Source organism: Saccostrea cucullata, unplaced genomic scaffold (assembly GCF_032062105.1).
Source record: "Saccostrea cucullata isolate Sc308-1 unplaced genomic scaffold, CSIRO_AGI_Scuc_v1 ctg2099, whole genome shotgun sequence".
Classification (NCBI taxonomy): Eukaryota; Metazoa; Mollusca; class Bivalvia; order Ostreida; family Ostreidae; genus Saccostrea; species Saccostrea cuccullata.
Genome location: NW_026921290.1, coordinates 2,605 through 74,693, shown reverse-complemented (window position 1 = coordinate 74,693; position 72,089 = coordinate 2,605). Strand labels below are relative to the sequence as shown.

Below are 72,089 nucleotides of genomic sequence, written 5' to 3'. Positions count from 1 at the left end.
TGTAATGTGGCATGCAAGTAAACTTCACTAAGAACATAAAGAGACTTAATCAAGGATCATTATTCTGTTTATTGCTGTTGTAAAGTTTCAATTCCCGACTGCTAAGGCCAAAATAAAAAATACCTTTGTTTCCCCTAACGCGACCGACCCAATTAAATCGCACCGACTGAAAAGATTTTTTAGATGAGATGATTCAAATATTATTTTTATTGTTAACCAAGCTTTATAAAATACAATTTCATCAAAATCAGTTTTTATCAGAACTGCCGACATTGTTCTACTGTGAATTTCAACCATTTGTTGGAAACAAAATGGCGTCCAGATGTGATTACAGGGCGTTAACTCTTCATAAAACAATGGCGACGTCTCAATCTTATGTATTTAGCTAATTGGAATTCTTCACTCTTGAAACAATTCATTAATAAAAATTACCATGACTAATTAAGAGTGTTTCGGAGGTGTCGGTACATACGCGTAATGCTAGTACATCGTAAGGCCCGCCTCATGAGTATATGAGGGGCCCACCTATAACTCATCATTCAATTTCACTGCATTTTATTCAGTTTGAGTTTTGATCTAATAACCAATTAATCTATGTTCCTATGATTACTATATGCCATTATGGAACCATACGACTTGTTGTACACATGTCTGCATATTCATCCTGATAAATATAATTCAGATGTTCTTTCTTCATGCCTTTATTTAGTGGTTAAACTTCGTGACTATGACATTGTATATAGCATTTTTATCATTTGTAGATTCGGTTTGGTTCATTTAAATACATGTATTGTTAACATACTCTTTCCAAATAGTTTTGAAATCGTGGTTCAGCTTCCTGAGAAGTTCAGTGTATTTTTCTTTAATTAGGCTCTTGAAGATTGGTTGTTTCTTTGCTTTTAATCCCTTTGAGATTTGTTAGGACAACATTTAAACATTTCCCCATTGCTCCAAATTTAGACGTACTCAGAACTTTATTTTTGCCATTAAGCAGTGGGGGATCTTTTTTGAGCCAGCATCTTCTGCGACACTGGACATCAGTTTTTATGGTCCCCTTTGAAGGACCGTTTTCAACGTCATTCATTGGGATTTGAAACATGTGATTTAAAATTAGCCACTTACTTCTTAACTCCAAAGCAAAGTGCTCAAGAACCACTGCAAATCTCATGGCCCTCAAAAAAGTACAATGATCGTCTATAAGCTCTGAAGGCTGAAGGAAGGTTTGAAAAAATATACTCGTATGTCTGGTCTTTGCGTATTTGAGACTATTGTCTATTTTATTCAATTTATATAGATGTAATGGCGTGAGATATTTCACAAATTTAACTAAATAACAGTTGTGAATTTTGCTTTTAAACAGCATATGTACGATACTTAGCATTTTGTTCAGACATCGCTTTCTTTTGTACTTTTCTTATTTATAAAGGTAATTTCCCATCAAACTTTAGAATGTATTTGTAAAGCTGCTGTCAGAAAATAAAATTGTTTACCTACCTACCGACCCAACTTGAGAATTTAGGGTCGGGTTAGGGGAAACAAAGATATTTTTAATTCCGGCCTAAAATACTTTTCTCTTCCTTTGCTATAAGTACAAACCAGTAGAGCTTCAATCTTGACAGAGACTTCTGGTTATTCTAAAAACTAAAATAATATTATCGTGTTTGAAAAATCATTATTTCATGAGAAAAAATTAATTATAATGTTAATTTTTAGCTCTACTGGTCAGAGACCAGACGAGCTTATGCGATAGTAATGCGTCCGTCGTCCGTCCGTCTGTCTGTCTGTAAACAATTTTTCAAAATGCTACTCCTCCTACAGTTTTTGTCCGATTTCAATATAACTTGGCACACAAGTAGACTACACTAAGATACATAATTCTGTGCATCAGTTTTTGATTTTGATGAATGGTGTGGCCGTGGTTACTAAAAATAGACATTTCTGTGAAATTGTTTCAAAATGCTACTCCTCCTACAGTTCTGGTTTGATTTCAATATAACTTGGCACACAAGTAGACTACACTAAGATACATAATTCTGTGCATCGGTTTTCGATTTCGATGAACGGTGTTGCCGTGGTAACTAAAAATAGACATTTCTGTGAAATTGTTTCAAAATGCTACTCCTCCTACAGTTTTGGTCCGATTTAAATATAACTTAGAACACAAGTAGACTACACTAAGATACATAATTCTGTGCATTGGTTTTAGATTTCAATGAATGGTGTTGCCGTGGTTACTAAAAATAGAAATTTCTGTGAAATTGTTTCAAAATACTACTCGTTCTACAGTTTTGGTCTGATTTCAATATAACTTGGCACACAAGTAGACTACACTAAGATACATGATTCTGTGCGTCGGTTTTCGATTTCGATGAACGGTGTTGCCGATGTTACTAAAAATAGAAATTTTTGTGAAATTGTTTCACATTGCTACTCCTCCTACAGTTTTGGTCCGATTTTAATATAACTTGGCACACAAGTAGAATACACTAAGATACATGATTCTATGCATTGGTTTTCATTTTGATGAAAGGCAACGATTATTTTTCTTTTTATTGCTGATTTAGAGTCTCAAGTCCCAACTGCTTCTTTTCTCTTCCTTTGTTTTAAGTATAAACCAGTAGAGCTACAGTCTCGAGAGAGACTTCTGGATTGTATTCTAACTTATATGTAACTTATTAGCTGTTAGGTTATTTATATTTTCATGCCTCAAACTAAGCACCCAAATAAAGGTATTAAAGAATAAACAAAAGCAGTTAAAATTATACATTTGAGGGTGGTTTTTCAAATTAGCAGAAAGTATTATTCAAATTCAATTTTAAACTTAATCATTTAAAGTGTTTATTACCAGTATAATGTCTTATTTTGTTTTAGAAATGTTGGAATCTGATCTAAAAATGGCTAGAAAAAATTTTTTTACTTCTTGGAAATACATGTACTAAGTAAAACGTTGGCTTCGGTGTAACGAGATTTTCTATATATAGGTTTTCAGCTAATGTTTCAAGTTGCAAATAAGATTTTAAAAAATATTTGATAGATTTTTAGGTACATGAAATTATCAAAAAGGATTATGCATGTAACTTATGCAATTCTTTAATCACACCATTAAAGGTTTAATTAAATTAATTGTCTTGTAATTGCTGTGTTCTAAAGACAGGTAACTCAAGTGCGAGAAATGACCAACAAAGTGCAGATTTATGAGTTAACGTTTATAGGAATGACATATAGGCTGCTTCTATTTAACGACGGAATAAAATTGTGTGTACTTTAATATTCATATAGTACACATTAATAATATTTATTTTTTTAATACGTCATTCAATCCATCGGTATACATTTTCCGAAAAGAGAAATATTGTTTGTTTTTAAACATATAACAGAAAATCCAAAAACCCTGCTATTAATTTTGGCATGCTAAAGGCATGGGGTAATTAATCGTTACTTATAATGTCGGCCGTGTTGACCTGCCGTGTAGAAATACGACAAACATATCAACACAATACGCTGTATAACTTTATGAAGGTCCTTTTATCATTATGATAATAGGGACATTAAACACATGCAATTTGTCAATCATTATGAGTTTTTGTGAAGTCATTCGTACTGTGATTTTACGAAAGTGATTTTTTAAAAAATAATATGTTGTTTAGAGAAACAACTGTTAAGATAGTGCTTATTATCTGAACTTAAAACCAGCAAGGGAAACCCTACGGCCGATTTTTCGAGTTAATTTTAAATTTTCTGAAATTCATATTAAATGAAGTTATTTGTCAAGTCCCTACTTTGTTCACAATATCGCAATATAACATATATGTTTATGAAAACCAAAAATAGCTTGTAATTTCATATCAAATCACAATAATAAATTAAAAAACAATAGTACAGGCATTAACGTAATCTATCACATGTTACAGTTTCATTTGACATTTTGATTGAAAAATGTTTCATGTTTATCACAGGTGTGCAAAATGCAACATCGTAGAATAAAAACTTTTCGCTCATCATTTTTTTTTACATCACGTAAATAGATGTATATTATATATTAAATTAACGGTAAATTCAAGAACTTTGTATTCTAGCTGATTTATTTTGGAGATAGGTTATTATATACTCATCTCTATCAGAGGGAACATCTTAACCTTAATGAGGTGTACGACCGCTTAACTTTTACCAACGGAACATAAAATTACAAACATTTTTTGGTAGACAGAAACCTTAGGTACTTCACATCCATGAAATTAAAAAAAAGACTGTAGAATCCTTAGGTACTTCACACGTTCACATCAATGAAAAAATAAAAAAAATCGTGTGTAATATAGAAACTCAAATACATGTATATGTATGATATATTCTTCAATGTGAGCCATTAGAGAGTTTTGATCCTTTTCATTGGAAAATCAAAGTTAACAAGAGATGTTTGTAAAACACTTATGCTTCCCTCCCCCAAAATTTAAATTTTTCCAAGCCCAAAAGGGGCAAAATTTACAGCCCTTCAACGGCAAGTGATAGCGTCTCCTTATGAGTGAAAATTCTCAAGACGGACGTTAAACAACATACAATCAATCGATCAAAATGAATGCTTTGATCCGCTCACGTAGATCCCTTCACAAAGTAGCTATCCGTGTGAGCGGATCAAAGTATCTGACTTTTATCAGATTGGAGCTATAACATCCTAATTTCTGGAATTAAATGTAGAACCCGAAACCCTGATTTCATCAGGCTGTTAAAAGCCTATTTTCATTGAAGTCGGAGGGATAAGGACATCTCATAGGCGTCGGAAAGGGGATGGGGGGGCTTATCCCCCACTTTTTTTCTAAATACATACTTAGTATAGACATTGAACATATCTTCGTAGGTTTAGCCCCCCCCCCCCCTCCACTTTCCAACTTTTATCAGATTGGAGCTATAACATCCTAATTTCTGGAATTAAATGTAGAACCCGAAACCCTGATTTCATCAGGCTGTTAAAAGCCTATTTTCATTGAAGTCGGAGGGATAAGGACATCTCATAGGCGTCGGAAAGGGGATGGGGGGGCTTATCCCCCACTTTTTTTCTAAATACATACTTAGTATAGACATTGAACATACCTTCGTATGTTTACCCCCCCCCCCCCTCCACTTTCCACAGATACGTCTTAGTATGGGTAAAAATGGGGAAAATGGTGATGTTTGGAAAAAAAATTTTGGTACTGAAGTTCGAACCTACCCCCCCCCCCCCCCCCCGGTTTTCGTGTTTAAGAAATGGACATTTCCTTTTTTTTAATTCCACGGTGTTAAATTTTACGATATCTCAAAAAGAACCAATTGCGATGGTTTTAATTTCACGATGCAAGAAATTAAGTCAAAATTCCCGTATAAGCATTGAATAATTTTATAAAACTAATGAAAACATTCACGATGGGTTTAATTTCGCGGGAAAATTACAAATCGCGAACATAGCGAAATTAAAACCATCGTGATTAATTGCCAATCTACAGTATTTCAAATGCTTTAATTTCAACGTTGAATTATTTTATTTTTGCCTAAACCGTTTTTATGTTAAAAGTCATGAAGCTTTTTTCTCTACATATGGAAAAACGAAAGATAGTTATTAGATGTAGGATATCTCTTTGTTTGTTGAAGACGTATCTATTTACATGGACATAATAACAGTGAGGTATCAAATTAGACACGAAAGAGTGTTAATGGTAACCTGAGTAAATACAATCCTGTATAAGGCCACTTGAATTCCGATTGAATTTAATTATACCCCCGCTCCGAAGGAGAGGGGGGTATACTGTTTTACCCTTGTGTGTCTGTCCGTCTGTCTGTCTGTCTGTGTGTCCATCCGAAACAAATTTTCGTCACAGTTTCTCAGCAACTACTCATCGTAGATGCTTGAAATTTTAACACAATCTTCTCTGAATCATGCCATATGGTGGGATACATTTTAGCTCAAATCCGAAGTCAACTTCCTGTTTGTCTGTCCGTTTCATACATAACAAATTTTCGTAGCAGTTTTCTCAGCAACTACTCATCGTAGATGCTTGAAATTTTAACACAATCTTCTCTGAGGCATGCCAGATGGTGGGATACATTTTTGCTCAAATCCAAAGTCAGCTTCCTGTTTGTCTGTGCGTCTGTCAGTTTCATACATAACAAATTTTCGTTGCAGTTTTCTCAGCAACTACTCAATGTAGATGCTTGAAATTTTAACACAATCTTTTCTGAGGCATGCCATATGGTGGGATACATTTTTGTTTAAATCCGATGTCAACTTCCTGTTTGTCTGTGCGTCTGTCAGTTTCATACAAAACAAATTTTCGTCAGTTTTCTCAGCAACTACTAATCACAGATGCTTGAAAATTTAACACAATCTTCTCAGAGGCATGCCATATGGTGGGATATATTTTTGTTAGCTCTACTGGTCAGAGACCAGAAGAGCTTATGCGATAGTAATGCGTCCGTCGTCCGTCCGTCTGTCTGTCTGTCTGTAAACAATTTTTCAAAATGCTACTCCTCCTACAGTTTTGGTCCGATTTCAATATCACTTGGCACACAATAAACTATACTAAGATACATAATTCTGTGCATTGGTTTTTGATTTCCGTGAACGGTGTTGCCATGGTTACTAAAAATAGAAATTTCATTGAATTTCTTTCAAAATGCTACTCCTACAGCTTTGGTCCAATTTCAATATAACTTGGCTGACAAGTAGACTACACTAAGATACATAATTCTGTGTATCGGTTTTTGATTTCGATGAACGGTGTTGCCATGGTTACTTAAAATAGACATTTCTGTGAAATTCTTTGAAAATGCTACTCCTCCTACAGTTTTGGTCCGATTTCTGTATAACTTGGCTGACAAGAAGACTACACTAAGATACATAATTCTGTGCATCGTTTTTGATTTCGATGAACGGTGTTGCCATGGTTACTAAAAATAGAAATTTCTGTGAAATTCTTTCAAAATGCTACTCCTCAAACAGTTTTGTTCTGATTTCAGTATATCTTGGCACACAAGTAGACTACACTTAGATACATAATTCTGTGCATCAGTTTTTGATTTCGATGAACAGTGTTGCCATGGTTACTAAAAATAGAAATTTCTGTGAAATTCTTTCAAAATGCTACTCCTCCTACAGATTTGGTCTGATTTCAATATAACTTGGCACACAAGTAGACTACACTAAGATACATAATTCTGTGCATCTGTTTTTATTTTGATGGGTGGCAAGGATCATTTTTCTATTGATTGCTGTTTTGAAGTCTCAAGTCACAACTGCTACTTTTCTCTTCCTTTGTTTTAAGTATAAACCAGTAGAGCTACAGTCTCGACAGAGACTTCTGGTTTGAATCCAGTATCAACTTCCTGTTTGTCTGTGCGTCTGTCCGTTTCATACATGACAAATTTTCGCAGCAGTTTTCTCATTAGCTATTCATAGCAGATGCTTGAAATGTTATTACTGACTTTGTTGAGGCATACCATATGGTGGGTTTAATTTTGATATGAATCTGATGTCAAGTTCATCTGCCTGTAATTGAACTTGTGTAAACAGTCTATTAACATGAAAGTGCTTATTTACAACAGAGCGGGGGTATTACTAGTGAGCATTGGCTCACAGATTTCTTGTTTTAAGTCGAATTTACACGTACACTGTGTCATGAGGACAAAACTCATAAAAGGTATCCCTTATCCCTCTATATAAGGTGTTATAGCGCATTGTTAAGTCAATAATTTAGATCCACATGAGGAACTCATTGCCCTCGCACATACAGGTTTTATGAAAAATATTGAAAGTAAATACTTGGTTTTTTATATTTTTTTATTTTCAAATATTGAAGTAACATAGTTAAAGGGTACAAAACTTTTACAAAATAAAGAATATCTCTCCAATGGTATTATCTTCTATGCAATAGGGCTACGGCCGGGTCGACCCTGAGGATCTGGAATGAAAAAAAAAACAGGTTATCTAAACGTGGGTTTTTTTCCTGCATTTTTAATATAAAAGTATGAACCTATGAAAAAGAATAAGAACTAGCTATGTCACCTTCAGTATCAAAACAAAATAATCAGTTTGTGGTCCCATAATTGAGAACGATTATACTCGCAAATCATAAAAGTATTCTGAACTTTATTAGTGTTTTAAGATTGCAGACAAGATGAATTTTTGAGTATTTCAGTAAAATGTAGAAAAGGGTTAATAAATGATGTCGAAAACCAATGTACGCGTTGGCACGATAAAGAACACACACTACTTAACGGCCCTGAGTGCCGAATATTGGTATTAATTTGAAGTTTTCTTACCGGCATACGGTGACGTCTCTAAATGATTGAAAATCTTCAAATGGAACGTTAAACAATAATCAATTATATGGGTGAAAAATTCTCGAGAGGGAAGTTAAACAACAACAAGCAATTACACGACATATCTCCGTTTCTCTGACTACTACTTACATGCTCTGTTTCTACATCGACGCTCACATTCCCTCCTCGACTCAAAATTATTTTCGTTTCCCCGACATCCGCCATAGATAAATCTCTCACAGCGATTTGTTCGTGTGTTGAACCACCAACGTCTGAAGGCTGCCCGACAGCGGCCGACAACTTTCGGTAGGGAACAGATGTCCTCTACAAATAACAGTACTTTTAACGTTAACTTCCAATTCATTTTGGATTTGGAAAGGTTTGATTTTGCGTTGTAATATAATAAAGGTACAAGATTAGTATTTTTGTAGTTAAAATCCAGATCTAGAGTGTTGATGTTTTAAATGTTTAAAAATATTGCAAGGCTTTTCTTCCCTGGCGTTTAAGCGACAGACCTTAAATTCAAGAATTGTTCAAGGTACATGATACAGAAAACATTTCGCTAAATAGGGAACTTTTTAGTGGACAAGACTATAATAATGAAATAGGAGTAAACTTAGTAATTTTACAACTAAGGAAATTCTCTCTTAGCAAGGAGTACCTGCAATAATGTAGCCCTCTCTTTTACTGATAATTTGAGCCGAAATTCGTGCGGGAGTGATTCACTGCCGCATTGCACTATTCTAAGAGTTGAAGCCTCCCCTCCCCCACCAAAAAAAAAAGAATCGGAGAGGGCTACATTATTGCAGCTAAAGAAGGAGCAGTTCGCTCATTACACGAAAAAATGTTCTCCGCATCCCATTAATTACATTAAAGGATTCCAAGCTTCAGTTCCCAACAAGATATTGAAATTTATCTGACACATATACATGGGTGTTTTACATATTCACGCTTGTAGGTTAAACTTGGAATTGATGAAAATATTTATGATCAAAACAGGCATATTCATAAATAACAATCTGTTTTAAAGAAATATGTCCCTACAGTAAAAAGCTACTAACGGCCAATACAAGCTTTTTCTGTGCACCCGACTCCGCCATTAGAATTACACGTGCACGTGTTACACCCGTCCTCAGAAGGAAAACGTTCTCCTACTTTGTACTTCCTGCCATTGTATACACAAACTGTTCAAAAGAATAAAATATAGGGGTTAAATGATACACTACTAAATGAAATAAATACGTTTACACAATTAGGGAGAAACATCGACAGTGGTAAATAGTATACTACTAATACAGAAAAATATACTACAATAGAATAAATTTCAAAACAGAGATCAACACAAACTTCAAATAGAGATCCAATGTTTCAAATAGAAATATTTGTCCCGTTTGCTTATAATGACAAAGTCTGTTTTCCTCCAACAGACCCTAAATAAGTGACAGTTCCAGAAGAAAAATAGGTGGTGCATATTGACATTATATAACAAACAAGAGGCCCATGGGCCACACTGCTCACCTGAGCACATGGGCTAGTTAAAAAACAGAAATCAGCTCATTATTGAAAATTTTACTTGTCTGGGTAGAAGGGATTTCAATTTTTTTTAATTTGAAAACGTCACTATATCAATCAAACATACATGTATAATTTTGCCATACTTGAGAAGAAGAGTTTCAAAGATTTTTCCTATATATTCCTATGTAAATATTTGATTGCCCATTATGGCCACACCTTACCCCTAAGGGACATGAAGAAACTTGAATAACTCTAACTGAGGATGTTTCCATATTACTATCACCAATAATAGATTTGCTGATCTTGAAAAGATGATTTTAAATTGATTTCCTATGTATTCCCATGTAAAACTCTGATCGGCTATTGTGGCCCCCCCCCTCCCCCGCTTGACTTAAATCTACACTAGTCGGGGATGCTTCCACATGAGTTTCATCCTTCTTGGCCCAGTGGTTCTGGAGAAGAACATTTTTAAAGATTTTTCCTATATATTCATATGCAAAAATTTGATCAGCCATTGTTGCCCCGCCCTACCCCCGGGGGCCATGATTTGAACAAACTTTAATCTACACTGCCTGCCGATAATTCCACAATGATTCTGGAGAAGATTTTAAAAAGATGCCATTAAATTTTCATTAATTCATCATCTCCCCTTGGAAAAGGGCTTGGCCCTTTTGAACAAACTTGAATTCCATTCACTCATGAATATTTTGAGCAAGTTTGGTTGAATTGGCACAACGGATCTTGAGAAGAAGATGAAAATGTGAAGGTTTACGACAATGACAACAACGACAGACGACGTATAAATTTTGATCAGAAAAGCTCACTTGAGCCTTCGGCTCAGGTGAGCTAAAAATCCTTGACAGCCCAACAAAACAATAAAATTAAACCGTCACCAAAATTTGTGATTTCATAGTACATACCGTTCCCTGATCCTACTCCTACAGGATTAACACAATGTGTCCTACAACCACACCCATAGGAGCAACACTTCTGTACTAAAAACAAATAATAGTAGAAATTAATCATAGATACAACACTTCTGTACTAAAAACAAATAATAGTAGAAATTAATCATAGATACAACACTTCTGTACTAAAAACAAATAATAGTAGAAATTAATCATAGATACAACACTTCTGTACTAAAAACAAATAGTAGAAATTAATCCTAGATACAACACTTCTGTACTAAAAACAAATAATAGTAGAAATTAATCCTAGATACAACACTTCTGTACTAAAAACAAATAATAGTAGAAATTAATCATAGATACAACACTTCTGTACTAAAAACAAATAATACTAGAAATTAATCATAGATACAACACTTCTGTACTAAAAACAAATAATAGTAGAAATTAATCATAGATACAACACTTCTGTACTAAAAACAAATAATAGTAGAAATTAATCATAGATACAACACTTCTGTACTAAAAACAAATAATAGTAGAAATTAATCATAGATACAACACTTCTGTACTAAAAACAAATAATAGTAGAAATTAATCATAGATACAACACTTCTGTACTAAAAACAAATAATAGTAGAAATTAATCATAGATACAACGCTTCTGTACTAAAAACAAATAGTAGAAATTAATCATAGATACAACACTTCTGTACTAAAAACAAATAATAGTAGAAATTAATCTTAGATACAACACTTCTGTACTAAAAACAAATAATAGTAGAAATTAATCATAGATACAACACTTCTGTACTAAAAACAAATAATAGCAGAAATTAATCATAGATACAACACTTCTGTACTAAAAACAAATAATAGTAGAAATTAATCATAGATACAACACTTCTGTACTAAAAACAAATAATAGTAGAAATTAATCATAGATACAACACTTCTGTACTAAAAACAAATAATAGTAGAAATTAATCATAGATACAACACTTCTGTACTAAAAACAAATAATAGTAGAAATTAATCATAGATACAACACTTCTGTACTAAAAACAAATAGTAGAAATTAATCATAGATACAACACTTCTGTACTAAAAACAAATAATAGTAGAAATTAATCATAGATACAACACTTCTGTACTAAAAACAAATAGTAGAAATTAATCATAGATACAACACTTCTGTACTAAAACAAATAATAGTAGAAATTAATCATAGATACAACACTTCTGTACTAAAAACAAATAATAGTAGAAATTAATCATAGATACAACACTTCTGTACTAAAAACAAATAATAGTAGAAATTAATCATAGATACAACACTTCTGTACTAAAAACAAATAATAGTAGAAATTAATCATAGATACAACACTTCTGTACTTAAAACAAATAATAGTAGAAATTAATCATAGATACAACACTTCTGTACTAAAAACAAATAATAGTAGAAATTAATCATAGATACAACACTTCTGTACTAAAAACAAATAATAGTAGAAATTAATCATAGATACAACACTTCTGTACTAAAAACAAATAGTAGAAATTAATCATAGATACAACACTTCTGTACTAAAAACAAATAATAGTAGAAATTATTCATAGATACAACACTTCTGTACTAAAAACAAATAATAGTAGAAATTAATCATAGATACAACACTTCTGTACTAAAAACAAATAATAGTAGACATTAATCATAGATACAACACTTCTGTACTAAAAACAAACAGAAGAGGGAGAAATTAATCATAGGAACAATACATCTGTACTACAAACAAACATTTTTTTTTTCACCATAGGAACAATACTTCTGTATGTAAAACAAAGAAAAGGAGAAATTAATCGAAGGAGTTTAAGCAATATGAGCTGCAACTTAAATGTCGGAAATTTTTGTTGCAAAATTTTAATATAATATTTCAGTTAGAGAATAAATTACATTTATAAATTTTTGTTCATATTTGGGATTGAAGAACTATTGATGAGCTTTGATTGAAGCAATATTTATTTTTGTCGTCCTGTACAATATTGATTTCTCACATGATACTACAATATATATATTCGATTGTACAGAAGTCTTTCCTATGAAACAGTTTCATACATTATTTATAGTCCTATTCATCATAAAGGTTTAAATAACATACAAATTTATCATAACACATTTTAAGGGCAAATTAAAATTCTCAAAAATGCAGCTAATATTGCTTTAAAAATTGTCAGGATAGCTTGCTTAGTCAGTACAGCGCTCATGAACTGCCGAGCGACATTCGGTTACACTAACCTACCTCCAGGACATTTGTTGTCCCCTTGACACAGTTCATTTGCTGGATTGCATTCACATGTGGTGATTATATCAGACACAGGGCAAGATCCCGGCTTTGGTCGAGACGGCTGATCAGCAATAGGGCCTTGTGGTACATACTGCGCAAAGGCCTGCGAAAATATAAAAAAATATAAAAATAATTCTTGGTTAAATATTGTTAAGCTATTTGCTGTTTAGAGGTATTTCACTTTTAATTCCAGTTTATATTGGTTATTACCAATCACCTAGAAGAAATGTTTTATGTACAGGTGTTTTAAACATTTTCCATAAATATTTTTTTTATCATAATTTCTTTTCAAACAGTTGAATGATATTGTACAAAATATTTTCTAAAGAAGAACAGGAGACAATTTTGAAGGAAATTAGCAATGGCTGATTCCTACTTCTTCATTACATAAGTAATTTTACGTCATCCTCTCTCTTTGTCATCCTCGTGTAAGTGTATATTTTGGTTTTAAAAAATACATATAATCCAAACCAGTATATATGCCTTGTATCTCATTTTCTACAAATAGCCTATTTCATGTTTTGTAAACTATAAACGCACATGTTTTTACTTTAAATTACCTAGTTAGTGTATACATTATATGACATTGAATGAAATGTTTTCACAGCCAAATGGTTAAACCTAAACATGTTAAACGTTTCGACCACTTACGTGTAGGTTAATCATTCTGGATTGTTGTTATTTGACGATCCTAGTTAGACCCATTGTATGTAAACATGTATCGTTATGTAAGGGATATAATTTCTTTGTTTGACCAAGATTTTTTAAGTTGTTCAATACCGTTGAGACTACTGAACACCTTATATAAGACTAATTAAATTTAAAAAAAAAAAGCTATAGGAATAATCCGTATTTCAAATAATAACTTTTGAATTCAGATAATTGGTTTCAATTTTATTACTATCTTTTTTATTTATAAATTTATTTATTTGGATGAGTAAATTTCTATTTAAGTTTCAAAACCGTTGTCGAACCATTTCTATCTATTTAATGAAAAATAGACCTTTATTTAATTATAATATTGTAAAAAGAATATTTTATAAAGGTCAGTTATAATTCAACAATTATAGAAAATGAATGTAAACGTTTTCAAAAATCACTTACCCAGAGTATTTATTGGAAGATATATATATAAAAAAATAACGCGTATTGTTAAAGAAGAAAAATTGGTGGAGCGGAACACTGGGATGAACTATGTCAAAAGGTAAATTTTCTAACTTGCCCAATCCTATATATTAAACTTTCTGAAGTCATGTGCTCTTGTCAGAAGTTACATTTAAAGTGCCATGTATCATATTTAGTTTGTCATCATAGTTTTTTTTACCGAGGTTAACCTTACATAACATATCGTTGTATGAACAAAATAATAAATAAATAATTAAATAATAAATAATTAAATACATCAAAACCAATGAATGACTGCAAAATAAATAAAGCGCCAGGTATCATGTTCGGTTTATCAACATAATTCTTCACCGAGGTTTAACTTACATAAAATATCGTTGCATGGCCAAAAAAAGTAATGAATAAAAATAAATAAATGACTAAAGAAATAAAATAAATTCCAAAATATTTATTTTACTGAGAATCTATGGCCTAAGCGAAAAATTTACCAAAATGTACCATATCCTACTTACACAGACTGATGACAGCAGTAAAATAACGGTTCCTTTCATTCTTTACGATAGGTTTTACAATCGAGATAGACTTGTACAAATATCTGTTTTTATACACCTTTACTCTGTATTATCAACGTCACTCGAAATACAAAATTAATCATTTCCCCCAAAACAAAAACAACGATATACATGTATTGCGTTTTTTATTTTTATTTGTCTGATGGCAATTCTGTCACCTGATGTTTCACACACATCGACAAGCGTAGACAGCGTATCATACATATAAACTATGCAAGATATACCAAAAACTTAATTCCGTAGTAATCATCTGGTTTTATTTTTAAGGATGCTTGATTCAAATTTATCAAAAGTAAACGGTTTTTGTCAAGTTTAATTATTACGTCTCTACAGACAAAGCTTTTAAATTATTAAAATCGGGTCACTATTTTTTTTTTAACCTATGGTAGATTTATTATAATCTTTATGCACTGAAATTGTGTATCAGAATAGGATCACTTTTCGAATATTTTTTACCTAAATAAATCATGAGAATTCAATTAAAGGTACTTGGACACAGATTTGAAGTTAATTTTTTCTGTATAATATCACCAATTATATATTTTAATAGCATTTCACACAAATATTAATTAAAAATTCTATTTCATTTAAAAGTTATCAAAACTTTTAATTTTTTAGCGGGTTTGATTGACACATCTTTTCACTATCACAAATTTTAACTTTATTCTTAGTCCTTAGGAAAAGTGGCAATCTTGTTGTGTATTAATGAGAAAAATTAAAACTTAAATCAAGAAAAATAATTTTATTCAGAGTAGAAATGTTAGAAAGCAAAACTCCTTCACAAGTATCGTCATTCCGTTGTGTACAGAGTTTAACAAAACGAGCACACTCGTGTTATGTACACAGTTTTTGTAAACAGGGCGACAGCTCTGTTATTGTTTGGTGTTTTGGTTCACCGGGTGCGTTCAATCGCCAAAGTCTGCTCACCACAACTGCACGGACTGAAAATATATTGTGTGTTTGTTTTTCTGTCGAACATGTTTACACTGAATTTTCTGGATTATAGTATTAATATTTTGCATTAATACACAACAATTGTATAATAGGAGCGGAGCAAACACGGACCTCTAAAACATCAGAGCTAGGTGGGATATTCTGCAGTAAACTTTATTTTGTTTCAAGACAAAAAAATTTTGTAACACAAAAAACAAAATTTCTATATTTTATGCCAGTAAATTGTCTAAGCATTTTGACTTAAATTATAAAGTCATACAAGCATACAAGAGATTTTTTTTTTCAAGCTTTGTCATTCAGATGATAGTGGATATTAACCTGATTGACATGAGAAAATAATGGCCCACAGGAAGGGATGCATGGCACACTGTAAGAGGAAATGCCAGCGTTATTTTGAATAGCTCTATTTTCCTATTCTGACTCAGGAACCTCATTGAAAATTTCAGAAACTAACTGAACATTATCCAGCTGCTGAACTTCATAATTTGAAATATTAGAGAGAGATCGAAATTCAAAATTTGAGCACTTTCTTCAGAACCATGAGCCGTTGATGTTGTATTGACAACACTCTGTAAAACACTGCACTTTTCATACTTTTTCTCATCAGACACATTTCTGGAATAACTTTTGATAGTTTTCATTTTTGTGGCCACTTATAGACATTATATGACGAGCTTCAACACCTTTTTGATCCAATGTCGTTATGCAGGTGACACGGATGGAGTGATTTGTATATACATGTATGTGCGACAGTTAAGCTTTTAGTAACATGGTTTTCAACTCCCCAGGGAATTATGCCCAACTGGAAGATGATCGTACCACAACCTATCATGATCTTTAAACTTCTTCTTGAGTCTCTGCCATGCAAAAGCAGTCGCAGATTGCATTCAGTTTAGATAGATATTTCTCCAAGCTTAAAACTGGACATTTTGACATTCCTGCTTAAATAAAAAATCAGAAATACAACATGTAACTAAACATTGTGCAATTCTTGATAGTTTTCTAGGAATTTTTCAGATTTAAGTAAAACCAAACAATATAATTCTAGGCCTGGCATTTCATATATTCTGCCACAAGAAGAATCATCATCACCAACATTTGCGTCCCTGTGATTTTTCGTCTCATACTTCTCATACTTAGCAATGTAGATGTAAAATCGCCTACCTTGGGAATCAGTTTTAAGAATGAAGTCCGTTTTCTTCATACACCTTAGGTTTTCACGCCCTGTACGACACGTATAGAACATAATGTCCTGGAACAGTTTACACTGTAATCCCTTATAACTTCTTTATTCTGTACGGTTCCCTTTCCCGATGTTTATATTTTAGTCAACACAGCTTTAAACATTTCGTTGGCCGAACGAAAGTTTGCATCGTTAACAATATTAAAATTTCTATGTGTCAAAAATGTCTTATGTACACCGAATCTTATAATTATCGTTGACGTTCTTGAATACAGATCCCTATTCTTCTTCCTTATTTCGGCATAAAAACTTAAGAGAAACTCGACAAGTTCATCTTTTGTTTTTTCCCAACAACTCATTATTCTCCAAGCCTTTGTTTCACAATAGTCTGAGAGAATTTTCACAGCCACAAAAATACAGTTTTTAGCTCTACTGGTCAGAGACCAGAAGAGCTTATGCGATAGTAATGCGTCCGGCGTCCGTCCGTCTGCCTGTCTGTCCGTCTGTAAACAATTTTTCAAAACGCTACTCCTCCTACAATTTTAGTTTGATTTCAGTATAACTTGGCACACTAGTAGACTACACTAAGATACATAGAACAGTGCATCGGTTTTTGATTTCGATGAACGGTGTTGCCATGGTTACTAAAAATAGAATTTTCTGTGAAATTCCTTAAAAACGCTACTCCTTCAACAGTTTTGGTCTGATTTCAATATAACTTGGCACACAAGTAGACTACACTAAGATTCATAGAATAGTGCATCGATTTTTGATTTCGATGAACGGTGTTGCCATGGTTACTAAAAATAGAATTTTCTGTGAAATTCCTTTAAAACGCTACTCCTTCTACAGTTTTGGTCTGATTACAGTATAACTTGGCACACAAGTAGACTACACTAAGATACATAGAATAGTGCATCGGTTTTTGATTTCGATGAACGAAGTTGCCATGGTTACTAAAAATAGAATTTTCTGTAAAATTCCTTAAAAACGCTACTCCTTCTACAGTTTTTGTCTGATTTCAGTATAACTTGGTACACAAGTAGACTACACTTAGATACATAGAATAGTGCATCAGTTTTGATTTCGATGAATGGTGTTGCCATGGTTACTAAAAATAGAATTTTCTGTGAAATTCCTTTAAAACGCTACTCCTTCTACAGTTTTGGTCTGATTTCAATATAACTTGGCACACAAGTAGACTACACTAAGATACATAGAATAGTGCTTCGATTTTTGATTTCGATGAACGGTGTTGCCATGGTTACTAAAAATAGAATTTTCTGTGAAATTCCTTAAAAACGCTACTTCTACAGTTTTTGTCTGATTTCAGTATAAATTGGCACACAAGTAGACTACACTAAGATACATAGAATAGTGCATCAGTTTTTGATTTCGACAAACGGTATTGCTATGGTTACTCAAAATAGAATTTTCTGTGGAATTCCTTAAAAATGCTACTCCTTCTACAGTTTTTGTCTGATTTCAACATAAGTTGGCACACAAGTAGACTACACAAAGATACATAAAATAGTGCAATGGTTTTTGATAAGTACAAACCAGTAGAGCTACAGTCTCGACAGAGACTTCTGGTTAGTGTTAGCATTTGTCTCTATTTTCTAAAATTTTTCGGTATATAAATCTACCGACGATAAATTTTGAAACCTGTTCGTCTCGGTCATCTTGTAAGCAGTGGCAACAGACGACATAAATCTACGAAATTGTGCACAGTAACTGCTGACGTAATATACCAATATAATGAGCCAAGGGGCAAAACTCATCAGTACTTAGGTCTTGGCATTATTTCCATAAAGCGTACCTTCACTATCATAAATTTTATTTACAAAGAGTGTTTTAAAAATTGAATTTTGTAAGGCCTAACAATCTTGAAAAATTTAGAGGCCATTATTTATAATGATGAGGTCCTTATATCCCGCATGCAATGATTTCTAGGTCATTATTGCTGGAAACAGTACTTTTTGGGAGTCATTATTGAGTTTAAAAGCCGTCTAACAAGCCAATCAAATTTCAGTATTATCAACAGAGGTATAATAATTTGTATTGTTTTACAAACCATGATATTTAACACTGTTCGTTATCTCCCTTTCCTTTATTCCAGACTCTTTGACAACATAAACAGCTGCCTTTTTTTTAAAACAATGGTAATTTTACTTAAGTTGTCTTTTGTCATATGCAAAATTGTTAGAAAAAAACTGTTATAGTGCACATACAGTCATATGAAAAAGACGCCTGGATTTCTGTTCTAGAATATCTATGTTGTTTATGGAGAGCAGGTCTTTCAATAATCAATAGAAATTCCCATGGGTACAAATTACCTCCCCTTATTAAGACCTAGTCTGGACGTAGAGACCAGTCCTTCCGCTAAGTCCGTATAAACCTAGGTCCCCTGGTAAGTTTTGGAATAAAAAAGACCCCTCTTTGCTCAATAGCCCCGAGTGCCGAGTATAGGACAAAATTTGCAGCTCTCCCCCTGCAAGTGGTGGCGTCTCCATATGAGTGAAAAATTCTCGAGAGGGATCAACAATACCATCAATCAATCTATTTTTGATTCATATAAAACAAAATTTATTCAAATATTGTAATGAAATGATTGAATGAATAATTGTATGCTGTTTTAAGTCCTTTTCGAGAATATTTCATTTTATTAATATTTTTTATACATCTTCAACATATTCCGATGAAGGACTCCATACTCAGGGTTATTAATCAGTAAGGGATCTCTATTGAGCCAAAGTCAATCGTGACACGGGGCCTCAGTAACACGGTCTCATCCAGAAGACCCATAAATTTCTATCCAAGGTGCCGAATGCATGGCGAGGGATATCGTGACGGCATATATACATAAAACGATATTTAAAAAAACTTGTGGACTTCAACACTTACAAGAAGTCGTCAGTCATGTACTTTACCTAGAATGTCTTAATTTAAAATTGTATTTTAGGACTATAGCATCTTAATTTTCTTTCAGGCAAAAATGTGTTATACTTAAATTAATACAATGAAAATTCAATCAATGACTTAAAAAAAGACTTCTTAATTACTTTGACTTTTTAAAATTTAATTCGATACTGACAACTGATATACAAGGCGTTATTCCTCCAGGCGATGTCCCGAAAATTGACAACTATGAAATAGTGCTTTTGATTTTAAATTTGACATATTAAAATGTAGCATATGACACATGAAATATACCTGTCAGCAACTTGTATATACTACTTAATGGACGATCAAAACAGTACAGAATATTATGTGGCAGATGTTCCTCCGCCAAGTGCTCGCCATTATGCAGTGCAGCGGGTCCTTCGGAGGAGACATTAAACCCCGAGACCAGTTTCGCGGCAGGCGTTAGCACATGAAAGATCCCTCACTGCTCAATCGCCCTGAGTGCTAAGTAAAAGCCCTTAAATTTGAAGCCCTTGGCCCTTCGCCAGTATACAGTGAAGTCTCACTATGAGTTAAAATAATCCTGTAATGGGCACACAATATCTAATCAATCAATCAACATCCTGACTTTTATGCAGTATTAAAGCTGAACACATTCGTAAATAGGCATACTCATTTTCGATAGCATTACCTACGATACATCAGTACTATGGTATACTCGTCGCATTCGTTACACCTGACTGCTTTATTGTAACGGGTATCGGCGTGGAATGGCGGCCCGTGTTCGTGCTGGTTATCTTGCATTACCTTTGCAGACCTGTTTACCCATAACGCTGTCTCTCAGTATTTTTTATTAGATTTGTCCGTGAGATTTGGCATTTGCCAGTAAGATTTCACTTTCCATCAATTTTACATATATTAAAAGAGAAAAACTGCTTTTCTGATTACAAAAACATGGTTTAAAAAACAAGGTCTTTGTCATTTCATAATATCACAAACAGCGTTCTGGCAACCTGACATCGCTTATGTGTTTGAACTCTTTCTCTTAGTTAGCGATAAATACGGTAAAACTAAGACAGATCATAACGAAAACTAACTGTTAAATTCCAAACTAACGTATTTCCGATTTCCGTATTTAATAATGGCAAAACGTGAGACGTATTTTAGACTAAAAATCCGTACAAAATACGGCGAAATCGTAAGAGTAAACAGGTCTGCCTTTGTTTATATTTTATTGCAGTTACGTTTATCTGTGTTGTTTGTATACTGCACTGACTTATACAACTATAATTGTAAATTTATTTGGTATCTTATTTTCCAGCATTAGACGAAGTATTACGTTATTATTCCCGCTACCGAGTTCTGTATAGCATACGTCCGTCTTCACCGATGTCGACTGATTACACGGAACAGTGACCAAGTTTTGCCCTACTTATAGGGGTCTGTAGAGTAGCAAGACTCAGGAACAAAAATGGCGAACAGATTCCTTTTACGAATCGTGTTCAGCTTTAAACAAATATTTGTAATGCTGACGTTACATTATGAGTTAAACAAAAACCGAATATGACTTAAAACAACACACAATCAATCAATGAACATCTAAACTTTTAAATGCAGTATTTTACCAACGCTAAAAACTCAAGGAATAAATATTATACAATTATTGCTGTTTTTTGAGGTCAATGCGATGACTTAGACACCTGAGGAGTACATATTCACTGAGCCAGAGAATATTGTACTTCGAAGGTGGCTAAATCATCGCATTGGCCTAAAAACAACAATAACTTTTATTAAATGTTAAATGATAGCAAATCCTATAAGACTGTTTTTGCTTTCATTGAACGTTATCACGAGAAATTTCAACAATAGCTCATCGTAACAGGAAATATGGAACAGGAATAATTCATTATTAGCTCACCTGAGCCGAAGGCTCAAGTGAGCTTTTCTGATCACATTTTGTCCGTCGTCCGTCTTTCTGCCAACTTTTCACATTTTCGACTTCTTCTCAAGAACCGCTGGGCCAATATCAACCAAACTTTTTACAAAGGATCCTTGGGTGAAGGGGATTCAAGTTTGTTCAAATGAAGGGCCACGCTCTCATTCAAGGGGAGATAATTGGGAATTTAGGAAAATTTGGTGGGATGTTATAAAAATCTTCTCAAAAACCACTGTGCCAGGAAAGATGAAACTTATGGGGAAGCATCCTCGGGTAGTACAGATTCTGGTTTGTTCAAATCATGACCCCCGGGGGTAGGGCTGGGCCACAATGGCCGACCAAAGTTTTACATTAAAATATATAGGAAAATTCTTTAAATATCATCTTCTCAAGAATGACGAAGCCATAATTCATCATATTCATATGGAAGCATCCTTAGGTAGTGTAGATTCAATTTTGTTCAAATCATAACCCACGGGGGTAGGATGGGGCAAAATGGCCGACCAAAGTTTTACATAGAAATATATAGGAAAATTCTTTAAAAATCTTTTTCTCAAGAATAGCAAAGCCATAATTCATCATATTTATATGGAAGCATCCTCAGGTAGTGTAGATTCAAGTTTGTTTAAATCTTGACCCCCGAGGGAAGAGCGGGCCAAAATAGCCGACCAAAGTTTTACATAGAAATATATTGGAAAATTCTTTAAAAATTTTCCTCTCATGATTGACAAAGCCATAATTCATCATATTTATATGGAAGTATCTTCAGGATGTGTAGATTCAAATTTGTTTAAATCATGACCCCCGGGGTTGGGGCGGGGCAAAATAGCCGACCAAAGTTTTACATAGAAATTCTTTAAAAATCTTCTCAGGAATAGCAACTCATCATATTTATAGGGAAGCATCCTAAGGAAGTGTAGATTCAAGTTTGTTTAAATCATGACCCCCGAAGGTAAGGCGGGGCCACAATGGCCGACCAAAGTTTTATGTAGAAGTATATAGGAAAACTTTTTAAAAATCTTCTCAAGAATGACAAAGCCATAATTGATCATATTTACATGGAAGCATCCTCAGGTTGTGTAGATTCTCGTTTTTTCAAATCATGACCCCAGGGGGTAGGTGTGGGCAACAATGGGCGAAAAAAGTTTTACATAGAAATACATAGGAAAATTCTGTAAAACTCATCTTCTCAAGAATAGCGAAGGCATGATTGGTCTTTTGGATTTAAACTTTTCAATAGTAAACAAATTTATACTTTTTCCTAGCCACAGTGCTCAGGTCAAAGAAAACAATTACAATAGAAAGACAAGGCACTGTCATATCTTTGCAGTTTTCGTACATGTACATCTTTCTTCGATTAAAGAACTAATACTGGCAGCTGCAGGATGTGACGTAACAATCTGCATCACGACGTAATTTAATTACGCCCACGACGATCTGAAAAATAATCAAAGTACTCAGAAGTACAGAGAGCCGGGCTCATTTACAGAGTAGAATGGATTTCTTACATGAATCACATTTATATTCTGATGAAAAAATTATTTTAAAACTATCAATATAAATGATAAGACACTGACAGTGAGTTTTTCAATCGTAATACCACGGTCCGATTTTGTCAGAATCAGAATTAATCTGGTACCGCAGCTGAATGTAAACAAACAGGCCAGTCTGGTTCCCTCTCCTGCTTTACCTCGTATGTGTAGAGAACTACGGTAACACTGATTATCAAAAATCCTTACGCTAATGAACTATGTTCTTTGACTTATGAAGTTTTCAAAGTCATTACTACAAATGTTTATTTTATATAGATAAAACTTCGTTTTATTTTTGTTGCTTTATTTAGCATTTGTATTATCTCAAAAGCGGTTGAGAGTAAGAACTATATTTTTGCACGTAACTTTAAAATGGCGACTATTGGGTTAACATCCTGCATTGAACAGGATCACATAAGCCGGCAATTGCTCGTTGAGCAATAAGCCCGGCTAAAAATGTCACATATACAGAGCTGCCAACATTCTGAAATGACAAATAGTAAAGCGGGGTCTACGGATCACCTAGGCCCCCTGCTGCTGAAGATGTTTTGTAAATGGACATGCAATCTTAGGCATGTTTCTATTTTGTTCCCTTTAAAACATTGACATGAATGTGATCGGCCTTCTAAAACCGAAAGGATGATACAAGCAAGCATTGTAAGAATTGTGAATGTATTACAATTATAAGTGCATGTATTGCAATTATAGTAGATTATAGTAGAAACTACATAGATTGCCAGCTATGAAAATACCAGTATTATAAACTTTGAACGAAAAAACTGCAATCGGAAAAATATAGAGAGAAATCGTAAGGCGTATTTCAGACGCTGATTTCGTACGCCTTACGCCAAAATCATAAGAGTTGGCAGCTCTGCATATATGAAGGAACTCTTCATCCATTCAGCAAGAGTTCATAGTTAGCTTTTTTTGATAAAAATTTAGCGGTGGTGGCTTCAACATACAATCAATCAATCAATCAATCTATCTATCTCTTTTTGTGATAACATCATCGTTTATCTTTAAATTAAAGCAACATTTGAACAAAATATTCTTGGGTACTGTAAAGGGTATTTTAATCAAACAAATTCTTAGGGACACTTTCATTGGAAGTTCCTCAAACAAGAAAGGGTAGGAATTAATCATCTTCATTATCGGCCGCAGCAGCGACCGATCTATTTGTGGTTGTGTTAGAAAGTACGCATGGGGAAATGAGACGTTATTTTTTATTAGTTAAGGAAAATAATTATTACTCAGTATATGCTAACAAGTAAAAATCATGATTAAATATTTATAAAAACTTACTTAGTATTAATTTTTGTTATTATAATATTTCAATTTCATTATCATTTTTAATCACATAATTGACAATTTATGGCTATATATAAAGAGTGAATAATAGATACTCCCCAGCCTGGGAGTGTGTAATATATGAAAGGAAATAGTCATGATTTTCCGGATAATAATAACGTAGTAGTACATGGTGAATAAAAATTTAAAAGTTTTTCAAACTAGCAACAATTGTTATGAATATGTTCTACAGCTGCAAATGACAAAAAGATATGTTTTTTACATTTTGCACCGCGGCTTCTTGCAGCATAGCCCACTCTGCAGAAACCATGGATATTATCACGTGACCAAGATTCAAGTCAGCAGCACGTGGTTCATCTTAAAAGGCCTACATCAAGATTAATTTTGACGACAATAAATTCTAATCAGATTCATCATTGACAATTTTTTAGCAAATGCGGTAATATGTGTATTTTTTTTTTAATAAAATTTATTTATTTGCTTTGAAGACAGCCTGAAATAAAAATGATTCAACTATTTCACCTTTGAATATCTTGACGTGCTTTCCTTGCATGAACGCTTTTAAAATTATGAAAGAATTTCTTTAATGCCAAATTTTGTTTGCGGCCGATTTGATGCTTTGCATAAATTTTACTTGTAGCCACTGGACCAGCATATAGGGAAATGTTGTGAAAGCTTTTCAAGAGTTTAAAATAACACAATAAGCCAAAATCATGTGTTTCTTTTAAGATATCTCTATCATACAGAGAAAGACGTGTGAAGATTATGAGTAAATAACCAAGATATGAGAATTAAACTGTAAGAACAGACTGCACAATATAAGTGCCGGAAAAACAAAGGTTGTATCTACTGTTTTATTGTTTTTGTGTATGTCAAGGTCGTACCACTTTTATTTTTAGCTCAAACTTGTAAACAACATTCAATTGGATCATGCAAAGGTGAGAAATATGTAAAAACAACTTTTTTAAAAGATTGCATCAAAATTCTTGGCCTGCTTACATCCATTTCCTGATACTTGAGACAATGGTAACTATAGACTTCACACGTACAATAGGGAGGAGGAAGCTAAGTTTAAAGCCAATATTTTCGTTAAGAGGCATACTGATTTATTTTTTTTTTCGTTTTTAATTTTCTCCGCCGGCAAATTATCTGTGATATGTGAAACGGCAGATACCGATTCGGCACGTCAAATAACCTCCCCCAATTAAGTTTAACTGCGTTTGAAAAGGATGGCAGGGAATGAAAAGTGTATAATTATGCACACTTCATCATCCTTAAACTTGTTTTATGAGAAACATTTGAATGAATTTTTAAAAATACACCAACTTGTGGGACCCAATTACAATGAGGAGCAAAAATAATTCATGGATCATAAGTCTAGACGTCCCAAATACATTCTAATAAAAAAACAATAAAATACATTCTCATTCCTTCCATTTGAACTTACATGCTCTTCTCTTACAGCGTTTTTCACATTCTCTCTTCGACTTAAAATTATTTTGATTTCCCTTGCATCCATCAAAGTCAAATCTCGGACAGCGATTTCTTCGTCTGTTATACCACCAACGTTTATATATACCATCACACGGACCAACATCTTTTGGAAGGGAACAGACACCTTAAAAATAGTTGGTTTACAATGACATTATGTAACTAAGAATCTGTGAAAGTGCAACAAAAACAATGAAAATTAAACCACCAAGGTTTTGTGTTTTCACAGTACATACCTTTCTTTGATCTTACATGATTCACAAAATGTGTCCTACAGCCACAACCATAGGAACAGCGCATTTCTGTACTAAAAACAAAGAAAGGAGAAATGATCCATAGGAATAACACAACTGCACTGAAACGAATTAAGAAGTAAATTAGTAAAAACATTACTAATAGTCACGATAGCTTAGTAAGTACAGCAGACTGCCGACCATCATTCGTTATCCTCTACATAGTGTAATTATTATTTTCGTTACACTACCCTACCTCCTGGACATTCGTAGTCCCCTCAACACAGTATATTAGCTGGATTACATTCACATATGGTGATTATGTCAGACACAGGGCACGTTCCTCGCTTTTCTCGAGACGGCCGATCATCACTCGGCCCCTGTGGGGCATACTGTGCAAAGGCCTGTGGAAAGATGTCAAAATATAGAAATAATTCTAGGTTAAATATTGTTACTCTATTTGACGTGTTGAGTTATTTTGCTTTTATTTTCAGATTATATTGGTAATGACAACTCACCAATAATAACTGCTCTGTGTACATTTCTTTTAACTTCTTTATATAAGTAATTTTTTATCGCATTTATTTTCTTTCCAAACAGATGTATTATACTATACCAAATGTTTCCGAGAGAAGAACAAACAGCAATTTATAGAAGGAGATTAGCAATGACTGATTCCGACTTCATTGATAAGGCATTTTAATGTCACCCTCTCCCTTTCCCATCCTCATATATATGTATAAATATGCGATTTCCGTGGGTGGTGTTTTTTTTGTATCGAAGGAATTATGTTTTAACCCCACTCTTTGCCAAGGAAAAAAAAAACGCACGGCGATTTGGATAAAAACATTACTAGTCATCCTAACTTTAATAATTTTTAGTTTATCTAATTTTCTACAAATAGCTAGGTCATGTTTTATATCCCTTTCGAAGAAGGACGTTTGCTTTGCTGATGTCTGTCGATCCACCCACAATCGTGATGTTTCCATGCATTTTCTTTGCAGAGGTTGCACATACTGAAATGAAATATTGTATACAGATTTATCATAAGAATATCTAGGTCAAGTTTTTTTTGGGTACGATGAGCCATCTTGGATAGAATTATATCCCTTATACTTGAAAAAAATCGAATTATTTTGGGGAGTAGGGCATGTTTTACAAACATCTATTCGTTACATTATAAACGTGCAACGTACAATGTATTTCATGTTCTTATAATATTTTAGTCACTGATTTCTTTTTTTTTGCATTCATTGTCACTGATAATTACTGTGGCCACTTTTTTAAGCTGGGAAGGAGCTAAAACAGAATTAAGGGAATGATCTCGTAAACTACACATCCGACTACGGTGAAATGTGTTGTGAAGTGTTAACTTTTTCAATCTTTGATGAATTGCTTTGAAACTCATAATATAAGGATATATTAGTAGCATAGACAAGATGACATGGTCAAAATAGCAAGATCTCACGCGCTTGCACGTGCGCTTTGCTCTGATTGGCTGAAACTAAAGTCTCTATATCTTTCTTGTTTTTTGATAAAATTCTTTGAAATTTTAAACATAATAATACATTACGGAGATCTACACCCTGATATATATGAATTATCGTGAAAGCATTTGCATGCACGTGTGCTTGCAAGAGTGCGCACGTGCAACCTGAGAAATGTCCAATATAATTGATATAGACGTAACTATTTCATTTCTTTATGAAATGCTTTGAAACTCATAATATAAGGATATATTAGAAGCTTAAACGAGAGGACATGGTCAAAATGGTAAGATCTCACGCGCATGCACGTGCGCTTTGATCTGATTGGCTGAAACTAAAGTCTCAATATCTTTCTTGTTTTCGACAAAACCCTTTGAAATTTTGAACATGGTTATAAATTATAAAGATCTACAGCATGATATATAAGAATTATCATGAAAAGCATGCGCAAGCACGTAAGCTGCAATCTGATTGGCTGAAACTTTCAATGTCTATAACTTTCTTAGTTTTCAACGAAACGGGATAAAAATTAGAATATGAATAGCTATAATGGATTCCTTCATGATTGTACTATCAAAATGAATGCACGAACATGCATGCATGTGCGTATGTGAAAGACGAAAAATGACCAATTTATCTAAAAAACGTTAACATTATATTTTTATGATGTTTTATTGATTCTCACGATATAAAGTTATGTTAATGGTTTAGACAACATGCCATAATCATCTTGCTTGTGCATACACGTGCGTGCGCCTACAATGCGTTAAATGACATATAGTTGATAGCATTGTAGCCTTTCTAATTCTTTGATGAAATCCTTCGAAACTGATTATTATTTTTAAAATGTCTTACAGGAATTAGGCACAAAAACGATTTGGGGATTGTTTGGGGGAACATCTGTAACAGTCCCCGTTACAATTAGCACTAGTTTCGTTTAGTATCATTGCATGCAGGAGAATATTTATTTGATGTGCACCAAAAGTGACTGATTCTGTCAGGAAAATGGAAATCTAGGCGAAAATTCTATGTCCTGTCCTGTCGCACGACTGCTATTTTGTGCGTTTTCAAAGACTTGATACATCACCGGTGAGTTTATTAATTCTAGACAACTTTTTTCTTTCTCCGAGACGATTGGGGGGATGAAAAAATTGTGTAATTTATGTATCTTGCGAAAAAATTACAAATAACTACCGTTTGACAGATTTTTAAACGTAAAAACGAAAATCGGCAATTACGGATAATCGGCAATGATAATGGGTACTCGCACGTTACACAATCAATTCTTCTAGTCTGCATCCAAAGAACAAACGCAATAGTAAGAAACTGCCACATTGGTATCACCATTGCTTGTTTCTCAGCCAGTTCACATAAATGAAATTGAAACCCCCCCTCTGTTAGCATTTAAAAATATTTTTATCTAGGCCAACAAAAATTATTCAAAAATTAGAGATAATCAAAAATAAGAGCTATCAAAACGCCAAACATCATTCCCCAGTCCGCTTGTCGCCTCAATCTCCAGTTGATGAAATGTCATTGCATCGATTAACTGGGTCAATTTAACTTGATTGCTATTTAGAAACGTGGCTAAAATTACAAAAAAAATCATTGTGACAAATTCCCACAGAGGCTAGCAAGAAAAATGAAAGACAATATAAAATATGCATTTTTATAAAGATTTTTTCTCAATTTAAATATTTTGTCCAAGTATTTTTTATCAAGTGATACTTTCTATCTGTTAATCAATGAAAAATTTTTGAACTGTAAAAGTTTTAACTTTATAGCTAACACAGTTTTGGAGTTATTGTAAAAATAAATTTTTTGGACATGTTGACCTTTGACGAAACCTTTAAGTCCGTTGAGAATGTCTTCTTTAATCAACCATATGTATAGCCATACATGTATTGCAATGTATCACATTTACATGTTAAATTGTATCCCATGAGCAAGAATCTCTGGGATGCCACATCCAATTTTAGAAAATTTGACCAAAATAAGTTCTAGCAAGTCAAACTCTGAGACTAACATGGACATTTTGTCGACATTTCATACCGATAATTATATGTAGTCCCTTATGGGTATTAACACATTTTTAAAAGTCTTCTGTAATAATACTGTATTGCTCTTTAGGTCACCAGAAGCACTCAGGTGACCTGTTGCTATCTGTTTTCGTTCGTCGTCATGCGTTGTGTCTTAACATTTGAACACTTTTAGCTTCCTTTCTGAAATAACCAAATGCAACCAAATTTGGCATGTAGCATGTGTAAGTGAAAGGGGGCAAAAATTGTGACTTCAATGGTTAAATCCTCTTGGGCATGAGGGGTGGGGCTAAAACCCCAAAATAAATGCGATTTTTAAAACTCTGCTCAAGAGTCGCGAAGTGAGGAGATGATCCTTACGTCGCGGGTTCGAATCCCACTGTGGAACCGGTCCTTCGGATTCTACCTGATAAATCGAAGTCCCATGGCGCAGTAGGTGATGGGAAGATAAGATCCCTCTCTACTCAATGGCCTAGAGTGCCGAGAATAGTACAAAATTTGCAGATTTCTAACGGAAAGTGGTGGCGTCCCCATTAGCGTTGAAAATACTTCAGAGGGACGCTTAACAATACACAATCAATCTTTACTCATGTATATCATGCAGTCGAACTCTTGGCATGGTTGGAGAAAGCACTGTGAACTCAACTAAACTTGTAAAAATGCATTATTTCTTTAAAGATCTTCTTCTCTGCTCCTGGGTATTAAATAAATTAATTAAGTACATAGTTATGATGAGAAAGAATGCCTCTTCCCAATTGTGAATTTCTTGGCCCCAGGGTCAGGGGTTTTGGTGTTAGGGCGGGGCTCTATTGGTTATATAGTGAAAATGCATTGAATCTCTGAAATTCTTCTTCTCTGCTCTGGGGTATTAAATAACTAACTAAGTACATAGTTATAATGAGCAAGAGTGCCTCTTTCAAATTTTTGAATTTCATGATCCCAGGGTTAGGGGTTTTGGTGTTAGGGCAGGGCTCTATTGGTTATATAGTGAAAATGCATTGAATCTCTGAAAATCTTCTTCATTGCTCTGGGGTATTAAATAAAGTAACTAAGTACGTAGTTATGATGAGCAAGAGTGCCTCTTCCATATTTGTGAATTTCTTGGCCCAGGGTCAGGGATTCTAGTGCTAGGGCGGGGCTATATAGATTATATAGTGAAAAGGCATTATTTTTTTGAAAATTTTCTCCTCTGATCCTGGGTATTATATAAACTAACTAAGTACATAGTTATAATAAGCAAGAGTGCCTCTTCCAAATATGTGAATTTCATGGCCCCTGTGTCAGGGGTTTTACTCTTTGGTGTAAAGGGACTGGGGGCTCTTTTAATTATAAAGTAAAAAATGCATTAATTCTTTGAAAATCTTTTGCTCCTGGGTATTATGTCAATGATCTAAGTATACATATATATATTTATGATGAGGAAAGGTGCATCTAGCAAAATGGTTAATTTCATGTCCCCTGAGTCAGGGGTATCGGGGGGGGGGGTGTATAGTCTGAAAATAAATTAATGCTTTGAAATCTGCTCATTAGTATTAATCAACCATATTTGATGAAATAACATTTATGATAAAATTTTCAAAATTTTGAAATATGTGGCCCCAGGGTCAGTGGTTCCTGTGGGATGGGGTGGAGTGCACAACTGGTTTAGAATGAAAGTGCATTTTCTCTTAGTTACTCTGATCTTCTTATGGGTGTTAAGTGACTATCCAGTAAGCATTCCTAAGTGTATAATTATGAGAAGCATTGGTGCCTCTTTCAAAATTGTGAATTTCATTGCCTCTGGTTTAAAATACAAACCAAATTCAATTGTTGGAAAGTTGTTAAACGATACTCAGGTGACCTACAAGGCCCGTGGGCCTCTTGTTTATCCACTTCCCAACCCTTTATAGTCGTCCCTAGGGAGGCGATAAACTCGCTTGATTGGAATTTTTCTGCAACCCAAAAGACAATTTAAATAAAGAAAGTTTATTGTCTGTAGAGACGACTATAAAGGATTGAGAGGTGAATTAAATACGCAGTTTGGTCAAATGTGTCTAGAATTAGGGAGTGACAGGTAGTTTATTGACCAAATCTGGAAAGGGGAGGAATTCTCTCTAAAAGTGCGCAAAAATCTTGCGCCGTAAATTGCACATTGTTTGCATTACGTGATCTGTAGCGTTATGGTCAAAGACTAATAAATAAAACCACAACGCTACAGTTCTGCAGCTAACTTGAACATTACTTGTAAAAGCCAATAAAAATTTGTTGTTTCATAATCCAAATATAAATAAAGATTTAGAACCAATTTCAATAAAAATAACTGATAAAACATATTTATTTAATTTAAAAATAAAAGTTTAGAAGATAATTTGTAAAAATTCTGCACGGTGATAGCTTCTCCTCGAAAACTTGTATTAGATGACAAAACAAACAGCAAACCCTTAAGTCTAACGCCTTGTTTATAACAAGTATGAATGATATCAAACAGCAAAATTGAAATAAATTTTACAGCTTTAAACAGCAAATAAATTTAAGTTTACCACATCCAAAAAAAATCAAACTCGCAGTTCGCTTAATTGTTTGGTCGAATTAGTATGTTAATTTGTTTAAATTACCCAATAAATTGTCTAGATAATGAAACTGAATTTATTATTGTTAACATAGTCTGAATTTTCAAACACGAATCCTCTTCAGATGTATTTCACAATTTATCTTGAACTGGATATTTCACTCCAAGTTCGATATTTATTTGTAAGATTAATGGTTACATAAGCCGGAATAACCAAGTAAGAAAATGAGACATAGGCGAAATATTCGTGTAGAAGATGATTGTGGAGAAGTGGACAGAGTTAATGTCAACGCCGTCATTAGCCAGTTTGCCCGTCTTCATAACGATATTTGCTGTAGTTTCTGGTAAACGATATACTCCATCTGACACTTGAGCATATTTTGCACTGTTCCAATCAGTCAGATTAACTGGGAAGTAAAGATACATTTCATTGTTCGCCATATTTCCGCACTCTTTCGCAATAGCAGAATAGTTAGTTGTTTGTTCATCGCTGGACCTCTTGACTTCAAACTTGCAGCTCGAAAAAGGAAAATTGGTCTGCATAGATTTATTTGTCTCGGGGAGGTTAAACTCTGCAGTCAAAGATTCAAATGTTGACGCAGAATGAAGTCGTATTCCACAAAAACTGAGAACATCAATGGAGGCCTGAAAAACTGCTTCGTATTCTGAAGTGTCTTTGTCAATGTCCTTCCCTGAAATCGAAACACGCACATTTCACATTAATTAATAGAATACAGTAGTATAAAATTTAAGGGGGAAAAACCTACAAAAAATTATACAGGGAGATTTTCGCTTCTTTCGACCTTCTAAAAGACGAAATTAAAAATGTGTGAATAAAAAAAGTCAATAATTTGAACAGACCTTTGATTTGGCGAATTTAAAACAGGGCAAAATTTATTTCCAAGTGTGAAAAGGAAAAAAAAAAACAAAACAACTATATATCGTAAGTAAATAAATGTTTCCCTTTGGAATTTTTAGGTATTGCTATTGCTATCCGTTTTCGTCCGTGGTCGTGCGTTTTCAGCTTTTTCTCTGAAACCACTGAACCAATTTTGGCATAAATCATCTATGGGTGAAGGAAAACAACCAGAAGTCTCTGTCGAGACTGAAGCTCTACTGGTTTGTACTTGTACTTATAGCAAAGGAAGAGAAAAGTACTTAAGCAGTTGGAAATTGAAACTTTTCAACAGCAATAAATAGAATAATGATCCTTGATTAAGTCTCTTTATGTTCTTAGTGCAGTCTACTTGCATGCCACATTTATATTATAATCAGACTAAAATTGTATTTGGAGTAGAATTTTGAAAGAATTTCACAGAAATGTCTATTTTTAGTAACCACGGCAACACCGTTCATTGAAATCAAAAACCAATACACAGAATTATGTATCTTATTGTAGTCTACTTGTGTGCCAAGTTATATTGAAATCAGAATAAAACTGTAGAAGGAGTAGCATTTTGAAAGAATTTCACAGAAATTTCTATTTCTAGTAACCACGGCAACACCGTTCATCGAAATCAAAAACCGATATAGAGAATTATGTATCTTATTATAGTCTACTTGTGTGCCAAGTTATATTGAAATCAGACTAAAACTGTAGAAGGAGTAGCATTTTGAAAGAATTTCACAGAATTTCTATTTTTAGTAATTACGGCAACACCGTTCATCGAAATCAAAAACCGATACACAGAATTATGTATCTTAGTGTAGTCTACTTGTGTGCCAAGTTATATTGAAATCAGACCAAAACTGTAGGAGGAGTAGCATTTTGAAAAATTGTTTACAGACAGACAGACGGACAGACAGACAGACAGACGGACGGACGACGGACGCATTACTATCGCATAAGCTCTTCTGGTCTCTGACCAGTAGAGCTAAAAATGGGAATGGGGCAAAAACTAGTGTAATATTTAAAACTCTTGGACATCAAGCAGTCAAACTGTTGGTATGATTGAAATCAGCAATGAATCCCCTACCAAAATTATGAAATTCATGGCCCCAAGGTCAGGGTTTTAGTACTAGGGCGGGGCTAAATAGGTTATATAGTGAAAATGTATTATTTCTTTGAATTTCTTCTTTTCTGCTCTTGGGTATAAAATAAACTAACCAAGTGCATAGTTGAGTCGAAAATGACACCTCTTCCAGAATTTTGAATTTCATGGCCCCATGGTCAGGGGTTCTAGTCCTCAGGCGGGGCTATATAGATTATATAGTGAAAATACATAAATTCTTTGAAAGTCTTCTCCTCTTACCAGGCGCATAAAATAAACTAACCGAGTGCATAGGTATGTTGAATAAGGCTGCCTCTTCCAAAATTGCGAATCTCATGGCCCCAGGGTCAAGGGTTTTAGTGGCAGGGCTATATAGATTAATTATGTAGTGAAAATGCACCAATTCTTATGGAATTCTTTTTCTCTGCTCGTGGGCATTAAATAAACTAACCAAATGCAGAGTTATGTTCAATAAAGCTGTCTCTTCCAAAGCTGTGAATTTCATGGCCCAAGGTCAGGGATTCTAGTGCTAGGGTGGAGCTATAAAAATTATATAGGGAACATGCATAAATTCTTTGAAATTCTTCTCTGTTCGTGGACATAAACTATTCAAGTCCATAGTTATGTTGAATATGCTGCTTTTTTCCAAAATTGTGAATTTAATTGCCACAGGGTCAGGGGTTCTAGTGCTAGGGCGGGGCTACATAGATTACATTGTGCAAATAAATTATTCCTGTGAAAATCTTCTCTGCTCCTGAGTTTTAAATAAACTATAACCAAGTACATTGTCATGTTCAATAAGGCTACCTCTACCAAAATTGTCGATTTTATGGCCCCTGGGTTGGGGGTTCTGGTGTTAGTATATTGCTCAATTGATTATATAGTGAAAATGCATAAATTCTTTAAAAATCTTTTCTGCACCTGGGTATTAAACCAATGAACTACGTACATACATGTAGTAATGAGGAGAAAGGATGTCTCTTTGATGAGTTTTGTGAATTTCAGGGCCCCTGGGTCAGGGCTTCTTGTGTAACGGCGGGGCTCTAATGTTTATGTAGGAAAATCAATGAATTCTTTGAAGATATTTTCCTTTGCTCCTGCGTATTATGCCAATGATCTTATTACATATTAATGACAAAGAAAGCTGCTTCTTCCAGAATTGACAGAGGTACTTGGGGTATACATAGTCAGAAAATAATTTAATGCTTTGAAATCTGGTCTTTGGTATAAATCGACAACATGATGAGATAAAATCAATGTAATTTACAAAATCTTGAAAGATGTGGCCCAAGGGTCAGTGGTTCCTGTGGGATGGGGTGCACAACTGATGGAAATAGAGGAAATGTGCTTTCTCTTCGTTACTCTGATCTACTTCTGGGTACTAAGTAACCGAAGTAAGCATGCTACATGCATGTAAGTGTATAGTTATGATAAGCAATGGTGCCTCTTTCAAAATTGTGAATTTCATGGCCTCTGGTTTAGAACACAAATCAAATTCAATGGTTAGAGAGTTGTTACATGATACTCAGGTGGCCTATTGGCCGCTTGTAAAAAAAACAATTTGCTGTTAACCTTTACTTGAATCAAATCAATATATCAAATATAAGTGGAAATTTAGCGAGACGCAAATTTAGCGATTTCTCCTTAAGAAATGGTAATTTCTTTTTAGCGAGAGGTAATTTTTGCGATTTAAAAGTACTTACTAAAGGAACTATTGCAAATAAAATGCAATTCATTTTTCGCGATATTTAATTTTAGCGATCTTAGGACCCTCGCTAATACTGCCAAAATTAAATCCTCGCTGAAAATTCTACTTATACAGTACTTCAGACTTTATATACTAAAGCTTATAATACTCCAGGTTACTACTTGATTCATACAATCTAATTCAGACTTTATAAACTAAAGCTTATAATATTTTAGGTTAAAAAGTAATAACCTTTTTCAAATGTTCCATCGATGTTAGAAAATGTTGCTGTCAAATCGCGGGGCCCATGGAATACACAGCGGGTGATTGCTACTCTCTTCCCTTGATCAAGTGATCTATTGAAATATATGGGTTGTATTTTCACCTTTCCTAATGGCCGAATAGTTTCCATCGTCTGCTGTGAAGTATTTTTTTAAAACATTGCTATAACACCGTTTTTGTTAAATCTTTCTCATTTTAAACAAAGGAAAAAAAAGTATATAACTGTTTGCAAAAAAAAAAATCGTGAACATAAAACCTGCAGTAGTTACCCCATATAAAACTGTTGGCTATGTGCAGATACCCGATTGGCGTGGTCAAAATAACACGAGGGAGCGTAGCTCCCGTGTTGTCATTATGACCACGCCCATCGGGTATCTGCAAATAATCAACAGTATTATATTGGCTTAATGACTTGTACCATAATTTTCAAAAATTATTCATATGTAAGTCAACTTAGTAGTAAGTGGGACTTGCTCAAGTGATTGAAAAATTAAGTGTTTGGGTTTCAGTGATTCATTTGGATTTTATATGATTTTACGCTCCTTTGTGTCCTTCTGACAACTTCCATCGAGTGTAGTCTAAGTGATGTGTATAAAATACTTTTCAACAATTGATTGTATGTTGTTTAACGTTCTTCTCGAGAATTTTGAATCATTTGGAGACGCCATCACTTGCCGATGGAGAGCTGCAAATTTTGTCCTATAATCGGCACTCAAGGTTACCGAGCATAAAGGAATCTTTTTTCTGTCAACACCTTGTGCGACACGGGACCTCATTTTATACGGTCTCATCCGATGACCGGTCTCCACCTACCGCAATGGCTCCTTTCTTTGCAACTCAAGAGCAGGCGGTCTAACCACTGCGTCATGCGGGCGACATAGAAATTAAACATTTCTAAGTCCGTTTAAGAAGTTTGCCTGATTTATGTAATAGAAAATTTAATGAGTTTGGTTTTAATAAGATTTATTGATTTGACATGATTTTTTTCTCGTATACTTCAAGTGTCAAAATCAAATAATTTAAATCGTGAATGAACTTATTTTTGTTAACCGATAGATACTTTGTCCTGCACAGTGGTCCATGTACGTTGATTGAAATGTTTGTTAGGGATTATGTACAATTCAGTTTATGAAAATTAGATCTTTGATCGGCTAGATCCGGAATAGAAATCTTAATTATCTAAGTACAGTTTTGTACATCTTTATTCGTACGTTATGTATGTATCGTGTTTCCATTGCTGGTTAATTAAAGAACGTTATTGGAATCTACTAAGCTAACATCACCCGAGTCAAGACACTTTTTATTTTATTAAAAATGTTTTAAAAATCAAGCGATTTCTGAAGGCTTTTTTTTGTTCTTTTTTTTACGAAAGTCAAAGTATTCATGTCCGCATTTAAATGTTAATAAATAATACATAATGCGATCTAGAATAAGATTGATAATTTTTACTCTCTTGAATTTGGTATAACAAGCCTGGATGGTTGTTTCCTTCAAATATTGTGCATGATTTTTATAGCTCTTTTGTCCCGACTCTGTGGGCGGAGTTATTAAAAAGTGGGTTTTGTACAGAAAACCCCCACTTTTAACAAGAGAAATAACACCTAACTATGATGCAATTACAAAGAACCAAACTTGCATGAATGGTATTCTCACATCAAATCATTTAAAGAGGCCAATACATGTACAAATACAACCTGATAATTCAAATAGTTTTTTTTCGTCCCAACATTTCATATAGAAACAATTTTTTTCTTACGCCAGCTAAAAAGAAAAAAACGATTTATTTCAAAGGAGCTCGTACAGAACAAGGTAGTTTCAAAACAAAAATCTGGTCCTCAGATTTTCAAAAATATGGAAGTGGAGTAAAAAAATCAGAATTCATCCTTTTAGAATTATTGAAATTCCATGCTGTATAAAATATATCGATTATTTTTTCTCATACGGCCTGCTAAATGCTTGTTGTGACGTCATGAAAATGCACATTTTCCAGTATTTTTTTTATCAAAAGTTGCAGAATACATCAATCAAATTTTCAGTGGATTTTTCTTTCAGGTAATGTAAAAGGACATGTATCGATCACTTACAATGATTTTGAGGAATATGATTTTTCAAATTAAGATTTGTACGCAACACATATGAAAATCGAAGTGGGTAATGGCTCAAAGATAATGACCCCTGAAATGAGTCATTTTGGGCCTTTATCTGTTTAAGACATTTAATCTTAGAAATGTTTAAAACTAATAAATGCATAATTCTAGAATGGTCCTCCTTCATGTCATATTCTTTCATGATTTATTACCTGTACATTTATACTCAACTCATATTTCATCCAGTTATATATCTTTTTGAAAACATTAAATTTGAAGAGCACAATAAAGCCCACACCATACCTTCTTTTACGGGGAAGGGATTTTTATTGTACTACATTGAACTTTTCTGACCTTTAAGGATTTGAATATGCACTTAAATTTTTTTCGAGTTGTTTTTTGGAAAAATGGTCCTAAAATCAATAAATCAAAAATACATATTTTTGAGAACTCGCAAATATAACTTACACAATCAATTCTTCTAGTCTGCATCCAAAGAACTAACGCAATAGTAAGAAACTGCCACATTGGTATCACCATTGCTTATTTCTCAGCCAGTTCACATAAATGAAATGGAAACACCCCTCTGTTAACATTTAAAAATATTTTTATCTCGGTCATCCAAAATTATTCAAAAATTAGAGATAATCATTAAGAGCTATCAAAGTGTCAAACATCATTCCCCAGTCTGCTTGTCGCCTCAATCTTCTAGTTGATAAACTACCATAGCATCGATTAACTGGGTCAATTTAACTTGATTGTTATTTAGATACGTGGCTAAAATTACAAAAAATCATTGTGACAAATTCCCACAGAGGCTAGCCAATAAAAGTGAATAAGGGCAATATAGAATTTGTAGATAATATTTTGATAGACTTACATGATATATTCAGACCTGATTACATGTATATGTTAATATATCTTGTTTGTTCTAACTGACAAAGTACATTCTGTTTGTACATATCAAAGACATGAATTGGTGACGCGGTTTTATAGTTTTACAATGTATCACAAGTCTTGGTACCATCAAATAGGCAGTGGTACATTGTATTTACATTTACATCCGTTGTAGATGTCTTCTTTAATCAACCTGATGTATGGCCATGTATCACATTTACATGTTAAACGTATCCCATGAGCAAGAATCACTAGGATGCCACATCCTTTTTTAGGTCATCTGAGTAAACTCAGGTGACCTATTGCTATCTGATTTCGTCCGTCGGTGTGCGCCGTGTGTTAACATTTGAACATTTTTCAGTTTCTTATCTGAAACCACTTCACCAATTTCAACCAAATTTGGCACAAAGCATCTATGGGTGAAAGGAAACACAAATTGTGAATTTTATTATCCCTGCCCCCCCCCCCCCCCCCCCTTGGGGTCTGAGGTGTGGGGCAAATACCACTAAAATTAGTGCAATCTTTAAAAATCTTCTTCTTTACTCCTGGACATTAAGCAGTCAAATTGTTTGCATGATAGTAATCAGCATTGAGTCCTCTACAATAATTGTGAATTTCATGTCCCCAGAGTCCGGGTTTCTGGTGTTAGGGCGGGGCTCTATAGATTATATAGTGAAAATGCATAAATTCTTTGAAAATCTTCTCTGCACCTGGGCATTAAATAAAGAAAATAAGTATATAGTTATGTTGAATAAGGCTATCTCTACCAAAATTGTGAATTTAATGGTCCTGGGGTCAGGGGTTCTGAGGTGCTTGGGTGGGGCTGTATTGATTATATAGTAAAATTGCATACCCAGCAGGCATTTCAACGTTGTTTCAATGTTGAAACAACGTTATACCCCAACGTTGAAATGACGTTGAATTTTAGTTGAATTTGAAAGTTGAATGGACGTTGAATTATGACGTTGTTTCAACGTTGAATTATAACGTTGCTTCAACGTTAATTTAACGTCTCCTGACATTTATTTCAATGTTTAAATGTAGTTGAATTCTGGTTGAAAATTTTTTATTGGCCTTCTTCTCAATATTGGCATTGATTATTGTTTTAACCACATTTTAACTTTTTTCATTGCTTTTTCAATACTAGCAAGCATAATTTAATGATAACATGACAACATGATTACTTTTCAAAATTTGGTTTATTTTTCTTTACAAGAGGCCCATGGGCCACATCGCTCACCTGACACTGTGGCTAGGAAAAAAAGCAGAAGTCAGTTTATTATTGAAAAGTTTAAACCCAAAAGTGGTCCAAACCAATCCTTAAAGGGGAGAGGGTATAATGTGAACAAAGGGGGGAGGGGGTTATTGCCCTTTACAACTGAACTTACTTTGCGGTCCCACCCTACCTTTAGGGGTCATGACTTGAACAAACATGAATCGACACTACCTGAGAATGATTTCATCTAAATAAGACTAATCATGGCTTTGCTATTCTTCAGAAGAGGATTTTTTAAAAAGAGGTTTCCTATTTACTTCTATCTAAAACTTTCATCAGCCATTGTGGCTTGCCCTACCCCAAGAATTCATGATTTGAACAAACCTGAATCTACACTACCTGATGATGCTTCCATATAATTATATTTGATCATTCATGCCTTTGATATTCTAGAGAAGAAAATTTTTAAAGAATTTTCTTATTTATTTCCATGTAAACCGGTGATCGGCCATTGTGGCCCCGCTCTACCCCGACTATTATGATTTGATCAAACTTGAAACTACACTACTTGAGGATGATTCCCTGTAAGTTTTATCTTTCCTGGCACATTGGTTCTTGAGAAGAAGATTTTTAAAACATGCCACCAAATTTATACTTTTTCTGAATTATCTCCCCTTGAATAAGGGCGTGGCCCTTCATTTGAACAAACTTAAATCTCTTTCACCCAAGGATGCCTTGTGGCAAATTTGCTTGAAATTGACCCACTGGTCCTAGAGAAGAAATCGATAATGTGAAATGTTTACAGACTGACACTTAGACAGATGGACGTCGGACAAAATGTGATCAGAAAAGCTCACTTTTCAGCTAAGTAGAGCTAACAATTATTAAATCCTTCTATTTCCTCCCTCCCCCTCCTAATCGCTCTGAAGGATAGTTCAGGAATTTTCCCAGGTCCTCATTAAATTTTGACTCAGTATACTCCTTAAGGGAGAACAACACGGCATCTGGAATACATAAGATTTATTACCGGTAACCTTTAAAAAAATGAAATCATTTTAGCTCACCTGAGCCGAAGGCTCATGATCAAAATTTGTTCGTTGTCTGTCGTCGTCGTTGTTGTCGTCGTGTCGTAAACTTTTACCAGAAAGTATCCTTAGATGAAGGGGATTCAAATTTGTTTAACTTTGATTTTTAAAGATTTTTCCTATATATTCCTATGTAAAACTTTGGTCGGCCATTTTGGCCCCACCCTACCCCCGGGGGTCATGATTCGAACAAACTTGAAACTACACTACCTGCGGATGATACCACATGAATTTCAACTTTCCTGGCCCAGTGGTTCTTGAGAAGATTTTTAAAGATTTTTCCTATATATTCCTATTTAAAACTTTGGTCGGCCATTTTGGCCCCACCCTACCCCCCGGGGTCATGCTTTGAACAAACTAAAATCTACACTACCTGAGGATGGTACCACATGAGTTTCAACTTTCCTGGCCCAGTGGTTCTTGAGAAGATTTTTAAAGATTCTTCCTATATACTCCTATGTAAAACTTTGGTCGGCCATTTTGTCCCCAACCTAGCCCCGGGGGTCATGATTTGAACAAACTTGAATCTACACTACCTGAGGATGATACCACATGAGTTTCAACTTTCCTGGCCCAGTGGTCCTTGAGAAAAAGATTTTTAAAACATACCATCAAATTTTCACTATTTCTGTATTATCTCCTCTTGAATAAGGGCGTGGCCCTTCATGTCTCTGCTGTTAACAATTAAGAAGGAGTAACAATAACAAGCATTCTTTTGCAAAAGGAGTAATAACTCCTTAAGGGATCATAGGCCATTTATGCTGGGTCAACTGCAAAATCTTAAACGGAGTACATTCTTATGAACTAAACAACTGAAAATGAAATAAGAAATTACTGAAATGATGAAAAATTGAAAAAAAACAAATGGAAATGACCTTGACCTTTGACTTTTATGAAATATTTAAGGTCAAAGGTCACATTTTAATTTGCCCCATGCCTCTAGGACTTATACTTTTAAAGTTAAAAGGTAAATAGTAAGTGCAAAGACATAAAAAGGTGATAACTCATATAAGGAGTCTGGGATCCTTTCGCACTGATGAATTGCAGTTGAAATAGTTATAAGAGTACATATTAATGATGCCAAGACAGAAAGTATATATTGAAAGACAAAAGAGATATAAAAATAGCTTAATTTATCATGTTTTGAATGACTTTGACCTTTGCATACATTTCAAGTCAAAGGTCAATAAATCTTATGCAGTTGGTTTCATGTCTCTACGACTTCTTCTTTTGAAAATTTTTAAATATTTGTAAAATTCAAAAACTTCCAGGGGCAATAACTCATTAAAAGGGTCAACGAATACTTTTGCAATGAATCACTGAAGCATCTACTAAATTAGATGAAGACAAAAGTGAAGGTTTCATTTCTCTACAGTTTACAGTTAAAGAGGAGTAGCGATAATAAGCTTTTTTGCAAAAGGGGTAATAACTCCGTAAGTGGTCAAAGTTCATATACGCAGGGTCAACTGCGAAAATCTTTTACGGAGTACATTTTTATGAGCTTAAAATCTTTTCGATAAATGCATTTTCCATACAGAAAATAGATAGTATATGTTCAAGGATATAAGAGCTATTAAAAGAAATTTATTCCTCATAATTGGAATGACCTTGACCTTTGACCTTGAAATGAATTTAAAGATCAAAGGTCAAGGTATTTATGCAGTTGATTTCATGTCTCTACGACTTTTCGTTTTGAAAATTTTTAATTTTTTGTAAAATTTATAAACTTTTAGGGACAGTAACTCATGGAAGGGCCCAAAGAAAACTTTCGCTATGAATAGATTGAAAAGTTTCCTAAATAAGTTGAAGACATTGGTGAAGGTTCTGTATCTCTACGGTTTACGGTTTCGGAGGAGTAGCGATAACAATCTTTACAGTGAAAGGGGTGGAAAGACCTAATAAAAAAAACAGAAGAAAATCAATAGGTCTTTCCATAGAAAGGTGGAAAGACCTAATGAGTAGAATGGAAAAAGACTGAGGAAGGAACTGAGACAATGGGTGAGATCCCTTGTGAGAGGGAAAGTTTGAATGGATCTCAAAATGAATTTGAAAGTGAGGATGAAGAAACTGTTTTACAAGGCTTCACAATATTGAAATGGAAATTGAAAGAGAATTTGAGTGAAATAAAAAGAAACATTCTCTTTCTTCTTTTAATTTATTATGGATATTTTCATTTTTAATTTTGAGTATCGGTGTGCCCCTGAAGATAATTGTGGGCTATACATTGTTACATATCTAAAAATGTATAAAGTAGGTGGCCCACATGGCCCTAGAGTTTTAAAAGTTATTTGCAACCTTGAAAGTTAGTTTTTTAAATATTTAAGGATAGGTACACGAAATACATGTAACTTAAAATGCGCTTTGCATGTCAACATCAACCGTGACTTTGGGTGTTTGTTTATAAGGTCTCCGACGAAAATATGAAGCTTACATAAACATACAAAACTTTCAGGAAGTCTTCACTCATTTAACCTAGAAGCTCGTTTTAGTTAAAAACTTTATCTTCGGACTGTTGCTTCCTAATTGTTTTCTTTCTTCAAAACAATAAATACGAGAGGGAAATGAAAATAAAGAATTTAATGTGTATTTAGGCACACGTGTTCTGCTAAAAATAACATTGTGAAATTTCAACCAATGACTTTTTAAAGAAACTTCTTGTTATGTTCCCCAAACGGAGTTTGGGAACATATTGTTTTTACTCTGTTTCTTATTATTATTATGTCGCCCCGAACGAAGTCGGGGACGACATATTGATATTGTACGCATGTTTTTTTTATCCAGGCTGTTTCTCGGAGATGGCTGGGACAATCTTCCTGAAACTTTCCTCAAAGGACGATCACTGGTTGTAGTTGTGCAGTGAGGTCGTTCAGTTCCAATATGTCTACCGTTGCCATGGAAACCTGTAAAAAGCGACAAATTTTGTCCGAGAGTGTTCTCTCTGGTCCCTTAAACGTTCGTCATGAAACTTTTCTTATTTTAAGAATTAGTATCTGTAGTTGTGCGCTTCGCATTTAAAATTTTCAAATAATCGATTATTGCCATGGAAACCAGGTGAAAGTTAAAATTCTTTAATTTCGATTTTCTCAATAACTACTCAGGCAATCGTTTTGAAACTTTCAATGTTAATTCTTTGCAATGTGTCAAAGTGATTTCTACTTTCAAAATAATTGTAATGAGTCGCTCACAGTTGCCATAGAAACGAAACAGAAAAAAAGATTCAGATGTACACATGTGTTCTCCAAGGTCTAGGTCAAAAGGTCAAAGTTCGTCGTATCCAATAAAAGTTCTTTTCACAAGGATTACATATTTGAAATACGAAAGCCCTAGTACTTACCGTTCAAACGTTATGGCTATTTACTATGTTCAAGACGACCGCCCCCCCCCCCTTTTGAAGAACACAGCCAGGTAGAATACACAGATATAACATACAACTTACAAGTAACTTTTTAAAATCTTCATTCATAAAATTCAGTTCCCGTCATGTGATATTTTGCCATCATTCATTCTCCTTCTGTTTTGTCTCTTGAATTTATAAATATTTTATTTTATCTATATAAAAAAAAATAACGATTGTCAGCTGCATTTATTATCATTTCGCGTTTTCTTGTATATCTATCACTTGTATATTATTCATTTCATTAGATAGTGCAAGTATAAATTAAAAAATTGGTGCGTCATTTTCATAGTTTTTATTCATTCAAAAATCTTTTGATCCGCTCCTGAAGGTTCGCGAAGCCTTGATCACCACTGTATACAAAACATTCATCTCGCCGAAAATGTTCATGATTCCGCTAAACTGAGAAAGTTTACACATGATTTATCTTCTCATAACAAACATCAGCTCTCTGCAATGCAGAAATGCTCGAATTGATGGTGGCATGTCAGATTCGTTTTTTGGTAGAACCTCTAAAATGAAAGAGGGAAATTTCAGAGTTCTCACTGCCGTTACAATGCACAAAATAATTCGGCTGATCTTCTTCATAGATTACATTTCCCAAGCTTTTATGATAGGAAAGATACTGGCAATTAACAAGTATGAGGCTCAGTTTAGTACATCTGCCAGATTTCTTTTATGCAAGTCTGCAAATTTAGGAACTTGTAATTTTCCTGCATTACTTTCTTCTCCTACCGATTCTAAAAATAATGAGTGGGATGTACCCAATTAAGGTCTTCCGTTTCCAATGGAAAGGACCATCATACAACTCGATGGTTGTTCAAACTTAATTAATGGACTTTTGTTTTAGTGATGATTAAAATGAAAGTCTTGTCCAGTACGGGGCGACATATGCTATTGCTTGCAATAGCAGACTTTCTAGTTATTATGTTCCCCAAACGAAGTTGGGGAACATATTGTTATGTTCCCCAAACGAAGTTGGGGAACATATTGTTTTTTTTTTACTCTGTTTCTTATTATTATTATTATTTTTCTTCCTGGGAAAATTTTGTCCACGAGTGATCTTGTAAACTACACATCTGACTAAGGTAAAATGTTTTTAGGGTCAGTAGACATGTTATGTAGATTTGCCGAACGAGCGTCATTTTGCGCGCACGTGCTTGCAAGAGCGCGCACGTGCAACACGAAAAATGACCAATATAATGGATATTGCTGTAACTTTTCTTTTTCTTGATGAATTTTTTTGAAACTCATAATGTAAGGATACATTAGTAGTATAGACAAGATGGCATGGTCAAAATAGCAAGATCTCACGCGCATGCACGTGTGCTTCGCTCTGATTGGCTGAAACTAAAGTCTCAATATCTTTCTTGTTTCTTGTCATAATCTTTTGAAATTTTCAACATAGTCCTACATTATGAAGATCTACAGCATGATATATACAAATTTTCATGAAAGCATGCGCATGCGCGCGTGCTGCAATCTGATTGGCTGAAACTTTAAATGGCTATATCTCCTTTGTATTTTGACGAAATGCTTTGAAATTTAAAACATAGTCATACATTAGGATATCCTAAAACATGATATAGAAAAATAATCATGAAATCACGCGCATGCACGTGTGCTGCAATCTGATTGGCTGAAACTTTATATGGCTATATCTCCTTTGTTTTTTGACGAAATGTTTCAAATTTTAAAATATAGTCATTCATTTAGATATCCTTCAATACGATTAAGATAAAAATTTATAAAATCACACGCATGCATGTGTGCTGTAATCTGATTGGCTGAAACTTCAAATGGCTATAACTCCCTTGTTTTTTAACCAAACAGGAATTGGATTTAGAACATAGATAAATATAAGGGACTCCTACAAGAAGGTGTAGTCATTATGCACGTGCTTGCGCGTGCGTGCACGTGAAATGAGTAAAATTAAAAATACACTCGAATGAGTGTATTTTTTAATACTTTTGGATTAAATGCTTTGATATTAAGTATATTAAAATTTGAGATGGTGTAGACAAGATAATATGGTCGTTATGCACATGAACATGCATGCAATGTCTATTTTTAAATATATTTTGTATTTTTCTGGGAAGACCTTGATTAAGTCTAAATTCCATAAAGTATTTCTTATCTAATAGAGAATACAGGGAATATGGCACCAAAAGGGAGTTGGGGAGCGTTTGGGGAACATCTGTAACGGTCCCCGTTACAATTAGCACTAGTTATTCTTTTTTCTTCTTATTTCTTCTCCGGTACTTTTTTGTCCGGAAGTGTTCTCAGAAACTGTTCACCAGACTAAGTTAAAACCTTTTTAGGGTTAATGGGTGTGTAGTGTAGGTGTGCGGAACGAAGGTCATTTTGCGCGCATACGCCTGCACATGCGTGCGCGTGAAGTGAGTGAAATGACTGATATACTTATTATGGCCATAACTTTTACATTTTTTGATGAAATGCTTTGAAACTCATTACATAAAGATATATTAATAGTGTTTATATCATGACACTGTCAAATTAGCATAAACTCACGCGCGTGCACGTGAGCTTCGCTCTGATTGGCTGAAACAAAAATCTCCAATATCTCTTTTGTTTTTTGACGAAATGCTTTGAAATTTTAAACATTGTAATGAACTAGGATATTCTACAACATGATATCAAAAACATTTCAAGAAATCACGCGCATGCACGTGTGCTGCAATCTGATTGGCTGAAACTTTAAAAGGCCATATCTCCTTTGTTTTTTGATGAAATGCTTTGAAATTTAAAACAAATCATACTTTAGAATACCCTGCAATATGATATGCAGAAAAATTAAAGAAATCACGCGCATGCACGTGTGCTGCATTCTGATTGGCTGAAACTTTAAATGGCTACATCCCCTTTGTTTTTTGACGAAATGCTTTGAAATTTAAAACATAGTTTTACATTAGGATATCCTGCAATATGATATACAAAAAAATTCATGAAATCACGAGCATGCACGTGTGCTGCAATCTGATTGGCTGAAACTTGAAATGGCTATAACTCTCTTGTTTTTCAACCAAACAGGATGGGATTCAGAACAAAGATAAATATAAGGAACTTCTACAAGAAGGTATGGTCATCATGCACGTGCACGCACGTGCGTGCATTTGGAACGATTGAAATTAAAAATACACTTAAACGAGTGATTTTTAATACTGAATGCTTTGATATATAGTAGGGATGTCAAATCGGTCAATTTTTGATACTCGGTTACTCGGACGTTTTTCCGATCGAGTACCCGGGTACTCGGTAAAAGTGTAAATAAATATGAACACGTTAATACGCAAGTTTCGAGATTATCTCCCTTGGTGCGCTCTTTCCTTGAGGAGGGGTTGCCACGTAATAAAACAGGTGGGACAGTTATTTATCACTGGATATATCGCATCATCTATATACTGGTTTATCATAACTACATAATTGTAAAGATGCACTTTTCAACTCGAGAATAACCGAATTAATGTAAAGGCGTCCTTTTTTAAAGAAAAATATCGGAACAAAAAGAAAATAGCAGTGGATGTGAGACTTTTCAGACGAGGGAAGAGAGATATGGACCTCTAATAAATACGGTACACGTGCATCTGAACATTGCACGTCGGCAATTTAAATGACACATTGATTATTTTCCTTATTATAACTTCAAAGAATCCACTAACTTTTTAGAAAATGTTTGTACAATCAAGAAAATCTTTTACTTTTTATAAAGACCAAAACGTTTCTTTCGTTTTCAAGTACCCTATAATGCAAAGTAAAATTGCAAATCTGCACAGTTGAGCTTGATAAAATCATCAAATGCATCACTGCTTAACATTATTAACTTTCTATAACTTTAAATAATTTTTAAAAGCCATAAACATCGTTCATTTATTTATGCACGTTTGTGTACAGAAAGAACCTGTCCCACCTCCATGCTGAAATGGATACGTTTTGCACCTCTATCGTAGGAGAGTTACAATCTCGAAACCCGCGTATTGATAACTGTAAAACATTGTAAACTCTTGTAGAGACAAAACCGATGGGAGGTTACCTGCAAATGCGTTGTAACAATTATGACCACTTTGTAACCGACGAAATTTAATCTAACATATTTTTAAGTTCAATTTATTTATCAGATAAATACGAGAAATAAAATCAGAAATGGTTCACAGTGTTTTTGTTTAAAAAATAATCTGTTCCGTAATTGTAATGTAACTCTTTGGTGCGTTTGATTTCCAAGTGATAAGTTGTCTGAGCTATATGTACGGTATAAACTTGATCAAGTTATCCTATAACAGAGCGGATTTATACGATCTTCGTACACTTTTTGATCGTAGATTTCATAGAATTACGATATGTATGTTGTAGTTTAGAGCAACGATGGACATAAGATTTTTAAAGCATTTGCATAAATTGGCATGTAATCAAATGCATCCAAATCAACAATCGCACGTGCAATATCGTCTGTCTCTTTCCCGAGAATTTACGGCATCTTGGAGAATTGACAAAATTATTTAATTTGTTTAAATATAATGGACCGTAAACGATGTTCAATGAAAACAAATAATTAAAGCAAACTAAATGTAAGGGAAGACGACAGTCGAAGGTGAGAAAAGCCCGGGTAGGTACATCCAGGTGTTTGGTCACGGTAATTACAGTATAAACACTGCCACAGGCGATAACGGTCATTTAGAGGCATAGGAAACCCTAATTACTGTATCAGTGTATGTACAAGTGCAATGAACATTTTACGTTTTAAAACCGATGTTTTAATGCATTAATAAATAAGCTTAGAAATATTTAAAAATATACATCCGAGTAACCGAGTACCGATTTTAGTATTCGATACTCGGACGTTCGATCGAGTACCCGGTTAACCGGGTACTCGTTGACATCCCTAATATATAGTATATTTAAATATATAGATAGTGTAGACAAGATGATATGGTCATAACGCACATGCATTCACATGCGCAAGGGTGCAATGCTAAAATTTGAATATATATATTGTCTTATTTAATGAAGCTTACAGGGAATATGGCACCAAAAGGGAGTTGGGGAGCGTTTGGGGAACATCTGTAACGGTTCCCGTTACAATTAGCACTAGTTTACTTTGACTTTTTACAATTTATTTAGCAACTGACAACTGATAAACAATTTTCTTCATTCCTCAAGGCGATGCTCCAGAAATAGACAACTAGTGAAGAAGTGCTTGTTTTTAAAAATTTGACAAATTATAATGTAACATCTGACACACAAAATATAAACGTCAGCCATTCGTATTTATTATTTTATGGAAACTCCTTCTCAATATAGTGCTGATTTATTTCTATTTTTTTTTTAAATTGCAATAAAAGAACCATCGTCTGGGAAGCCTAGTCGATAGAGCGTTCACTCCGTGATATGAAGGTCATGAGTTCTAACCTCGGCCATGACAGATCTAAATCGATTTTTAAAAAAATATGTAGCAGATGTTCCTTCACCAAGTGCTCGGAATTATGCTGTTTAGCGGGTCCTTCAGATGAGAACTTAAAATCCAAGACTCCTTTCGCGGCGGGCGTTGGCACATTAAAGATTTCTTACTGCTCAATGGCCATGAGTGCTAAGTAAAGATTTAAATTTGAAGCCCTTCGCCAGAATATGGTGAAGTTTCATTATTAGTACAAAAAATCCCAAATGGGACGTAAAACAAAACACATATATAATCTAACAATCGACAACTTGATTTTTATGCAGTAATTTACCAAGACAAATAAAGTTGACATCATTTTTAGTAAAAATAAATCTCGAATATGACGTAAAACAACATACAGTCAATCAATCAACATCTAGACCCTTTGATGCAATTTTCTTTTAACACCACTTAAGCTCTACAAATTTTTTTAAGGGCCTTTATTTCTTTATGAACGGTCGATAAAAAATGAAAATTCTAGTTTATTTTAGGTCGGAATATCAAGTGAAACATAGTTAGTACATTCTTTCAGCCAAGTTTCATGTCCGTCTAAACAACATATTTCTCATATGGTATGAAGTTCTATACAAGACAAAAAACTATTATTTCACTTTTTTATTTCAATTTAAACAAACAATAAAAACAGGAGGATAAGATATTGTACTCTTATTTCTGCACTTTTCGCACATATACATTTTTCATCAATTGAACGATTTCACATGTCTTCAAAGATGGAAGTTGATGTACAAATAAGAGCAGCAAGGTCCGAGATTGCTTCACAAAGTAATTTATTTACGTCCAGGACGATCTGAAAGATAGAAATGTCACATGTACATGTATGAAAGAACTCTTCATCAATTCAGCAAAAAAATGAGCTAAGTTACATGAAGCTTTTGAGGTAAAACATTAATCGGTGACGGTTGTTTCCTCTTTCTTTTAAGAAATGAATGTGATATTTTTTTTTCATTTGATCGAAGTATCAAAACAAAAACTTGGATTGATTGTATACTGTTTAACGTCCCTCCCCAGAATATTTCACTGACATGGAGACGTCACCATTGTTGGTGAAGGGCTGCAAATTTAGGTCTATGCTCGGCACTTACGGCCTTTGAGCAGGGAGGGATCTTTATCGTGCCACACCTGCTGTGACACGGGGCCTCGGTTTATACGGTCTCATCCAAAGGACCGCCCCATTTAGTCGCCTTTTACGACAAGCAAGGGGGTACTGAGGACCTATTCTAACCCGGATCCCCACGGGACCAAAAACTTGGAAGGTAAACGTGATCAATGCGCGTTGCGTATTGATGAAAACATTTTCCGTTCAAATTTTTTCTTTGATACTTCGATCAAAGAAAAATAATATATTACATTCATTTCTTATCATTTAATATTATGATTGTAAATTAATAAAACGAAACTTTCTTTCACTTAACTATGAAATTTACGCATCAATTGCGTATGAATACATCACAACAACGTTAACGTTTCTGATATACCTGGTATTCAAAAAGGCTAACGTATAGGCCTAACGAAAAAACAAGGTATCAAATACTGTCGTGTCATTAACAACCTTCAACAATAATTAACAGTTTTTTATATAGAAAAGTTACTGTTGTGTTATTGTATTTTGCTATATCTCAATGGGTATTTTTCCCCGCTTAGTTTGTAAACTTAAGGGGAAGCTACTCAAATATCCTAACAGTTCTAGACCACAGAAATTTTGGATTTCATTTGCGCTCCTTTTCATCTGAATTTCAAACCAAACCTGTAAATACGTATTTCAATCTGTTAATGCTGTAAAATCTGAAAGAGTCTGTTGCCGACTGTTTAAGATTGGGCTTAAAGAATTCCATCCTGCGGTGTCGTTTTCCTCGATCATTCGTTTCCTAAGAATTAACAAATGAACGGCATTTCCCAGCTTTGCTATCATAAAAACATTTCTTCACAGTTCTATTGTTCATACCAGTTATCTCAAAGACATTCATTTAACATAAGTATGCTGATTTCTTTCATTCTTCCCCAATTACTGTATTGTTGTCATGCAGACGATTTGGTTTGTTTAACAAAGGGGGATAATTAAAAAAGATACGAAAGTAGGAAATCAGTCAGAATCGTAACGGACAGGTTTCGGAATTCAGGAAAATATCCATTAAAGTAAATGTACTTCATTATTACTTCAAAAAGTAATCTGGAAGCGGAAAATATTATATAATGTAAAGACAGCCAAAGAAGATCAAGCTGCTTAGTGCAAGCGAACTCTATAGATTTTATTGATGCAGTTGTCAAAACAATTTTTTATCAAATAAGAATCAAGTATTTTATAGAAATTAAATGATTCTCTCATTCTGTTAGTAATAGCTTCATTATTTCAACTTCTTTAAATTTCAACCAGAATTAACACAAAACAACCTTTGGTAAGGGTTATTTCTAGTTTATAATATATATAAATCCTTCATAAAAACAACCAAAAAATACTGCATGTGAAACAACAGGCCATTTTCATAAAATCGTTTGATTGCCCTCTCCCGACAGACTGATCTTAAAAGGTGAGACTCAGACCTTTTTGATTTTACATTCCAGGAGACGACTTCTCTTGCATTCCTCTTATCCCACTCAACAAGTATGTTGAAATTTTCTGGAAAAAAATTCCCATATACCTACCGACCCAATATTGTTATCTTCATTCGGGAGAGGGCTAGCTGCAATAATGTAGCCCTCTCCCCCCTTTTTTGGGAGAGGGCTACAACTCCTTAGGATCTCCGTAATGGTGCAAAGCGGGAGCGATTCGCTCCCGCACGGATTTCGGCTCAAATTGTCAGTAAACGGCTATTTAATTTATATGTCTTACCTGGACTTCCAAAATGTAGTTATCCAAGACATAAATCGATCCAAAAATATACAGAACAATCCCTATATCAGTATTTTTCGTGTATGTCAACATCACAACTTAAATTTATCCGCCATGTTTACTGACCTTGACAGATTTTATTTTCGGACAGCCAATGAGATTAAGGATCTATCGGGAGCGGATTTCTTTGGAATTACCTTATATCGCTGTTTACGAAAAAATGACACATGGAATGATTTTATTTATCGATGTTTAGTGTTACTATTCATCACAATTATTTATAAACATCCACATTTACTTTATTGAGTTATTCTAAATTTCAAGCGCAAGTGTCAGTACGTCACGCGTGAACTGTCATGGCTGCTGAGTAAGCGAGAAGTAAATATACAGATTTATTTTACATGATTTTCGCGTTTAACGAGAAATGATGTCGACAGTAAATAAAAATCTGGTCTTATTAGAAGTAAGTTGAATGTAGAAACAATTAATTCTGCCTGCAGTCGCCCGTATTAAAAAAAATATTTTTGCACCATTACGGAGACGCTGTGGAATTGTAGCCCTCTCCAGAAAATATCAGATAAAAAAAAATCGGAGAGGGCTACATTATTGCAGCTAGGAGAGGGCAAGCAAACATTTTTAAAGATGGTTCTCCGCCGCCCTAATATTGGTGATATGCGAAACGGCAGATACTAAATCGGCATGTTATATAACCTTATCCAAATAAGTAAACTGCCTCTAAAAAGGGGGAACTTGCATGTACATGTATATATATATATATATATATATATTTTTCGTCCGTTTTGATATGGATCATTTGAATGCATTATTTACCGGTAAAAAAAAATATACCATCTTTCGGGACTCAATTATCACAGGGAGCCAAAATCATTCATGGAGCCGAGGTTTTAATATTTTAAAATACATTGCAAAAGAAACATTCTCATTTTTTATACCCCCGCTTGAAAAGTGGGAGGGAATACTGTAATCGGTATGTCCGTCCGTCTGTACGTCCGTCCGTCCGTCTATTACGCTTTAGGGTACCCGTCTCTTATCCGCAACTCCTCTTATACCACCGAGTGAAATTTGATGAAAATTTCACAGAATCTTTATTACATATTGCCATTGTGCATCTCCTATTTTACTTTTTGATTTGATACATATTTTGGGTTTCTCGGCTACAGCAAAACATGGACTTTGTCATCAGTTATAACCATATGAGTAGTATAAGCCTCCCCGCTAGCGCGGAAGATTCTGATTGGCTGAGAGAAAATCACGTGATTTGATTGGTTGAGGGGAAAGGGGGGTCAACTGAGTGCAGTCCTAACCCTAACTAACCCTAGCCCCCTAACCCTAACCCTAGCCCCTTAACCCTAACCCTAACCCTACCCCTAACCCGAACCCTAACCCTAACCCTAACCCCTAACTAACCCTAGCCCTAACCCTAACCCTAACCCTAAGTAACCCTAACCCCCTAGCCCTAACTAACCCTATCCCCCTTAGCCCCTTCTAACCCTAATCCCTTTTTTAACCCTAACCTATCCTATCCCCTAAATACGGGGTGCTTACATTGTTTACATGGGTACGTAGGTACTACTTTTTTTTTGTTTTTATGCTGACTATACAGGTAAAAAATGCGCCGTGTGCAAAAAACATTGCAAGAATGTGATTATGACGTCACGCTTCAGAGTCTAGACAGTCTAGCCTAACCGGTTTGAACTGGTTTTAGTGAAAACAAGAACACAGATTTTGATTTTTCAATTTTATTCAGAATGAAAATACAATTATACACTGTCTTCTTAATTTTTTCCCTCTCCTTTTTCTTTAGATTGTTTTTTCTTCAGGCGATAAAGGGATGCGACAATATACATACACTTTATAAATAGGCCTATCTGTAAAAAGTCCTTGAAGGCTGTTTTCTTTCCGAAACCTCTTTTCTTCCAATTGATAAAAACACAATCCAAGTTGAATTTTCCAGGAACTCTTCTCCAGTATTGTATAAGGTTCACTCATGATCTTCAATTGGTATTTTTGATAACCATCATATCCATTTTTTCTCTCCTTCAGACAGTATTTTTCCTCTCTGGTGTCATGATTTTTTTCATAATCTTCAGGATCCAATTCCACTCTTTTTACCAACCAAAATTTTTTGTACTTTAAATTCGGTGGCCATTTTAAATAATTTCTGTTGCGTTTATAAAAATCCTGGATGGCTTCTTCTTTAATTTTCATCCATTCTCCAAAACGTTCTCCGTTAATAGACCAACAATACTCCATTTCCTCTGTCATATTTTTTGTCTGCTCCATTTTTTTTTACCTGTGTCCAATTCCAAGTACTCACACAGAATGATCATCAATGTCCAGCGCTGGTTTATATATAGCATGGATTTATTTTAGGGTCGTGTGCAAAAATACGTTTTACCTACGTTTTTTTTTATGCTGACTATACAGGTAAATGCGCCGTGTGTAAAAAAAAAAAATATGCTGACTACACAGGTGAATACTTGGCAGCGAGCCAATTTTTTGTTTTAGGGCCGTGTGCAAAAAACTTACCTGTGCATTATGACGTCATCCACTGTATATAAATACGGTTTTCTCCGACTTTGGGTTCATTTTACCCTCAGAGCCATCACCTGATAGACATGGATTCTACTAGAGAAAAACAGGTACAGGCTCGACGCACATTGAAACGAAAAAGTACCGAAAGAGAAATAGATTTACCACCTAAACCCATTTCGGAGTATTATCACATGAGACCAGCTGAAAATTGGACCTCTCCGAAATTTAAAGCGCATGAAAATAAATATGTCGTTCATTTCGATGAATTTCCAGAAGAAGAAGAAAGCACAGCTTTCCTTCGACGATTATTCACAAACATGTTACAGGACTTCAAATCGAAAATGCAGTGTGATCCTAACGATTACCTTCAGCTGAACATAAGTCACCCATCTTTGGATTCAGACATTTCTTATGGGTTTATGCAATGTAAAGATTTAAACGAAGACGTCATTTTTAAAGAAATACAACGTGTGCAACAATCCAAAAAGGAGTTCAAAATCGGCGACGGCTCCACGAAATTCGATCTGTTACACATCGAGAATCCCCAGGGGAGTGGTGGAAACAGAACCAAACATCTACAACTGGATAAAGAAACTTTCAAGAAAAATAAACAATCCATCGTTCGGATCGTCAATCCCAATGATAAATTTTGTTTGGCTAGAGCCATCGTCGTCACTCGATTACACAGTCAGAAACCGGAACATCCAGACCCGGAATGGGAAAAACGATGGAAACGCATGAGATTAGGAGATCAATACTTAGACCAGAAACGAGAAGCCATAGCTCTCATGGAACAGGCCGGATGTGATATCACTCAAGCGTGTGGATCTGCAGAGTGGCCGAAATTACAACAGGTATTAGCTCCTCAGTATCGTCTGAAAATATTTCAGTTCAAATCTACTTCCACTAAACTCTGTTTAGAGCGCATCTTCAAAGGCTGGGGAGATGGAACTTGTTTGAACATTTTGTTAGACAACCGTCATTGCGATGCCATCATATCGATGCCGGGAGTAACGGGGAACCAATATTACTGTGATCATTGTGACGTGGGGTACACTAAATTCACAGACCATCGCTCCAAATGCCCTCATCGCTGTACCTTTTGTTTAGGACATCACCCTAATTGTCCCGATGAAGGGATCAAGATTAAATGCCAGGAATGCCATGGAATGTTTAAGAACAGGACCTGCTACGAAAATCATTTAAAACCTCATAGTAAGAAGACCAGCACTACTGTCTGCAATTTAATGGGGATATGCGAGAAATGTCAGTCCTGGATACCTAAGAAATTATTTCCTCATCACAAATGCGGAGATCAGAAACAGTGTAAGATCTGTAAGAAAATCGTCGATGCCGATCATCGGTGCTACGTTCGACAGAAGCCCAAGAAGAAGAAGAAGGGAAAAGGCACCTTAGAGTTTACCATTTATTTCGATTTCGAATGCACTCAGGAATCGGGCATTCACGTTCCTAATCTGTGTGTGGCACATCGCGTCTGTCAACATTGCGATGACTTACCCATAGACCAACCTTGTCCTCATTGTCAACACATGGGACCCCGTCAGCACCTATTTCAAGGCCCAGACACCTTAAAGAAGTTCATGGACTGGTTATTTCAACCCACTACAGGTACTAAGAATTCCACTTTAGTACACGATGGGGCCATCATCATCGCCCATAACTTCAAAGGATACGACGGACAATTCATTTTGAATTACATAGTGCATTCTTCTCCCCTGAAACCTAGCGTGATCATGAACGGGAGTAAGATCTTGTCCATGGAAATATGTGGACTCAAATTCATCGACTCTTATAGTTTCTTAACCTTTCCATTGGCCCAGATGCCCTCCGCTTTCGATTTGAAGGAAATGAAGAAAGGTTATTTCCCTCACTTTTTTAATACGGAACAGAACCAGAATTACGTGGGACCTTATCCACCGGCAGCTTTCTACAATCCGGACGAAATGACTACCAGTGGACGAAAAGCTTTTTACGAATGGTACGACCAACAGAGGGGAAAAGTGTTTGATTTCCAGAAAGAGTTTGTAGGGTATTGTATCTCGGACGTCGACATTTTACACAAATGCTGTGCACGGTTTAGAAGCACCCTCAAGAAGTTGGTCAACGTGGACCCTTTCCAGGAATCCATCACGTTTGCCAGTGCTGCTAATTTAGCGTACCGTCGAAATTTCATGCCTAAAGACAGCATTGCCATCATTCCGAACCTCGGGTATGATCCGGCACGACAATATTCGGCCAAAGCCTGTCGATGGCTCACCTGGATGAGTCATCAGAATGGATGTCACATACGACATGCCAGAAACGGAGGCGAAGTCCCGATCGGAAATTATACCGTCGACGGATACCAGGAAGCGACTCGTACCGTCTACGAATTTTACGGATGCTATTGGCACGGATGCCCCACTTGCTATCCCAGTTTACAGACGGAAACTCATCCTCACCGGACCCAATTTACTTACCAACAATTACACGAGAAAACCCTCAGAAGGACTGCGGATTTAGAGGACATGGGGTACAACGTGTGTAGTATCTGGGAGCACGATTTCGATCAACAAGTGCAACAAGATGAGACTTTACAGCAATTTGTACGAGATCTGGACATTCCGGATCCTTTGAAACCTCGAGAAGCCCTGTACGGAGGCCGGACCAATGCCACTAAATTATATTGTGATGAAGGGGACATGAGATACGTGGACGTGTGTTCCTTATACCCTTACGTATTGAAACACAGACCTTTTCCCTTAGGGCATCCCGAGATCATCACAGACGACTTCCAGGACGTGAGAAGTTATTTCGGTCTCATTCACTGTCGGGTCTTACCACCCCGAGGCCTCTTTCACCCCGTATTACCTTATCGGACGGGAGGTAAGTTATTATTTCCCTTATGTCGCACCTGTGCCCAACAACAAGACTCTACGTCTCAACACCCATGTCAACACACCGACCGGGAACGTAGTCTCACGGGTACTTGGGTGACGTGCGAATTACATAAAGCCTTGGACATGGGGTATACCTTAGAGCAAACTTACGAAGTGTGGCATTTCAAAGAACGCAGTCAAGACTTATTTAAAGAGTACATCGATACCTTCCTCAAGATCAAACAGGAAGCGTCCGGATTTCCCTCCGAATGTAAGACCTCAGAACAAGAACAAGATTACATTCGAGAAGTGTTATACAAAGAAGGATTCATGATGGACATTCTCAGTATCAAGAAGAATCCAGTGTTAAGAACCATTGCTAAACTCTTTTTAAATTGTCTGTGGGGAAAATTTGCTCAACGCTTGTTATTACCCAAAGTCAGATACTTGGACGAAGTAGAGGAATTACATCAACTCTTACAAAATTCGACGGTCGACATCAAGGGTGTGCGACTCTTAGTCAATAAAGAAGATTCCATTGAAGACAAGATTCTAGTGAATTTTCAAGACAAACAGGAATTCGTCGAAGAATGTCCCTTTGGAAACGTGATCCTAGCTTGTTTTACCACCGCCTATGCTCGCTTACATCTCTACGAGACTTTACGACCTTTAGAAGAACGGGGCCTTTATTTCGATACGGACAGTATCATTTACCAACATAAGGAAGGAGCTTTTAATCCTACTTTGGGCCATAGTTTAGGAGAATGGACCGACGAATTAGACGGGGATCACATCACTAAATTCATGTCGGCAGGTCCTAAAAATTATGCTTTCCGAACGGACAAAGGAACCGAGGTTCATAAATGCAAAGGGGTCACTCTCAACCATCGAACCTCTCAGTTGGTGTGCCCAGAGACTTTACAAAAAATGCTCATGGGAGAAATAGAGGAAATAAAAGTTCCCTATCCCAGCAAAATCCAGAGGACCCGGGATTGTGAGGTCGTGAACAAACCTTCAGAGAAAACAGTTAGAATTGTATATGACAAGAGACAAATTGTAGAGAATTATAACACTTTACCTTATGGTTATTGATATGTTTGTTTGTTTGTTTGTTTGTTTGTTACAAATAAAAAATTGAATTGTTTTTATGTGTTGTTTTTTTTTCTCTATAAAAAGGTATTCTTATTCAAAATCAAAGGTCATTTCTAATCATGGGGAGTCGCGAGCCAGACCAACCCATGCGTTTTCCCCAGTATGCTCAGCTCTCAAAGAGAGAAGCTACTTTTGAGCAGGGATGGCCAGAACCTCTCTTAGGGAAAATACCAGACCTAGCTCGAGCTGGGTTTTTCTACAGGGGAGTGAAAGATAACGCTACCTGTTTTCATTGTGGAATGACTTTAACCAATTGGGATCTTGAGGAGGATCCTTATGCAGAACATGCTTATTGGAATCCCAATTGTCCTTACATCAATCAGTATAAGGGTCGAAGCTGGGTGATGAGTATATTTGTCGGGGACTTAGAGAAGCAGGGATATAAACCTTTCATTAAGATCAAACCTCTACTGAACCCACAACCAGACGTCCAGGCTCGAGGAAAATGTCACATTTGTTTAGACGAGGAATTACAAATCGCTTTTCTACCTTGTGGACACCTATGCTGCTGTGCTTTGTGTGCTCCTTCTTTTCATTTTTGCCCCATCTGTCGTGGCGAGATTCAACAGTCCAAACGGATATTTCTGTGTTAACTATAAATAAAAGGACAGAACTCAAATTTAGTGTTTTCTATTGTTAAGCAATCAGACCTAGATTTTTTTTCAGTGATAAAAGAATGAGATTATTGAATTATTCTTAATTTAAAATTCTCTATTGGTTTTTTCCTCTGCAAGTTAAAAAATAAATACTCCAGTCTCTATATAAAAAGGAGACCTACAAATCCTAGAGATCATTTCTGATCTGAGTGAGGGACAGAGCACACACGTCATGGAAGTTTTAAACTCAGAGTATCGTTGGAAAATAGTAGAACCTAAAAAGGGTACTAGTTTAAAGGGAGAATGGATGAAAAACAAAGAGGAATGTATTCAAGATTTCTTTGATCAGAATCCAGGACAAACAGGTCTCCATGAAATCTACCTGTATAAGAGAATCAAGTTACCTGATCCCATAGGGGACAGCATCCTGCTCTTAGCAGGACCAAGACATCCCAAGTATCGGGAATTCAAATGGAAAATCAATTACGTCTTGCCTCACCAGAGAGAGGGACCCGAAAGCACTTTGTTTCAAGGGAAATGGATAGAAAAACCCGGAGATTGTATTAAAGATTATGGTAAGAAAGTGGGCCCCCTAAAAAGATACGATATCATTAACCGTGGTAACCGTTGTGAAACACACTATTTGTACATGAGGAGACCTTTTCCCATACAAAAGGAACTGAAGAAAAGTTTTGAATGTTTATTATTATAATGATGTTCTTGTTCTTGTTGTTATGAATAAAAAATAAAAGAAAAACCCAAAAATTCTAGTGTTGTTTTTCCCTATAAACACACAACTACGCGCTCTCTCTATACATTAGGTTTTGTAAGGATGACGTCACAATCAGGGATTTGAATCGCTGCCAAGTATTTACCTGTGTACATAAAAAAAAACGTAGGTCTATCGTATAGGTTTTTGCACACGGCGCCAGTATTACCTGTGTAGTCAGCATAAAAAACGTAGGTCTATCGTATATGTTTTGCACACGGCTCTTACAGTAAAGGTATATATATATATATATAAAGCGGAGCTTTATTCAAGAGGTATATATCAAACAACTCTCTCTCATTCTGAAAAAGGACACGAAACAAGTCAGACGTGTTTTCCCCCAAAAGATGCAGTATCGTTGGTATTGTGAGAGTCCCATTAGTCAGTGTATGTACATGCAAGGAGACTGGATGAAAACTAAAATAGGAGCCATCATGGATTTCTATGAAAATCATCCAGGCTATTCCCTGGACAATGTGTGGTTGGAAAAAAGAATGAAAATCCCACCTCTAACAGGATCTACAGTGAGGGTGAAAATCAACCAACATTATCAGCAATACAAATGGGTTACTTGTACTCAAAGGAATCTTCTGACACCCATCAACACCATTCGGAATGAAAGTTCATGGTTCTCGGACATTGGAGATTGTCTGAAATATTATATCAAGATGGAGAAAAAAGGACTGACGTTTCCACCTCATTATTGTCCTACAGAGTACGTGTATTGTCGCATCCCTTTTTCCCAGATTAAAGACTCGATGGAAAACAAAGGACCTGGGGTGTTGACGCGACTGATTGAGGACCGATCATCATCAGAAGAAATAGAAGTGTAAATCATTGAATAAATTTTTGAATTTTTTAAAAAGAAGTGTTGTTATAAATAGAAGGGTCACAGGTCCTGTATTTTTGTTGCTAAAGTATCTCACTAAAGTATCTCACTGAACATGGTCATCCATTTAAAACAGGTATAATTTTTTTTTTACTTCTTCAATTTTAAGGTATATAAGGTCAAAAGGATTCAATTTCACATGAACACAGTTTCATAGAAAATAAGTCTGTCTAACATAAAACAGGAAAAAAAAAAGCCATAATTTTTTTCTAAAAGGTGCTGTATTTTTGAGAGTGTGCTAATGGTTACAGAAAACTTAAGGAGAGGAAAGCCTATTTTTTTTTTAATTTATTTATTTATTCAATTGGAGTGGTACAAGTCATACATATAGTAAACAAAAAATAAGATTAAGAATGCAAACCTGCATGGCTTTTCAGTTTCACTCCTGTTTATGTATGGGTGAGGTTTATATATATATTATCCCATTATTTAATGATTTGCCATAAAAAATGCAAGACTTTAAAATGATCTGTATTCAGTTTTATACAGTTCACCTATTAGACAGTCTGGTAATCAAAAGGAAAAAAAATTTAAATGTTCAGATTTAAAAAAGAAACTTTTAGAAAATAAATTAATTTTATTAATTTAATTCGTTTGATAACTTATGTTTAATCTTTAAAATTCAGGTTTTCCTTGGACAAAAAGAAAGGGATTCAACCCCCTTCCCTACTCCCCTTGGGTGTGGGGTAAGAGTAACTTTTACACCATCCTCTTTTCATAAAAAGATTATTTTACACATCATACCCACTATCTACATGAAATGTCATGAGTTATAAAGGAAAAAAAGGGGGGGGGGTCCAATGTTCCTTAATTTAATGTGGATACATATAGTTTTAAAACATTATGACTACTTGGAAATGTATGGATCTTTTGTCTTTAGCATCCTTTAGAACAGAGATTCTTCAAAATTGCATGAGGAATTTCAACAAGTGTATGAATGATAGCTAATGCTGAATCATTATATTTTGATATTTATGGATATTCAACAGTGTGAACTTTAAATATGTATAAGTCAGACAGTTTTGGAAATTTCCATCATCAGAAAATTTTATTTGACTGTATTAAAATCAGTAATTTTAGATAAACAGTAAGAAGATTGCACATACACTGTTACTTTCACACTCTGGTATTACATATATGAAAAGTTTGAATGACTAAGGATTAATGGTAATGATTTAAAAGACATGGCATACCAAATGAATATCAAAAATACTCAGTCCTCAAGATTGAAAGTTTTAAAAGATTAAAAGTCTGAAAGTTTTTAAAATTGAAATCCTAAAAGTCTGAAAACCTAAAAGTCTGAAAAAGTCTGAATCTCAAGATTTAAATATACATATTGTGTTTTGAAGGATTGAAAGTCAGTATATGATTTTGCTCGTAAAACTCTCTAAAATGAAGAAGCCCATTCAGTGACATATTATAGAAAGAGTCTGAGATTTTATACCTAATTCCTTACAAATAAAAAAATATCACTCTGAGATCCTTAAATAATGAAGATTTTAATGTAGTAGGAATACATTGACCTTTAACCTGAAAAGTCAAAAGTGAGGTGTTAAGATATTCATGGAAAACAATGGTATAGCAAAAAATTGTGCTGATCTTTAACCTAAAAATTCAAAAATATATGAAGTTTGTTTAATTAACCTATCCATTGATGAATATTAACTAAATAATTAAATTTAGCAGATGTCCTCCTCACTTTGACCTTTTGACTAAAAACTTAATAAGGTCATTTATTTACCTTTTGTGTAACTTTGATGAGTATCTTATATGTTGGATATATTAACAAGACACAATCTAATCTGAGTAAAGAGGAAACCTGGAAAAAAGCTTTTATCCCTTTGTATGAACAAATTAATTGATGTCATACAGATATCTTAACCAGAATATCAGAATAATCTGAGGACTCTTAAATAAAAAGTTCTCATTATACTAGTCAGAAACTATTAGTCTACCTGTCAAACAAAAAATATGTCAACTCAACAAAGTAAGTAAGGTTCCTTTTCTTCAAAAAGTAAAATTTTGATGCATTGGGTAAGTGTTTGTTACTTTATGCCTATAAAGTAAAATATTTCTTCCATTTTGACTGTATGGATTAAGAACTGTTCATATAATTGAATCGAACTTATTTCTTTCATGTCATTCTTAATGTCATAGTACCCATCATTCATAATATGTACAAGTCTCAATCCTAATAGATGAATCCACATTTTGTTTTTATTTCACATCACTTGGCGGCCATATTTGAGGGAAACTCAGAATTCTCTGTCCATGTTAATTTTCTGGTGTATACCTTCATCATTTGACATAACTCATTTACTTCTTGTATTCTGATTGCCTAAATCAGAGATATTCATACATAGAAAGAGAACAAAAAATGAATACAGTGAATTTATGGCAATAATACCTACATGTTTGATACATAAATAGAAATATATTTTTTCATTTCTTTTTTACCTTTGGATTGACCCTGAATAGAGATACCATTTACTTTTTGGCAAGAGTAAACTATATACTGCTTGACTAAACATGGTTTGTATATTGAAATATGAAATGGTTTCTTTAATGCTTAAATCATTATACTACTGTCCTAGTGAGAATTATGCTCAATCAACTTTGTGAAATATTCCCAACTTCCAATGCTTTTTTATTTACATAAAAAAAAAACTGACTCAAATAAAATTGTTTTCTCATTTATTTTATATGAAATAACATGCTGACAGTGAATCTAATCATTTTTTTAAAACTGGTTCAAGTAATGTTAACAATTGTCTAAAAATGCTCAAATGTAAGTTTATTTCATACAAAAATACCTTAAGTGTATAGACTAAATGTACTTATAGATTCAATATATTGACTAACCCCTTTGTAGTAAAAAACATTTTTTAAACCTGATTTTCTTGTTTATTCTCTCATATATTTCCTAATTTGAGTATTAGCAAATTATTGATTACATGAACAAACAAATTTAAGACAAAACTACAATATATGCTGAAAACCCTGAAATGGTTACATATGTAAGATGTGTAACACATCATATACAACTTTAAAGTCTACAAGATTTTAAGCTAACCCTATTATACAATAAGACTACTTTTTTCAAAGTTATGAGAAATTCTCCACAAAAAATGTATTTATGCAAAAGATGAATGTTAGGGTACACTTTTAAAATACATTTTACATGAATCACATAAAGAACATTACAAATCATTTCTTTGTGTTTGTTTTCCTTTGGAACATCTGTGAACAAACATTCTGTTTTGTCTTTCTGATACATGAAAAGCGTTCAAAAATCATTTGGAATTGTTGTGTTAAACCCTGATATAATAATTTTAAGAGTTTCTGGTGTGTGCCCTACTTAGAATTTTTTAAATAATGTAACAGAGATGAAACTCATAATTTGATTTTTAATCAGAAATGATAAAGTTATCAGGTTTCCACATGCTTTTTTGACACATCATATACATTTATTACTGTACTAGTATGTCTTTGGTAGGAAATCAACAGAACTTATTCCACGTAACAAAAATGAAACATGTTAGAAATTGAAAGATATTTTTGTGTACCAATGCATTATATTATACAAGACAATCTCTTTCTTTCCCTGTGATGAAAAATTCTCTCCTACATATAAAATGTAGATGAACTTATTTGGATGATGCCATTTTCACATGCTAATAAGAAACTAGTTCAACTAAACTAAAAAGCAATCATTAAATTTTACAGATAATAAAGGAAAATATCAAGACAGAAAGTCCAGGAATTGAAATAACTAGTTATCATCTAAAGATGTATATGTTTGAATTTATTTTAAATTCACAAGCAAATGATATGCTGACATTTAATCTTTCAAACTTAAAAACTTTCCATACTTTTGAATGAAGATCTTAAAATCTATAGGAGTCTACCCCATGCCTACATGTATCTATTTATGACTGCAGGTATGTAAATCACCATGAAATGTTTCAAGTCAGTAATATTATCTTGTAGGAAAATGATCCAAAAATCTATAGAAAATCTCCTATCCATTCTTCACTTAAGATGTAAAGTTTGAAGGTTACAAATAATTGACAAAGGTAGTTATCTCAATAATCTCATGCTTTGACCTTGAATATTGTCCTATACAACTAAGTGCATTACTCCAAACACTACATGTGTAGTAAGAATAAAATTTATGGAATAATAAAAATATTCAACATATTATCACAGATTATAGGACACATGCATCTTTATGGGGGGAGGGGTCTTATTGAGACCTATTAAATTCAAAATAGGACAAACACAAACAAAATGTATTTACAGTTCCAGGAAAGTAAAAAAAAAAATACACCAAAGCTAGCTTCTGAATATCTGTGTCATTTTTAGGGGGTTGTAGAAATTAAAAATAAAGGATCCAATGTATAATAACCAGACATAACAACTGTCTTCAATTTGAATATGATAAATAAACAGAAACCCAAGATATTACATAATAATATTTAAATAAACACCCTTGGACATTGTACATTTGATTAATATTTTAATTCTTTCCTAAGAATTTACAACTAATTTTTATAAAGTCTATAAGTTATCACACAATTTTGAAGTTATTGCATTAAATGATTCATATCAGTAATCTCAGGAACTAACTTTTACTCAGGAGTAAATGATCCAAAAATCTATAGAAAATCTCCTATTCATTTTTTACTAATGATGTGAAGTTTGTATGTTACAAATTATTTTCAAATGTAGTCATCTCAATAATCTCATGCTTTGACCATGACAAATTATCCTATAAAACTATGTGTATTACTATAACCTGATATGTGTAGTAAGCATATGAAGTGTATGAGATGATAAATAATATTCAAGATATTATTGCATCACAGATTATTGGGCACCTACATCTTGATGTGGGATATTAAGGGACCTTTACATATTTCAATTTCTAAATTTCATTATAGGCCACAATACACACATATACACAAATAAAATATATTTACATTTCCAGGAAAGTAATAATTACATTAAATATAGCATCTGGATATCTATGTAATTTCTAAGGGGTTATAGAAATAAGATGAAAAATAAAAGGTTTAAATGTATACTTCTCATACATAACAACAGTCTTCAATAGAAATTGGTAAAAAAATAAAAGTCACATTCAGATACTTTGAAGATGGTGAGATTAAATTCATGCTTTCAGAAAATCATGTTCTCAATACTTGATTTGACTAGATCTCAGTTTAATAAATGGGTACATCTTATCCATAGTCAGTGTCTGACAGTAAAATGATACAATCCTGTTACTTTGTCATCCTGTAAACCACAGTCTATGATCGTACTGGTTAAATTCGTTGGAAATTATATTTATCTCTGTTCTTCTTAAATCCTCCATCCACCTCCTGTTTGATTTTCTTGTTTCATTGTTCCAAGAGAGGATATTCTGTTAGTCTTTGCATAATCTGATAGTCTTTCACCATTCTGAGAGTAGACATAGATCATTTCCATAAGCCCTCACTAGAGAATCCTGAAAAATAATAAAAAATAATATCTTAGTTAAAATTTTTTTCAATGTAATATAAGCTTGATGGAATTCTAAATATAGACCAAAAAAAAGTATAAAATAGTAAACATTTGTATAAACAGACCTCAGTTGTGAACTGGCTTCATTATGGGGAACAGCTTCAGCAAAGAAATGAGTAAAAACTCTAGATTAGAGGAAAGTGAATGGTTACTTAAACAGGAGGGAGGAAAAGATATCATACCACCTCCCTTGATGGTAGAACATCCTGTAGAATTTATACCACCTCCCTTGATGGAAGAAGAAGCCAATGAGGAATATAACCTTTTATTACCCATAGAAGGTAAGAATTACTTGGATTACCCTGAAAGACCTTTGACTAGAGAAGAAGAAGTCAAGTTTATAGATGATAAGAGAAAACAGTTGTCAGTAAAAAAATGTTGTTAAAGACACATGAATTTTAGCCCACAAAACCATTGGAGAAGATACAAGGATTAATGGAGGGAGTCCAAACTGAACTCTTGGAAGACATTAAGGCTCATTATGAGAGTAACTTTCCAGTGTTTGTTTATTACAAAATTATGTATTCTGATTAAAAAAAAAAGAAAAAAAAGTTTTCACTTTTATTTGTTGTGCCTTTGACCATTTAAATTGACCTTATGGTCAAGATTGTGATATATACACTCTGATAATCATCTATGATGTCTCTAGGATGTTTACCTCAAAAGATTGAATCAGGGTATTTGTGTTCAAAGAGCTGAAGAAACTTAATACAGACAGATCTAAGATTTTGGAAGCATACATATTAATGAGGTTAAAGGAGATATAACACTTGGATTCATTACTACATTATTAAAAAGAAAGAACACAAACTCATAGAAATGATATTGAAAGTACCTTTTATGAATAAAGTGTCATGCTCCAAGGTATTATTTTTATAAACAGGATAAGGTTTACAACAGTCCCATGCACTCATAAGAAGATCTTGGGTAGTAGAAACACCAGGGAATTTTATTTCCACACAATCAGATCATCTTACATCAGTTATAAGGTTACAATCTTTATACATAGTCAAGAGGGTCATTAAGATTTCTTTTCTGGTCATCCTGATGTGCTACATTATAGTATTCTTTCCCTGTGATATAATGTTAATATTAAATGGGAAATTCAGAATTCATCAGCAATTGGAGTCAAAACTTGCTATCTTTACCAACTATGATATTAAGGAAGTTGGGGGGGGGGGGTTACAAATTAGCCATATTTAACTTATTCTATAGATATGCTATCTTCAGCTGTTAACTATCATTTGGCAAAGAAAACTTTCATACATTTTAGTTTCAAACTTTGATCATGCATTTTTGTATATATATTGAAATGGAGCTCTTCTTCTTCTTCTAAAAGGAGATCAATATAGTCTAAAAATGACCATGACCACCAAGCCCTTTTTATTTAAATATATCATTTACATATCAATTCAAAATTATAAACATGCACATGTAAAAAAAATAAATAAAATAATAAATAAATAAATATATATTACAATTGTATCTCATTGAAACTTTACCTTCAAGTTTGTGTGTTTCTATGTTGGTTGACTAACTGTGTATTTCCAAAGGAAGAGCAGACAGTCTGAACTTCATAGAGAATGGATTATAGATGGTTAGGAACAATACATATCTTCCAGGTTGAGGACTGTAGAAATAAAACCATTTTGTTAATATGACAGAGTACTGTGTGAAACAATGCATGTTTAAAAATTGAACAAACATGTACAATGCCAAAAAAGTTCATGAAAATGTTTGTTTTTAATCTCAAAACAAATTGTTTTTAACATTAACTCCAGATGAGACAAGTTCATCATGTTATCTTTAGATAATAAAAAAAGCACAATTACTGTATCAATATTACAAATAAAATGATTATCAAATTAATTATTTAGACACTAAAAGACTTTTTATTAACAGCAGATTCAATTTTGGTTTAATATCTGTCAGTACTGCATACAGAAAAATACATCTTTTTTAGCATCATCACAGTACAACATGTAGTCCTACATTTTTTGAAAAGCTCATTACCAAGAAACAAAAGTGAAAATGAAAATATATGTATACCATATATCACACATATTTAGAATCAAAACAAAAAGTAAATAACTTAGAATTAAATCTTTTGTAACTTCCTCCTTTTCTCTTATTAGATTCCTAATTAATATCTCTTTGATCACCATTTAGTAAGTCTGAATTCCATGGCCATGGGTAACATACATAATGAATTATGAAATTAAATCATATAATTTATACAAAAGGACTTATTAATATTCTGAAAATCCCTTAATCATGTGTTAATATATTTTAGGTTAAATAAGAGTGTTCTTATATGAATGTAAGTTAGAGACAACAGATCACATAAGTATTACACAGTAATTAAATTAACCATATAATCATGCTTAAATGCAAAGATGACCTTCATAGGAAAAGTATAAACAATTAAAAAAAACAAGACAAACTTACCAGAGATATTCAACTATATGCCCAATAAGTCTATCCATTAAATAATCCAGTGAAATAACATCTCAGCTGATCCTGAAAAAAAATCATACAATTCAGTGATACACAATTAACCTCATTTAACAATGTAAGTAAAGCAAAGTAATTTACAGACAAAAGGGATAGAAATGTAAAAGATACCATGTATTTTACCAAAATTTAGTGAACATTTTTCTGATTGAAATTCAATCATAGAATGACCCATCAAAGAATTATTAAATGCACTCTGAGTTACATGCAGGCTAAACAACTGTAAATCACATGAAATGAGGATAAATATAGTACATTTACATTCAAAACAGAACTTTACATAATCATGGTTAAATACAAAGATGACCTTCATATAGGAAATGTAAACAAAAATAAGACAAACTTACCTGTGGAATAGGTCTGTCAGAAAGGAGATTTCAAAAATGAACACGCTCTCAACATTCACATGACAAGAATGCATCAGGATGTTTACTTCCGTGGTCATGGAAAAATTGAGCTTTATACATGGAAAGCTTCACAGTAGGAAAATCATCAAAGTAAAAGAGAGGAAAAACAAAAGATAGTCTTACATTTTTTGAAAATCTAAGTTGACTTCTTAGAAACAAAAGTGAAAATGAAACTTTAATTTTACAAGTGTATGACGTCATAATGTATAGGGTAGCTCGCTGACATGGATGACGTCACAATGCATAGGTAAGCATATTTTTTGCACACGGCCCTAAACAAACTTGAATCGCTGCCAAGTATTTACCTGTGTAGTCAGCATATTTTTTGCACACGGTCCTAAACAAACTTGAATCGGTGCCAAGTATTTACCTGTGTAGTCAGCATAAAAAAACGTAGGTAAAAGGTATTTTTGCACACGACCCTAAAATAAATCCAAGCTATATATATAAACCAGCGCTGGACATTGATGATCATTCTGTGTGAGTACTTGGAATTGGACACAGGTAAAAAAAAAATGGAGCAGACAAAAAATATGACAGAGGAAATGGAGTATTGTTGGTCTATTAACGGAGAACGTTTTGGAGAATGGATGAAAATTAAAGAAGAAGCCATCCAGGATTTTTATAAACGCAACAGAAATTATTTAAAATGGCCACCGAATTTAAAGTACAAAAAATTTTGGTTGGTAAAAAGAGTGGAATTGGATCCTGAAGATTATGAAAAAAATCATGACACCAGAGAGGAAAAATACTGTCTGAAGGAGAGAAAAAATGGATATGATGGTTATCAAAAATACCAATTGAAGATCATGAGTGAACCTTATACAATACTGGAGAAGAGTTCCTGGAAAATTCAACTTGGATTGTGTTTTTATCAATTGGAAGAAAAGAGGTTTCGGAAAGAAAACAGCCTTCAAGGACTTTTTACAGATAGGCCTATTTATAAAGTGTATGTATATTGTCGCATCCCTTTATCGCCTGAAGAAAAAACAATCTAAAGAAAAAGGAGAGGGAAAAAATTAAGAAGACAGTGTATAATTGTATTTTCATTCTGAATAAAATTGAAAAATCAAAATCTGTGTTCTTGTTTTCACTAAAACCAGTTCAAACCGGTTAGGCTAGACTGTCTAGACTCTGAAGCGTGACGTCATAATCACATTCTTGCAATGTCTTTTGCACACGGCGCATTTTTTACCTGTATAGTCAGCATAAAAACAAAAAAAAAGTAGTACCTACGTACCCATGTAAACAATGTAAGCACCCCGTATTTAGGGGATAGGATAGGTTAGGGTTAAAAAAGGGATTAGGGTTAGAAGGGGCTAAGGGGGATAGGGTTAGTTAGGGCTAGGGGGTTAGGGTTACTTAGGGTTAGGGTTAGGGTTAGGGCTAGGGTTAGTTAGGGGTTAGGGTTAGGGTTAGGGTTAGGGGGTTAGGGTTAGGGTTAGTTAGGGTTA

At 34.2% G+C, this 72,089-nt stretch overlaps 4 protein-coding genes and 1 long non-coding RNA gene across 6 annotated transcripts; 2 read left to right on the top strand and 3 right to left on the bottom strand.

The window, feature by feature from the left end:
• Positions 1-7,790: 7,790 nt before the first annotated feature.
• Positions 7,791-14,804, bottom strand: LOC134259634 (papilin-like). The gene is made up of 6 exons (XM_062742235.1): positions 14,695-14,804; positions 13,013-13,160; positions 10,722-10,796; positions 9,348-9,470; positions 8,437-8,610; positions 7,791-7,925 (listed from the first exon to the last, which is right to left on the bottom strand). The coding sequence occupies exons 1-6, from the start codon at positions 14,731-14,733 to the stop codon at positions 7,888-7,890; spliced, it is 597 nt and encodes a 198-aa protein (XP_062598219.1). The 5' UTR covers positions 14,734-14,804; the 3' UTR covers positions 7,791-7,887.
• Positions 14,805-32,117: 17,313 nt separating this feature from the next.
• On the bottom strand, positions 32,118-39,018 carry LOC134259633 (uncharacterized). Of its 2 annotated transcripts, none has more exons than XM_062742234.1 (3): positions 38,885-39,018; positions 36,300-36,462; positions 32,118-33,061 (listed from the first exon to the last, which is right to left on the bottom strand). In XM_062742234.1, the coding sequence occupies exons 1-3, from the start codon at positions 38,954-38,956 to the stop codon at positions 32,565-32,567; spliced, it is 732 nt and encodes a 243-aa protein (XP_062598218.1). In that variant the 5' UTR covers positions 38,957-39,018; the 3' UTR covers positions 32,118-32,564. The 2 variants fall into 2 exon arrangements, with proteins under 2 accessions (XP_062598218.1, XP_062598217.1); XM_062742233.1 differs by having other exon boundaries at positions 36,300-36,465; positions 38,885-39,017.
• Positions 39,019-57,618: 18,600 nt separating this feature from the next.
• On the top strand, positions 57,619-59,835 carry LOC134259629 (uncharacterized). Its single transcript, XM_062742231.1, has one exon. The coding sequence runs from the start codon at positions 57,619-57,621 to the stop codon at positions 59,833-59,835; it is 2,217 nt and encodes a 738-aa protein (XP_062598215.1).
• A 119-nt stretch (positions 59,836-59,954) lies between these two features.
• On the top strand, positions 59,955-60,488 carry LOC134259628 (baculoviral IAP repeat-containing protein 7-like). Its single transcript, XM_062742230.1, has one exon. It carries the CDS (start codon positions 59,955-59,957, stop codon positions 60,486-60,488), a length of 534 nt encoding a protein of 177 aa, XP_062598214.1.
• A 4,811-nt stretch (positions 60,489-65,299) lies between these two features.
• Positions 65,300-70,873, bottom strand: LOC134259635 (uncharacterized). The gene is made up of 4 exons (XR_009990390.1): positions 70,576-70,873; positions 70,163-70,234; positions 69,217-69,344; positions 65,300-67,658 (listed from the first exon to the last, which is right to left on the bottom strand). It is a non-coding gene; the product is annotated as an uncharacterized LOC134259635 (long non-coding RNA).
• Positions 70,874-72,089: the final 1,216 nt, after the last annotated feature.

What these genes read in the sequence shown, in the direction of transcription:
- LOC134259634 (XM_062742235.1), bottom strand. Translation starts at nt 14,733, where the DNA reads ATGAAAGGAACCGTTATTTTACTGCTGTCATCAGTCTGT. An exon ending in AGAAAAAGCTTGTATTGGCC is followed by an intron (nt 8,611 to 9,347) that starts GTTAGTAGCTTT and finishes TGTTATTTGTAG; the next exon opens with AGGACATCTGTTCCCTACCG. An exon ending in TCGATGTAGAAACAGAGCAT is followed by an intron (nt 7,926 to 8,436) that starts GTAAGTAGTAGT and finishes TTTTCATTCCAG; the next exon opens with ATCCTCAGGGTCGACCCGGC.
- LOC134259633 (XM_062742233.1), bottom strand. Translation starts at nt 38,956, where the DNA reads ATGGTGATACCAATGTGGCAGTTTCTTACTATTGCGTTAGTTCTTTGG. An exon ending in AGACTAGAAGAATTGATTGT is followed by an intron (nt 36,466 to 38,884) that starts GTAAGTTATATT and finishes AATACTTCACAG; the next exon opens with CAGACGATGGAAACTATTCG. An exon ending in CGATGGAACATTTGAAAAAG is followed by an intron (nt 33,062 to 36,299) that starts GTTATTACTTTT and finishes TTTCGATTTCAG; the next exon opens with GGAAGGACATTGACAAAGAC.
- LOC134259629 (XM_062742231.1), top strand. Translation starts at nt 57,619, where the DNA reads ATGAACGGGAGTAAGATCTTGTCCATGGAAATATGTGGACTCAAATTC.
- LOC134259628 (XM_062742230.1), top strand. Translation starts at nt 59,955, where the DNA reads ATGGGGAGTCGCGAGCCAGACCAACCCATGCGTTTTCCCCAGTATGCT.